The 70,613-nt window shown below is 52.5% G+C and overlaps 1 protein-coding gene and 1 pseudogene across 2 annotated transcripts; both read right to left on the bottom strand.

The window, feature by feature from the left end:
- Window positions 1–15,247: 15,247 nt before the first annotated feature.
- On the bottom strand, window positions 15,248–42,237 carry LOC309550455 (annotated as a pseudogene). Its single transcript has 4 exons — window positions 42,222–42,237; window positions 39,591–39,839; window positions 16,138–16,265; window positions 15,248–15,683 (listed from the first exon to the last, which is right to left on the bottom strand). The product of its transcript is annotated as an uncharacterized misc_RNA (transcript).
- LOC309551401 (uncharacterized protein) lies at window positions 40,253–44,827 on the bottom strand. Its single transcript, XM_082251974.1, has 3 exons — window positions 44,631–44,827; window positions 44,386–44,526; window positions 40,253–40,358 (listed from the first exon to the last, which is right to left on the bottom strand). Exons 1-2 carry the CDS (start codon window positions 44,763–44,765, stop codon window positions 44,416–44,418), a joined length of 246 nt encoding a protein of 81 aa, XP_082108100.1. The 5' UTR covers window positions 44,766–44,827; the 3' UTR covers window positions 40,253–40,358; window positions 44,386–44,415.
- Between the last annotated feature and the right edge of the window lie 25,786 nt (window positions 44,828–70,613).

Consider the following 70,613-nt stretch of genomic DNA (forward strand, 5'->3'; position numbering starts at 1 on the left):
CCCCGACCTGACATACTGCTTCCCCCCCTGACACGCTGCTCTCTCCTCTCTCCCCACCCTGACACGCTGCTCTCTCCTCTCTTTCCACCCTGACACGCTGCTCTCTCCTCTCTTTCCACCCTGACACGCTGCTCTCTCTCCTCTCTCCCCACCCTGACACGCTGCTCTCTCTCCTCTCTCTCCACCCTGACACGCTGCTCTCTCTCCTCTCTCCCTTCCCTGACACGCTGCTCTCTCCCCCACCCTGACACGCTGCTCTCTCCTCTCTCTCCCCACCCTGACACGCTCCTCTCTCTACCCTGACACGCTGCTCTCTCTCCACCCTGACACGCTGCTCTCTCTCCTCACCCTGACACGCTGCTCTCTCTTCTCTCTCCCCACCCTGACACGCTGCTCTCTCCTCTCTCCCCACCCTGACACACTGCTCTCTCTGCTCTCTCTCCTCTCTCCCCACCCTGACACGCTGCTCTCTCTGCTCTCTCTCCTCTTTCCCCACCCTGACACGCTGCTCTCTCTCCTCTCTCCCCACCCTGACACGCTGCTCTCTCTCATCTCTTCCCACCCTGACATGCTGCTCTCTCTCTCCACCCTGACACGCTGCTCTCTCCTCTCTCCACCCTGACACGCTGCTCTCTCTTCACCCTGACACGCTGCTCTCTCTCCACCCTGACACGCTTCTCTCTCTCTCCACCCTGACACGCTGCTCTCTCTCCCCACCCTGACACGCTGCTCTCTCTCCTCTCTCTCCACCCTGACTCACTGCTCTCTCCTCTCTCTCCCCACCCTGACACGCTGCTCTCTCCTCTCTCCCCACCCTGACACGCTGCTCTCTCTCCTCTCCCCACCCTGACACGCTGCTCTCTCTCCCCCACCCTGACACGCTGCTCTCTCCTCCCTCTCCTCACCCTGACACGCTGCTCTCTCCTCTCTCTCCTCACCCTGACACGCTGCTCTCTCCTCTCTCTCCTCACCCTGACACGCTGCTCTCTCTCCTTTCTCTCCACCCTGACACGCTGCTCTCTCTCCTCTCTCCCTACCCTGACACGCTGCTCTCTCCACCCTGACACACTGCTCTCTCCTCTCTCTCCACCCTGACATGCTGCTCTCTCCTCTCTCTCCACCCTGACACGCTGCTCTCTCCACCCTGACACGCTGCTCTCTCTTCTCTCTCCACCCTGACACGCTGCTCTCTCCTCTCTCTCCACCCTGACACGCTCCTCTCTCCACCCTGACACACTGCTCTGTCTCCTCTCTCCCCACCCTGACACGCTGCTCTCTCTCCCCCACCCTGACACGCTGCTCTCTCTCCCCCCACCCTGACACGCTGCTCTCTCTCCCCACCCTGACACGCTGCTCTCTCTCTCCACCCTGACACGCTGCTCTTTTCTCTCTCCCCACCCGGACACGCTGCTCTCTTCTCTCTCCCCACCCTGACACGCTGCTCTTCTCTCTCTCTCTCCACCCTGACACACTGCTCTGTCTCCTCTCTCCCCACCCTGACACGCTGCTCTCTCTCCCCCACCCTGACACGCTGCTCTCTCTCCCCCACCCTGACACGCTGCTCTCTCTCCCCACCCTGACACGCTGCTCTCTCTCCCCACCCTGACACGCTGCTCTTTTCTCTCTCCCCACCCGGACACGCTGCTCTCTTCTCTCTCCCCACCCTGACACGCTGCTCTTCTCTCTCTCTCTCCACCCTGACACGCTGCTCTCTCTCCTCTCTCCCCACCCTGACACGCTGCTCTCTTTCCTCTCTCCCCACCCTGACACGCTGCTCTCTCTCTCTTGTCTCTCCACCCTGACATGCTGCTCTCTCCTCTCCCCCCCCACCCTGACACGCTGCTCTCTCCTCACTCTGACACGCTTCTCTCGCCTTTCTCTCCACCTTGACACGCTGCTCTCTCCACCCTGACACGCTGCTCTCTCCTCTCTCTCCACCCTGACACGCTGCTCTCTCCTCTCTCCACCCTGACATGCTGCTGTCTCTTCTCTCTCCACCCTGACACGCTGCTCTCTCCTCTCTCCCCACCCTGACACGCTGCTCTCTCTCCTCTCCCCACCCTGACACGCTGCTCTCTCTCCCCCACCCTGACACGCTGCTCTCTCCTCTCTCTCCTCACCCTGACACGCTGCTCTCTCCTCTCTCTCCTCACCCTGACACGCTGCTCTCTCTCTCTCTCCTCACCCTGACACGCTGCTCTCTCTCCTTTCTCTCCACCCTGACACGCTGCTCTCTCTCCTCTCTCCCTACCCTGACACGCTGCTCTCTCCACCCTGACACACTGCTCTCTCCTCTCTCTCCACCCTGACACGCTGCTCTCTCCTCTCTCTCCACCCTGACACGCTGCTCTCTCCACCCTGACACGCTGCTCTCTCTTCTCTCTCCACCCTGACACGCTGCTCTCTCCTCTCTCTCCACCCTGACACGCTCCTCTCTCCACCCTGACACACTGCTCTGTCTCTCTCTCCCCACCCTGACACGCTGCTCTCTCTCCCCACCCTGACACGCTGCTCTCTCTCCCCCACCCTGACAAGCTGCTCTCTCTCCCCCACCCTGACACGCTGCTCTCTCTCCCCACCCTGACATGCTGCTCTCTCTCTCCACCCTGACACGCTGCTCTCTCCTCTCTCTCCCCACCCTGACACGCTGCTCTTTTCTCTCTCCCCACCCGGACACGCTGCTCTCTTCTCTCTCCCCACCCTGACACGCTGCTCTCTCCTCTCTCTCTCTCCACCCTGACACGCTGCTCTCTCTCCTCTCTCCCCACCCTGACACGCTGCTCTCTTTCCTCTCTCCCCACCCTGACACGCTGCTCTCTCTCTCTTCTCTCTCCACCCTGACATGCTGCTCTCTCCTCTCCCCCCCCCCCCACCCTGACACGCTGCTCTCTCCTCACTCTGACATGCTTCTCTCGCCTTTCTCTCCACCTTGACACGCTGCTCTCTCCTCTCTCTCCACCCTGACACGCTGCTCTCTCCTCTCTCCACCCTGACATGCTGCTGTCTCTTCTCTCTCCACCCTGACACGCTGCTCTCTCCTCTCTCTCCACCCTGACACGCTCCTCTCTCCACCCTGACACACTGCTCTCTCTCCTCTCTCTCCACCCTGACACGCTGCTCTCTCTCCACCCTTACACGCTGCTCTCTCTCCACCCTGACACGCTGCTCTCTCCACCATGACACGCTGCTCTCTCCACCATGACACGCTGCTCTCTCCACCATGACACGCTGCTCTCTCCACCATTACACGCTGCTCTCTCCACCATGACACGCTGTTCTCTCCACCCTGACACGCTGCTCTCTCTCCTTTCTCCCCACCCTGACACACTGCTCTCTCACCACCCTGACACGCTGCTCTCTCCTCACCCTGACACGCTGCTCTCTCCTCACCCTGACACGCTGCTCTCTCCTCACCCTTACACGCTGCTCTCTCCTCTCTCCCCACCCTGACACGCTGCTCTCTCTCCCCACCCTGACACGCTGCTCTCTCCTCTCTCTCCACCCTGACACGCTGCTCTCTCTCCTCACCCTGACACGCTGCTCTCTCTCCTCTGTCCCCACCCTGACACGCTGCTCTCTCCTCTCTCCCCACCCTGACACGCTGCTCTCTTTCCTCTCTCCCCACCCTGACACGCTGCTCTCTCTCTTCTCTCTCCACCCTGACACGCTGCTCTCTCCTCTCCCCCCCCCACCCTGACACGCTGCTCTCTCCTCACTCTGACATGCTTCTCTCTCCTTTCTCTCCACCTTGACACGCTGCTCTCTCTCCTCTCTCCCTACCCTGACACGCTGCTCTCTCCACCCTGACACACTGCTCTCTCCTCTCTCTCCACCCTGACACGCTGCTCTCTCCTCTCTCCACCCTGACACGCTGCTGTCTCTTCTCTCTCCACCCTGACACGCTGCTCTCTCCTCTCTCTCCACCCTGACACGCTCCTCTCTCCACCCTGACACACTGCTCTCTCTCCTCTATCCCCACCCTGACACTCTGCTCTCTCTCCACCCTTACACGCTGCTCTCTCTCCCACCCTTACACGCTGCTCTCTCCACCCTGACACGCTGCTCTCTCCACCATGACACGCTGCTCTCTCCGCCATGACACGCTGCTCTCTCCACCATTACACGCTGCTCTCTCCACCATGACACGCTGTTCTCTCCACCATGACACGCTGCTCTCTCTCCTCTCTCCCCACCCTGACACGCTGCTCTCTCCTCTCTCCCCACCCTGACACGCTGCTCTCTCCTCTCTCTCCACTTTGACACGCTGCTCTCTCTCCTCTCTCCCCACCCTGACACGCTTCTCTCTTTTCTTTCTCCACCTTGACACGCTGCTCTCTTTCCTCTCTCTCCACCCTGACACGCTGCTCTCTCTCCTCTCTCCCCACCCTGACACACTGCTCTCTCACCACCCTGACACGCTGCTCTCTCCTCTCTCCTCACCCTGACACGCTGCTCTCTCCTCTCTCCCCACCCTGACACGCTGCTCTCTCCCCCCACCCTGACACGCTGCTCTCTCTCCCCACCCTGACACGCTGCTTTCTCCTCTCTCTCCACCCTGACACGCTGCTCTCTCCTCACCCTGACACGCTGCTCTCTCTCCTTTGTCCCCACCCTGACACGCTGCTCTCTCCTCACCCTGACACGCTGCTCTCTCTCCTTTGTCCCCACCCTGACACGCTGCTCTCTCCTCTCTCCCCACCCTGACACGCTGCTCTCTCCTCTCTCCCCACCTTGACACGCTGCTCTCTCTCCTCTCTCCCCACCCTGACACGCTTCTCTCTTTTCTCTCTCCACCTTGACACGCTGCTCTCTCTCTCCTCTCTCTCCCCACCCTGACACGCTCCTCTCTCTCCACCCTGACACGCTGCTCTCTCTCCTCTCTCCCCACCCTGACACACTGCTCTCTCACCACCCTGACACGCTGCTCTCTCCTCTCTCCCCACCCTGACACGCTGCTCTCTCTCCTCACCCTGACACGCTGCTCTCTCTCCCCACCCTGACACGCTGCTCTCTCCACCATGACACGCTGCTCTCTCCGCCATGACACGCTGCTCTCTCCACCATTACACGCTGCTCTCTCCACCATGACACGCTGTTCTCTCCACCATGACACGCTGCTCTCTCTCCTCTCTCCCCACCCTGACACGCTGCTCTCTCCTCTCTCCCCACCCTGACACACTGCTTTCTCCTCTCTCTCCACCCTGACATGCTGCTCTCTCTCCTCTCTCCTCACCCTGACACGCTGCTCTCTCTCCTCTCTCCCCACCCTGACACGCTGCTCTCTCCTCTCTCCCCACCCTGACACGCTGCTCTCTCCTCTCTCCCCACCCTGACACGCTGCTCTCTCCTCTCTCCCCACCTTGACACGCTGCTCTCTCTCCTCTCTCCCCACCCTGACACGCTTCTCTCTTTTCTTTCTCCACCTTGACACGCTGCTCTCTTTCCTCTCTCTCCACCCTGACACGCTGCTCTCTCTCCTCTCTCCCCACCCTGACACACTGCTCTCTCACCACCCTGACACGCTGCTCTCTCCTCTCTCCTCACCCTGACACGCTGCTCTTTCCCCCCACCCTGACACGCTGCTCTCTCTCCCCACCCTGACACGCTGCTTTCTCCTCTCTCTCCACCCTGACACGCTGCTCTCTCCTCACCCTGACACGCTGCTCTCTCTCCTTTGTCCCCACCCTGACATGCTGCTCTCTCCTCTCTCCCCACCCTGACACGCTGCTCTCTCCTCTCTCCCCACCTTGACACGCTGCTCTCTCTCCTCTCTCCCCACCCTGACACGCTTCTCTCTTTTCTCTCTCCACCTTGACACACTGCTCTCTCTCCTCTCTCTCCCCACCCTGACACGCTCCTCTCTCTCCACCCTGACACGCTGCTCTCTCTCCTCTCTCCCCACCCTGACACACTGCTCTCTCACCACCCTGACACGCTGCTCTCTCCTCTCTCCCCACCCTGACACGCTGCTCTCTCTCCTCACCCTGACACGCTGCTCTCTCTCCCCACCCTGACATGCTGCTCTCTCTCCTCTTGCTCCACCCTGACACGCTGCTCTCTCTCCTCTCTCCCCACCCTGACACGCTGCTCTCTCTGCTCTCTCTCCTCTCTCCCCACCCTGACACACTGCTCTCTCTCCTCTCTCTCCACCCTGACACGCTGCTCTGTCCTCTCTCCCCACCCTGACACGCTGCTCTCTCTGCTCTCTCTCCTCTCTCCCCACCCTGACACACTGCTCTCTCTGCTCTCTCTCCTCTCTCCCCAACCTGACACGCTGCTCTCTCTCCTCTCTCCCTACCCTGACACACTGCTCTCTCACCACCCTGACACGCTGCTCTCTCCTCTCTCCCCACCCTGACACGCTGCTCTCGTCTCTCATCTCACCCTGACTCGCTACTCTCTCTCCTCACCCTGACAAGCTGCTCTCTCTCCCCACCCTGACATGCTGCTCTCTCTCCTCTTGCTCCACCCTGACACGCTGCTCTCTCCTCTCTCTCCACCCTGACACGCTGCTCTCTCCTTTCTCTCCACCCTGACACGCTGCTCTCTCTCCTCTCTCTCCCCACCCTGACACGCTGCTCTCTCTCCTCTCTCTCCCCACCCTGACACGCTGCTCTCTCTCCTCTCTCTCCACCCTGACACGCTGCTCTCTCTCCTCACCCTGACACGCTGCTCTCTCTCCTCACCCTGACACGCTGCTCTCTCCTCTCTCTCCCCACCCTGACACGCTGCTCTCTCCTCTCCCCACCCTGACACGCTGCTCTCTCTCCCCCCCCGACACGCTGCTCTCTCTCCCCCCCGACACGCTCCTCTCTCTCCCCACCCTGACACGCTCCTCTCTCTCCCCACCCTGACACGCTCCTCTCTCTCCCCACCCTGAGACGCTGTGCTCTCCTCTCTCCCCCACCCTGACACGCTGCTCTCTCCTCTCTCCCCCACCCTGACACGGTGCTCTCTCTCCTCTCTCCCCCACCCAGACACGCTGCTCTCTCTCCCCCACCCTGACACGCTGCTCTCTCCTCTCTCCCCACCCTGAGACGCTGCTCTCTCTCCTCTCTCCCTACCCTGACACACTGCTCTCTCACCACCCTGACACGCTGCTCTCTCCTCTCTCCCCACCCTGACACGCTGCTCTCTCTCCTCTCTCCCACCCTGACACGCTGCTCTCTCTCCCCACCCTGACACGCTGCTCTCTCCTCTCTCCCCACCCTGACATGCTGCTCTCTCTTCTCTCTCTCCCCACCCTGACACGCTGCTCTCTCTCCTCTTTCTCCACCCTGACACGCTGCTCTCTCCTCTCTCTCCCCACCCTGACACACTGCTCTCTCTCCTCTCTCTCCACCCTGACACGCTGCTCTCTCTCCCCCCACCCTCACACGCTGCTCCCTCCTCTCTCCCCCACCCTGACACGCTGCTCTCTCTCCTCTCTCCCCACCCTGACACGCTGCTCTCTCTCCTCTCTACCCACCCTGACACGCTGCTATCTCTCCACCCTGACACGCTGCTCTCTCTCCTCTCTCCACCCTTACACGCTGCTCTCTCTCCTCTCTATCCATCCTGACATGCTGCTCTCTCTCCTCTCTCCCCACGCTGACACGCTGCTCTCTCTCCTCTCTCCCCACCCTGACACGCTGCTCTCTCTCCTCTCTCTCCACCCTGACACGCTGCTCTCTCTCCACCCTGACAAGCTGCTCTCTCTTCTCTCTCCACCCTGACACGCTGCTCTCTCTCCACCCTGACAAGCTGCTCTCTCTCCTCTCTCTCCCCACCCTGACACGCTGCTCTCTCTCCTCTCTCTCCACCCTAACACGCTGTTCTCTCTCCTCTCTTCCCCACCCTGACACGCTGCTCTCTCTCCTCACCCTGACACGCTGCTCTCTCCTCTCTCCCCACCCTGACACCCTGCTCTCTCATCTCTCCCCCACCCTGACACGGTGCTCTCTCTCCTCTCTCCCCCACCCTGACACGCTGCTCTCTCTCCTCTCTCCCCCACCCTGACACGCTGCTCTCTCTCCCCCACCCTGACACGCTGCTCTCTCCTCTCTCCCCACCCTGACACACTGCTCTCTCTCCTCTCTCCCCACCCTGACACGCTGCTCTCTCTCCTCTCTCCCCACCCTGACACGCTGCTCTCTCCCCACCCTGACATGCTGCTCTCTCTTCTCTCTCTCCCCACCCTGACACGCTGCTCTCTCTCCTCTTTCTCCACCCTGACACGCTGCTCTCTCCTCTCTCTCCCCACCCTGACACACTGCTCTCTCTCCTCTCTCTCCACCCTGACACGCTGCTCTCTCTCCTCTCTCCCCCCACCCTGACACGCTGCTCTCTCCTCTCTCCCCCACCCTGACACGCTGCTCTCTCTCCTCTCTCCCCACCCTGACACGCTGCTCTCTCTCCTCTCTCCCCACCCTGACACGCTGCTCTCTCTCCACCCTGACACGCTGCTCTCTCCCATCTCTCCACCTTGACACGCTGCTCTCTCTCCTCTCTATCCACCCTGACACGCTGCTCTCTCTCCTCTCTCCCCACCCTGACACGCTGCTCTCTCTCCTCTCTCTCCACCCTGACACGCTGCTCTCTCTCCACCCTGACAAGCTGCTCTCTTCTCTCTCCACCCTGACACGCTGCTCTCTCTGCTCTCTCTCCACCCTGACAAGCTGCTCTCTCTCCTCTCTCTCCCCACCCTGACACGCTGCTCTCTCTCCTCTCTCTCCACCCTAACACGCTGTTCTCTCTCCTCTCTTCCCCACCCTGACACGCTGCTCTCTCTCCTCACCCTGACACCCTGCTCTCTCCTCTCTCCCCTCACTGACATGCTGCTCTCTCCTCTCTCCCCACCCTGACACGCTGCTCTCTCTCCACTCTGACACGCTGCTCTCTCTCCTCTCTCTCCACCCTGACACGCTGCTCTCTCTCCTCACCCTGACACGCTGCTCTCTCCTCTCTCTCCCCACCCTGACACGCTGCTCTCTCCTCTCCCCTCACCCTGACACGCTGCCCTCTCTCCCCACCCTGATACGCTCCTCTCTCTCCCCACCCTGACACGCTCCTCTCTCTCCCCACCCTGACACGCTGTTCTCTCCTCTCTCCCCCACCCTGACACGCTGCTCTCTCCTCTCTCCCCCACCCTGACACGGTGCTCTCTCTCCTCTCTCCCCCACCCTGACACGCTGCTCTCTCTCCTCTCTCCCCCACCCTGACACGCTGCTCTCTCTCCTCTCTCCCCCACCCTGACACGCTGCTCTCTCCTCTCTCCCCACCCTGACACGCTGCTCTCTCTCCCCACCCTGACACGCTACTCTCTCTCCTCTCTCCCCACCCTGACACGCTGCTCTCTCTCCTCTCTCCCCACCCTGACACGCTGCTCTCTCCTCTCTCCCCACCCTGACATGCTGCTCTCTCCTCTCTCCCCACCCTGACACGCTGCTCTCTCTCCTCTTTCTCCACCCTGACACGCTGCTCTCTCCTCTCTCTCCCCACCCTGACACACTGCTCTCTCTCCTCTCTCTCCACCCTGACACGCTGCTCTCTCTCCTCTCTTCCCCCGCCCTCACACGCTGCTCTCTCCTATCTCCCCCCACCCTGACACGCTGCTCTCTCTCCTCTCTCCCCACCCTGACAAGCTGCTCTCTCTCCTCTCTCTCCACCCTGACACGCTGCTCTCTCTCCTCTCTCCACCCTAACACGCTGCTCTCTCTCCTCTCTATCCATCCTGACATGCTGCTCTCTCTCCTCTCTCCCCACGCTGACACGCTGCTCTCTCTCCTCTCTCCCCACCCTGCTCTCTCTCCTCTCTCTCCACCCTGACACGCTGCTCTCTCTCCACCCTGACAAGCTGCTCTCTCTTCTCTCTCCACCCTGACACGCTGCTCTCTCTGCTCTCTCTCCACCCTGACAAGCTGCTCTCTCTCCTCTCTCTCCTCACCCTGACACGCTGCTCTCTCCTCTCTCCCCACCCTGACACCCTGCTCTCTCCTCTCTCCCCCACCCTGACACGCTGCTCTCTTTCCTCTCTCCCCCACCCTGACACGCTGCTCTCTCTCCCCCACCCTGACACGCTGCTCTCTCCTCTCTCCCCACCCTGACACGCTGCTCTCTCTCCTCTCTCCCCACCCTGACATGCTGCTCTCTCTCCCCCACCCTGACACGCTGCTCTCTCTCCTCTCTCCCCACCCTGACACGCTGCTCTCTCCTCTCTCCCCACCCTGACATGCTGCTCTCTCTTCTCTCTCTCCCCACCCTGACACGCTGCTCTCTCTCCTCTTTCTCCACCCTGACACGCTGCTCTCTCCTCTCTCTCCCCACCCTGACACACTGCTCTCTCTCCTCTCTCTCCACCCTGACACGCTGCTCTCTCTCATCTCTCCCCCCACCCTGACACGCTGCTCTCTCCTGTCTCCCCCCACCCTGACACGCTGCTCTCTCTCCCCACCCTGACACGCTGCTCTCTCTCCTCTCTCCCCACCCTGACACGCTGCTCTCTCTCCTCTCTCTCCACCCTGACACGCTGCTCTCTCTCCTCTCTCCACCCTGACACGCTGCTCTCTCTCCTCTCTATCCACCCTGACATGCTGCTCTCTCTCCTCTCCCCACCCTGACACGCTGCTCTCTCTCCTCTCTCCCCACCCTGACACGCTGCTCTCTCTCCTCTCTCTCCACCCTGACACGCTTCTCTCTCTCCACCCTGACAAGCTGCTCTCTCTTCTCTCTCCACCCTGACACGCTGCTCTCTCTGCTCTCTCTCCACCCTGACAAGCTGCTCTCTCTCCTCTCTCTCCCCACCCTGACACGCTGCTCTCTCTCCTCTCTCTCCACCCTAACACGCTGTTCTCTCTCCTCTCTTCCCCACCCTGACACGCTGCTCTCTCTCCTCACCCTGACATGCGGCTCTCTCCTCTCTCCCCACCCTAACACCCTGCTCTCTCCCCTCACTGACATGCTGCTCTCTCCTCTCTCCCCACCCTGGCACGCTGCTCTCTCCTCTCTCCCAACCCTGACACGCTGCTCTCTCCTCTCTCTCCACCCTGACACGCTGCTCTCTCTCCACCCTGACAAGCTGCTCTCTCTCCACCCTGACACGCTGTTCTCTCTCCACCCTGACACGCTGCTCTCTCTCCTCACCCTGACACGCTGCTCTCTTCTCTCTCCCCACCCTGACACCCTGATCTCTCTCCACCCTGACACGCTGCTCCTCAAGGGAATCTGAGTCCTCTTCCTCTGTTTCCCCACCCTCCTCTGGGGCTGAAACTAGGGGGGCTTCTGCTGGCTGTTTGGGGGTCTCTATGTTAGACAGCATGGATTTAATCGCCTTCATTTTCTTCTGGACTCCTGTGATTAAATCCTTACATGCCCCTGTTGACTCCTTATAGACCAATTTGTCTATGCAGGGTTTACAGAAGGGTTTACTCCAAACCTCCTTAAATTTAGAGGCACAGGCCGGACATCTTTTCCTCCCTGCCGGTTTCTCTGTGTTTTTGGGCTGATCCTGAAGATGAGAAGAGGGGGAAAAGAAAAAGGTCAGACCCCAAACAGAAAAAAAGGAGGGGGATACACCTACTTAACAGCCACCTCCTTCCCCTGCCAGAGAAGCTAAGCTAGAGTTTCTAGGCTCTTTAGCTTGGACTCAGCTTGAGGGGGGGGGGGAACAAACAGGAAGATCCACAGCATTCTGAGGAGCCCCTAGACTCACTCCCCCCTCCCCCAGCCTAGTAGGTAGCCTACCCCTATGACACCTACCTGAGCTGGGATGGCGCCACCACCGCTGTGTCCTGCAGTCTCCATGAGAGAGGCCTCTTCCTCCTGTAACATTGCGCCGCTGCGTCTTGAACAGGGAAGCCCAGCAGTTGTTCAGAGCAATTCAGCAGTTTAAATAAACTTCCATGGTTCCGGCGTCATCACCACTGTGAGAGCCAGAACCGGAAGTGATGCGGCGGAAGCCCCGCCCTACTCTGTGCGCTCCAAAGGCTGGAACTCAAGGCCTGCACATGTGCCCGCTGCCCCTGTATCCGGAAGCCGGACCAGCGAGGAGGACTCCTCGCCGTTGTGGGCAGCAGACCTAGCCCTCCACCGCTGATCGCCTCCATGGTCCTCTGACCAGGACAGGTATCAGCAGAGCTCCACATCTGCCTCCTCCTCCGGGAGGAAACACAAAAGACTGGGGAAGACGGTGGGTGTCCGCCCCTTTATTCACCTGATCCTTTGTGTTTCCTGTCTCCGGAGGTGGAGCCTACATCTCCTGTGCTCTCCTGGACAGACGACTGGAGAAAGCTGACTGGTGGAGTTGGAGGCAACGGTGACTCTGGAAAAACAGTGTCCGTGAGTATAGAGGAACTTGCCCGGGGGCTTGCCCAGGAAGGGGACCACTCCAGAGGATATAGTCAGTGGACAGGTGTTAGCACACACACACACACACACACACACAGAGAAAGGGGGTGCTTTAAGGGGGGTTTAGATCCCTGAAGAGAATTTCAAGCAGGAACACTTAAAAATATCTTCACTTCAGTGGCAGAGTGAAGCAGCGGCCTTGCCGCATCCTAAAGTCAGTTTTCCTCAATACTGTGAATAGTTATTAGTTGGAGTATCCCACCCATCCCTTCTCCTATCCAAGTTCTAAATAAAACTACAAAACAACATCCCCTGGACTGATTATTGACTGAGCCAAGAACTTAAAGTGATATGTTTCTGTAACCAGATGCTACGGGTAACCCAGGGGAATCCAGAAAGTGTTATATCCAGCAGTCCTCTAGGGGGCAGTGCTACAATATTATTTGTGGATCTATATCTCGTTACAGATCATACAACCCCCTCGAGTCAAGTTCCTGGAGAAGCGGTGTATCTGCGAAACATGTACAGAACGATTGGATCTGGTCTGGGGATGCCCCCTTTTGGGGAGACTTCACAGCTGACACCCAATCCATAAGATGAGGTGTTGTACATCCCATAAGAGGATGTGTTTTTATTTTCCTAGTTCTGGATCCACCTTGTAGTGGACCATGTCTGGATGTCTGCGATGTATTTTTATACAATCATTTTTTTGTGTGTTGCCCTTCAAAGGGATGTTTTTTTACTCATGTATATATAATAAACTTTTGTATTTTTATAATACTTTCTCATTGTGAGTTCATACGGCACCATGAAAGTCCTCAGTGCCTTCAGTTTGCTAGTTTATTGTTAACCACTTGCCGACTGCCGCACGACTATTTACTGCGGCAGTCAGCCTCTCCTGGGCAAAGTGACGTAGTACTACGTCGCTCACCCCGAGCCTGTATTGGGCGAGCGCGTGTCACCGGCGGCGCGCTCCCGCCCCCCCGCCAGCGGCGAGCTCCCGCCCCTGCTCGTTCCCTGCCTATCCAGTGTGTGTGACCGGCGGCTCCAATGGCCGCCAGCCACTCACGATCTGCCACAGGAGAGGGAGAAAGACAGACGGCTGATGTTAACACAACCGTCTGTCATTCTCCCTGAAGTAATGACAGAGGCTATGCGATCCTGCTATGTAGGATCTTATGTCTCTGTGGTTACTTCACTAGCCACGCCCCCCCCCCACAGTTAGAATCACACCCCTAGGGACACATTTAACCCCTTAATCACCAATAAAGTTAACCCCTTCCCTGCCAGTGTCATTTTTACAGTAACATTGCATATTTATAGCACTGATTACTGTAGTAATGTCACTGGTCGCTCCAAAAATGCCATAAATGTCAGTGAGGGGTCCGATCTGTCCGCCGGAATGTCGCAGTCCTGCAAAAAAAAAAATCGCAGATCGCCGCCATTACTAGTTAACCACTTGCCGACCGCAGCACAACTATTTACTGCGGCAGTCTGGCTCTCCTGGGCAAACCGACGTAGGGCTACGTCGCTCGCCCAGGAGCCTCTAGGGGGAGAGCGCGCGGCGCTGGAGGCGAGCGTGCGCCGCCGGAGGGGCGCGCTCCCACCCCCGCTCTTTCACGGACATTCCAGCGCGAGTGACCGGCGGCACAGATGTCCGCCGGTCACTCACGACCTCCCGCTGGAGCAGCTGGCTGATGTAAACAAAGCCGCCTGTCATTCTCCCCTGTGTAACTGCAGGGATCATACGATCCTGCTATGTAGGATCGTATATCTCTGTTGTTACACAACAAGCCACATCCCTATACAGTTAGAAGCACGCCCCTAGGGACACACTTAACCCCTCCTTCTCCAATAAAGTTAACCCCTTCACTTCCAGTGTCATTAGTACAGTAACAGTGCATATGTATAGCACTGATTACTGTAGTAATGTCACTGGTACCCCCAAAAATGTCAGTCAGGGGTCCGATCTCTCCGCCGCAAAGTCGCAGTCCCGCAAAAAAAAAAAATCGCAGATCGCCGCCATTACTCGTTAAAAAAAAAAAAACAATAAAAATGACAGAAATCTTTCCCGTAGTTAGTAAATGCAATAACTTTTGCGCAAACCAATCAAAATACGCTTATTGTAATTTTTTTTACCAAAAATATGTATCAGAAAACAAATTGCCCTAAAATGTTAAAAAATTTAGATTTTTACATTTTTTTTTTGAGAATTTCATATAAAAAATGTGAAGAATATTGTTATTTTTTCAAAATTGTCGCTCTTTTTTTGTTTATAGCACAAAAAAAAAAAAAAAAAAATCGCACAGGTGATCAAATATCACCAAAAGAAAGCTCTGTTTGTGGGAAAAAAAGGACGTCAATTTCATTTGGGTACAGCGTCGCACGACCGCGCAATTGTCCGTTAAAGTCACGCAGTGCCGAATCGCAAAATAGGGCCTGGTCTTTGAGCAGCCAAATCCTCCGGGACTTAAGTGGTTAAAGCCCAAATTTTCATATGAAATCAATGGTTGGTTTATTGACTTGTGTTCATCACAGTCTAATGTACTGATAAGAGTATGATCTCAGGTTAGGTATGAAGCCATACCTAATGAAGGACAATAGGTCACATTATGGCCACTAGATGGAGTCAATGTTCATAGGAAATACAATACGGCCAAAACCCATCACAGCTGGGTGAATGCTGCTCATATTCATTCAACTATTTTTTTTTTTTTTTTTTTGCTTAATAGAGTGTTTGTGAAAGTTTACACCACAAAATGTTCTCAGCCAAATGAAAGGTAAGGACTCCATTTTTATTTTTCTCCTGCTATCAATGGCCAACACGGGACAACACTTCATCCATGTCTTTGGTGATCTCTGATCTCCTTATGAAATGTTTCTTACATGAGGAAGATCAGCCATGGAGTATATCTGAGGTGTATATCAGGGTGTGCTTCTTCCCCACATGTCCACCAACATTCATATAGAAGACATTTCCCGCACTCAAGGCACTAATACACCTCCAGGGTTGTGTGGGATTCCCTGATGTACAGGAAGACAGGACTTCAGTGAGGAACAATTCCCTCACTCAGGACAGGAATACGGCTTCTCCCCCGTGTGAGATCTCTGATGTCTGTGAAGACTGGACTTCTGTGAAAAACATTTCCCACACTCAGGACAGGAATACGGCTTCTCACCCGTGTGAGATCTCTGATGTTTGTAAAGATCGGACTTCTGTGAAAACATTTCCCCCACTCAGGACAGGAATACGGCTTCTCCCCCGTGTGAGATCTCTGATGTGTGTAAAGATCGGACTTCTGTGAAAAACATTTCCCACACTCAGGACAGGAATATGGCTTATCACCCGTGTGAGATCTCTGATACGTGTGAAGTTCTGATTTTGACTAGAAACTTTTCCTGCACTCAGGACAGACATACAGTTTTTTCCCCCCTTGTGAGACTTTTAATGTGTAAGAAGTACAGTTTTTAGTACAAAAAATTTTCCGCACTTGAAAAAGGAGTATGGCTTTTTCCCTGTGTGACACATCTGATGTGTGATAAGTTCTGATTTTCATAAAAAAAAGAACCTTTCCCACACCTAGGACAGGAATGCACCTTCTAACCTGTGTGCAATCTCTGATGAATATTACGTCTGGACTTATCTGAAAAACATTTCCCGCACACAGGACAGGAAAATGGCTTCTCCCCTGTGTGAAATCTCTGATGCTTTTCAAGATTGGCCTTCTGTGAAAAACATTTCCCACACTCAGGACAGAAATGTGGCTTCTCACCTGTGTGAGATCTTTATTGCACCCTAAGTATGGAGCAAACACGGAACCACTTCCCACACTCGTCACAGGGATATGGCTTCTCCCCTGTGTGACACCTCTCATGGTCGACAAGTTCTGATTTTCTTCTAAAACATTTCTCACACTCAGAACAGGAATACGGCTTCTCTCCTGTGTGAGACCTTTTATGCACATTAAGATTGCATTTAAAACGGAAACACTTCCCGCACTCAGTACAGGAAAAGCTCTTATCTGTTGGAAGGATGGCACCGTCCCTCACAGTCTGAGGTTCCTCAGGATAAGAGGAATACGATTGTCTGGTACTGTCCCTCACAGTCTGAGGTTCCTCAGGATAAGAGGAATACGATGGTCCGACACCGTCCCTCACAGTCTGAGGTTCCTCAGGATAAGAGGAATACGATGGTCCGGCACTGTCCCTCACAGTCTGAGGTTTCTCAGGATAAGAGGAATACGATGGTCCGGCACTGTCTCTCACAGTCTGAGGTTCCTCAGGATAAGAGGAATACGATGGTCCGGCACTGTCCCTCACAGTCTGAGGTTCCTCAGGATAAGAGGAATACGATGGTCCGGCACTGTCCCTCACAGTCTGAGGTCCCTCAGGATAAGAGGAATACGATGGTCCATCTACACTGTGTGGTGCCGGATGGACATTTGAGGTAGCCGGGTTTTCTCCTGGACTATACTGTGTGATGTCCTCATCTTCCACTTTACAGTCTGGAGACAAAGTGAGACAATCCTCTGAGGTTTTCCTCATCTCCCGTCCATGTACTAAAATAGAAATACAAAGATTATTACTAGACATCAGCAGATTGGTTCCCCTAAACCAGGACTCCGCCCACATCAGGCAGCTTTATCTGAGGATCTTACAATTCCACCCTCAAGGTAACTAGTAAATGGGCCTCTGATCTCCTACCAGTTCATTTCTTTATTTATGGACCTTAGTCAGTGAGTGAGGAAACAACGAGAACCGTCTTTTATAGGAGTGACAGTGATGAGGGGAATATAGGACGAGTGCCCCCTCCCCCTCTATCACTCATTGCCATCTTCCCAACACAAGAAGTCCTGCACTTTCTTATTTACTCCATGATTTAGTCATGAATAACAGCGGGGCTGAGCCCCACCAGAGGTCAGAGAGTGAGGATGGGGGAGAACAACCAAGATGAAGACTGGACTGATCCTGAAGACCACCATCATTGGGTTACTGACTCCTCCCTCATTATAACTTTCTGTTTAAGGTTCCAAAGTTGGAGAATGTTATCACATTATTATCACGATGTAAAAGTCTGTCCTCCAATCAGATCATCAGATATAAAATGTCCAGCTGGTAGGAAATGGGTGCAACAAAAGAGAATCCATATTATGTGTATATATAGCAGTGGGTAGAAGGGAGAGAGCAGAAGTCAGGACTATGTAATGTACAACATAGAGTATATAGTGCAGGGGTCAGAAGTATGTAATGTACAACATAGAGTATATAGTGCAGGGGTCAGGAGTATGTAATGTACAACATATATTATATAGTGCAGGGATCAGGTGTATATAATGTACAACATAGAGTATATAGTGCATGGATCAGGAGTATGTAATGTACAACATAGAGTATATAGTGCAGGGGTCAGGAGTATGTAATGTACAACATAGAGTATATAGTGCAGGGGTCAGGAGTATGTAATGTACAACATAGAGTATATAGTGCAGGGGTTAGGAGTATATAATGTACAACATAGAGTATATAGTGCAGGGGTCAGGAGTATGTAATGTACAACATAGATTATATAGTGCAGGGATCAGGACTCATAATATTGGTATTCAGTAATCAGTTGAAGGTTAAATGTTTACATGAGACAAGTTGCAGAGGTCCCACACCACTGCCTCCCATCTCCTGAGACTGCACTCAGTGACTTGGGTGTGAGACTATACAGACATATCCCTCCACCCGGCACAGCCACCAAATAACAGAAGTAACCCTGGGAGAATTGTTCAGGGAGCAGGGAGCAGTATGGGTGGATGTATTTAGTGTTAATGACCCACCTGTGCTGATCTCTGTAGGAGTGTCCTCCTCTATAAATGTCCCCGTTATTCTATCCTCCTCCATAGACTGCTGATCATCCCTCACATACCTCTCTTCTTCTTCTGCTTTAACCTCAAATTCTATATCGATTGGATCTCCACTCTAAACCAAGAAAATGAGAGAGAATATCATCTGTAAAATATAAGCTTTAATATTGCGACTTCACATAAAAAATCCACACATTTTCTACACAAGTCCATGTTCTAGAAGCTCCGTCCCACCAACCTTGTAACAGTGAGGGATGGTGTGATCTTCCTGTGTGGAATCCCGGGAATACAGAGGACGGGGACATCTCTCTGGTGGGTTCCTGGTATTAGGTGGCTCCATCATATCCTTGTGTCTTTCTGAAAACTCCTCCATCACTCCGTACTCCTCATCCTGCTCTTTATACTCTTCTTTAACAACAATATTATAATCCCCGAGGTTTCCACTCTGAATATATATTAAAACATTCATTGAAAAAAAAAAAAGCTGTGTATAAAATCAGAACTAACAATAAAGTCAATCCTCTACCTGATGATGGTGAGGGATGGTGTGACCTTCCTGTGTGGAATCCCGGGAATACAGAGGACGGGGACATCTCTCTGGTGGGTTCCCATTACTGGATCTATCTGTAGGAAACACACACACTGACTGAATACATTGTTTCTATCAGTGGCGGCCCGTGCATAGGGGGCGCCAGGGCGCCGCCCCCCCCCTACCCCTAAAGAAAAGAAAAAAAAAGAAGAAAAAAAAAAAAAAAACGAACAAATAAAGTTTTGAAAAAAAAATTACAAAACGAACAAATAAAGTTTTGAAAAAAAAAAAATTGTGTTCGCCGCTACCCCGGCCTATGTGGTGGCTATGGGGGGGGGGGTTTACGACCCAGAAGGGCGCCGATTGGCTGCCTTCTGGGGGCGTAACCTGAGCGCAAGTCATTGCGCTTGGGCACCCCCACTTTCATGATATCCTGGCTGTGATTGGTCCAGTCTACAGCCTGGACCAATCATCATCCAGGACATCCCATGGCCCCATGCTGACCCCGCTGATGTCGCGTGGACCGGCATTGCAGGGAGCGGAGAGGAGACCGGAGAAGAGGAGAGGGAGAAGCCGAGCCTCCAGGTAAGTGCACTGCTCTGTCGAGCACGCACGCATAGCTCTGCATTAGGGGACATATACTGGTGGTCACTGCACTGGAGGCATGCACGCATAGCTCTGCACTGGGGGATGTATACTTGTGGTCACTGCATTGGAGGCACGCACGCATAGCTCTGCATTGGGGGATGTATACTTGTGGTCACTGCATTGGAGGCCCGCACGCATAGCTCTGCAATGGGGGACATATACTTGTGGTCACTGCATTGGAGGCACGCACACATAGCTCTGCATTGGGGGATGTATACTGGTGGTCACTGCCTGCACTGGAGGCACGCATAGCTCTGCATTGGGGGACGTATACTGGTGGTCACTGGCTGCACTGGAGGCACGCACGCATAGCTCTGCATTGGGGGACGTATACTGGTGGTCACTGGCTGCACTGGAGCCACGCACGCATAGCTCTGCATTGGGGACATGTATACTGGTCACTGCATTGGGGACATGTATGCTGGTCACTACATTGAAAAGGGGCATTTATACTGGTCACTATATTGAAGGGGGCATGTACTGTGGGGTTTGTGCTAGGGGCCTGTACTGTGGGGTTTGTGCTTGAGTTGTTTGTGCGGGGTTTGTGCCTGAGGGGTTTGTGCTGGGGGGGGGGTCTGTACTGTGAGGTTTGTGCTGGGGGGGTCTGTACTGTGAGGTTTGTGCTGGGGGGGTCTGTACTGTGAGGTTTGTGCTGGGGGGGTCTGTACTGTGGGGTTTGTGCCACTCTCAGTCCATGTATCCCATAATAGGATGTCTCTCACAGTATATCCCATAATAGGACCCCTGTTCCCTATTATGGGATATACTAGTACTGATGGACCCCTTAATATGTGATATATTGGGAGAATTGGTTCACGCAAGCAAAATACAGGGGAGAAAATGGGTGGAGTCTATAAGGGGTGGGGCTTCTGAGAAATGGGAGGGGTCAAAATGGAAGGGCGGGGTCTTGCGCCCCCCCATCTTAAAACTTCACCAGCGACCACTGGTTTCTATGTGTTTATCAGATGATGGGGGATCTAGGTGGAGCCTCCGTACTGCTCTCTCCTTTACAATAAAGTCTCCTCTTACCCGGTGATGTGAGGGGCGGCTGATTCTCCATCATGACGTCCTTGTAGAGATCCTTGTGTCCTTCTAAATACTCCCACTCCTCCATGGAGAAATAGACAGTGACATCCTGACACCTTATAGGAACCTGACACACACAATGATACAGTCACCATCCAAACACATCCCTTGTCTGTTACTGGATAATTTCCCAGAATTCCCAGCACCGCTCACCTCTCCTGTCAGCAGCTCCATCATCTTCTTGGTGACTTCTAGAATCTTCTGCATGTTGTGTCTCTCAGGTTTTAGGGAGTCACATGGAGGCACTGTGATGGTCATATGATCACCTGACTTCAGAAGAGGAAATCTCTGTATTGAGGAACCAATAGGAATATCATGTTAGTATCCCAGAATCCTCCTCACCTCTCCAGTCAGGTCTGTGTTTTATTAATAGAGATAAGAGTGATGTCATGTGACCTCCCAGAATCCTCCTCACCTCTCCGGTCAGCAGGTAGATGATCTCCAGGGTGAGGTTTAGTATATTCTCTGTCATGTGACTCCGGTCCTCCTCCATCCTCATTGGTGCCGTCATTTGATCTATACAGGTCTCCTTGTAGACGGATAAATTTGGGAACTGAAAGTAAGAATTATTTGGATGGTATTGGTCACACAATAATAGGATGTTGTACATTAAAGAACCACTGCCCCATGGGAAAACATTTGGTTTGGGCTGTTTAGTTTTTGGAGGTGAGCCCTGTGTGAGAGATCAGTGGAGGTGAGCCCTGTGTGAGAGATCAGTGGAGGTGAGCCCTGTGTGCGAGATCGGTGGAGGTGAGCCCTGTGTGTGAGGGATCAGTGGAGGTGGGCCCTGTGTGAGAGATCGGTGGAGGTAAGCCCTGTGTGTGTGAGATCAGTGGAGGTGAGCCCTGTGTGTGTGAGATCGGTGAAGGTGAGCCCTGTGTGGAAGATCGGTGGAGGTGAGCCCTGTGTGTGAGATCGGTGGAGGTGAGCCCTTTATGTGAGATCGGTGGAGGCGAGCCCTGTGTGGGAGATCGGTGGAGGTGAGCCCTGTGTGTGTGAGATCGGTGGAGGTGAGCCCTGTGTGTGTGAGATCGGTGGAGGTGAGCCCTATGTGTGTGAGATCGTTGGAAGTGAGCCCTGTGTGGGAGAGATCGGTGGAGGTGAGCCCTGTGTGAGAGATCGGTGGAGGTGAGCCCTGTGTGTGTGAGATCAGTGAAGGTGAGCCCTGTGTGTGTGAGATCGGTGAAGGTGAGCCCTGTGTGGAAGATCGGTGAAGGTGAGCCCTGTGTGTGTGAGATCGGTGGAGGTGAGCCCTTTATGTGAGATCGGTGGAGGCGAGCCCTGTGTGGGAGATCGGTGGAGGTGAGCCCTGTGTGTGTGAGATCGGTGGAGGTAAGCCCTGTGTGTGTGAGATCGGTGGAGGTGAGCCCTGTGTGTGTGAGATCGTTGGAAGTGAGCCCTGTGTGGGAGAGATCGGTGGAGGTGAGCCCTGTGTGTGAGATAGGTGGAAGTGAGCCCTGCGTGTGAGATCAGTGGAAGTGAGCCCTGTGTGGGAGATCAGTGGAGGTGAGCCCTGTGTGTGTGAGATCGGTGGAGGTGAGCCCTGTGTGTGTGAGATCGGTGGAGGTGAGCCCTGTGTGTGAGATCGGTGGAAGTGAGCCCTGTGTGGGAGACCGCTGGAGGTGAGCCCTGTGTGTGTGAGATCGGTGGAGGTGAGCCCTGTGTGTGTGAGATCGGTGGAGGTGAGCCCTGTGTGTGTGAGATCGGTGGAGGTGAGCCCTCTGTGGGAGAAATCGTTGGAATTGAGCCCTGTGTGGGAGAGATCAGTGGAGGTGAGCCCTGTGTGTGAGATAGGTGTAAGTGAGCCCTGTGTGTGAGATCGGTGGATGTGAGCCCTGTGTGTGAGATCGGTGGAGGTGAGCCCTGTGTGTAGGAGATCGGTGGAGGTGAGCCCTGTGTGTGTGTGATCGGTGGAGGTGAGCCCTGTGTGTGTGAGATCGGTGGAGGTGAGCCCTGTGTTTGTGAGATCGGTGGAGGTGAGCCCTGTGTGGGAGATCGGTGGAGGTGAGCCCTGTGTGTGTGAGATCAGTGGAGGTGAGCCCTGTGTGTGTGTGTGTGAAATGGGCGGAGGTGAGCCCTGTGTGTGAGATCGGTGGAGGTGAGCCCTGTGTGTGAGATCGGTGGAGGTGAGCCCTGTGTGTGAGATCGGTGGAGGTGAGCCCTGTGTGTGAGATCGGTGGAGGTGAGCCCTGTGTGTGTGAGATCGGTGGAGGTGAGCCCTGTGTTTGTGAGATCGGTGGAGGTGAGCCCTGTGTGGGAGATCGGTGGAGGTGAGCCCTGTGTGTGTGAGATAGGTGGAGGTGAGCCCTGTGTGTGTGTGAAATGGGCGGAGGTGAGCCCTGTGTGTGAGATCGGTGGAGGTGAGCCCTGTGTGTGAGATCGGTGGAGGTGAGCCCTGTGTCTGAGATCGGTGGAGGTGAGCCCTGTGTGTGAGATCGGTGGAGGTGAGCCCTGTGTGTGTGAGATCAGTGGAGGTGAGCCCTGTGTGGGAGATCGGTGGAGGTGAGCCCTGTGTGGGAGAAATCGTTGGAAGTGAGCCCTGTGTGTGAGAGATCGGTGGAGGTGAGCCCTGTGTGTGAGAGATCGGTGGAGGTGAGCCCTGTGTGTGAGATCGGTGGAGGTGAGCCCTGTGTGGCAGATCAGTGGAGGTGAGCCCTGTGTGTGAGATCGGTGGATGTGAGCCCTGTGTGTGAGATTGGTGGAGGTGAGCCCTGTGTGTGTGAGATCGGTGGAGGTGAGCCCTGTGTGGGAGATCGGTGGAGGTGAACCCTGTGTGGGAGAAATCGTTGGAAGTGAGCCCTGTGTGGGAGAAATCGTTGGAAGTGAGCCCTGTGTGTGAGAGATCGGTGGAGGTGAGCCCTGTGTTTGTGAGATCGGTGGAGGTGAGCCCTGTGTTTGTGAGATCGGTGGAGGTGAGCCCTGTGTGGGAGATCGGTGGAGGTGAGCCCTGTGTGTGTGTGTGTGAGATCGGTGGAGGTGAGCCCTGTGTGTGTGTGAAATGGGCGGAGGTGAGCCCTGTGTGTGAGATCGGTGGAGGTGAGCCCTGTGTGTGAGAGATCGGTGGAGGTGAGCCCTGTGTGTGAGATCGGTGGAGGTGAGCCCTGTGTGTGAGATCGGTGGAGGTGAGCCCTGTGTGTGTGAGATCGGTGGAGGTGAGCCCTGTGTGGGAGATTGGTGGAGGTGAGCCCTGTGTGTGAGATCGGTGGAGGTGAGCCCTGTGTGGCAGATCAGTGGAGGTGAGCCCTGTGTGTGAGATCGGTGGATGTGAGCCCTGTGTGTGAGATTGGTGGAGGTGAGCCCTGTGTGTGTGAGATCGGTGGAGGTGAGCCCTGTGTGGGAGATCGGTGGAGGTGAACCCTGTGTGGGAGAAATCGTTGGAAGTGAGCCCTGTGTGTGAGTGATTGGTGGAGGTGAGCCCTGTGTGTGTGAGATCGGTGGAGGTGAGCCCTGTGTGTGTGAGATTGGTGGAGGTGAGCCCTGTGTGTGAGAGATCAGTGGAGGTGAGCCCTGTGTGTGAGAGATCGGTGGAGGTGAGCCCTGTGTGTGAGATCGGTGGAGGTGAGCCCTGTGTGGCAGATCAGTGGAGGTGAGCCCTGTGTGTGAGATCGGTGGATGTGAGCCCTGTGTGTGAGATTGGTGGAGGTGAGCCCTGTGTGTGTGAGATCGGTGGAGGTGAGCCCTGTGTGGGAGATCGGTGGAGGTGAACCCTGTGTGGGAGAAATCGTTGGAAGTGAGCCCTGTGTGTGAGTGATTGGTGGAGGTGAGCCCTGTGTGTGAGATCGGTGGAGGTGAGCCCTGTGTGTGTGAGATTGGTGGAGGTGAGCCCTGTGTGTGTGAGATCGGTGGAGGTGAGCCCTGTGTGTGAGATCGGTGGAGGTGAGCCCTGTGTGAGAGATCGGTGGAGGTGAGCCCGGTGGGTGAGATCGGTGGAGGTTAGCCCTGTGTGGGAGATCGGTGGAGGTGAGCCCAGTGTGTGAGATCGGTGGAGGTGAGCCCTGTGTGTGTGAGATCGGTGGAGGTGAGCCCTGTGTGTGTGTGATCGGTGGAGGTGAGCCCTGTGTGTGTGAGATCGGTGGAGGTGAGCCCTGTGTTTGTGAGATCGGTGGAGGTGAGCCCTGTGTTTGTGAGATCGGTGGAGGTGAGCCCTGTGTGGGAGATCGGTGGAGGTGAGCCCTGTGTGTGTGTGTGTGAGATCGGTGGAGGTGAGCCCTGTGTGTGTGTGAAATGGGCGGAGGTGAGCCCTGTGTGTGAGAGATCGGTGGAGGTGAGCCCTGTGTGTGAGATCGGTGGAGGTGAGCCCTGTGTGTGAGATCGGTGGAGGTGAGCCCTGTGTGTGTGAGATCGGTGGAGGTGAGCCCTGTGTGGGAGATTGGTGGAGGTGAGCCCTGTGTGGGAGAAATCGTTGGAAGTGAGCCCTGTGTGTGAGAGATCAGTGGAGGTGAGCCCTGTGTGTGAGAGATCGGTGGAGGTGAACCCTGTGTGGGAGAAATCGTTGGAAGTGAGCCCTGTGTGTGAGTGATTGGTGGAGGTGAACCCTGTGTGGGAGAAATCGTTGGAAGTGAGCCCTGTGTGTGAGTGATTGGTGGAGGTGAGCCCTGTGTGTGAGATCGGTGGAGGTGAGCCCTGTGTGGCAGATCAGTGGAGGTGAGCCCTGTGTGTGAGATCGGTGGATGTGAGCCCTGTGTGTGAGATTGGTGGAGGTGAGCCCTGTGTGTGTGAGATCGGTGGAGGTGAGCCCTGTGTGGGAGATCGGTGGAGGTGAACCCTGTGTGGGAGAAATCGTTGGAAGTGAGCCCTGTGTGTGAGTGATTGGTGGAGGTGAGCCCTGTGTGTGTGAGATTGGTGGAGGTGAGCCCTGTGTGTGAGAGATCAGTGGAGGTGAGCCCTGTGTGTGAGAGATCGTTGGAGGTGAGCCCTGTGTGTGAGATCGGTGGAGGTGAGCCCTGTGTGTGAGATCGGTGGAGGTGAGCCCTGTGTGGCAGATCAGTGGAGGTGAGCCCTGTGTGTGAGATCGGTGGATGTGAGCCCTGTGTGTGAGATTGGTGGAGGTGAGCCCTGTGTGTGTGAGATCGGTGGAGGTGAGCCCTGTGTGTGTGTGATCGGTGGAGGTGAGCCCTGTGTGTGTGAGATCGGTGGAGGTGAGCCCTGTGTTTGTGAGATCGGTGGAGGTGAGTCCTGTGTGGGAGATCGGTGGAGGGGAGCCCTGTGTGTGGGTGTGTGAGATCGGTGGAGGTGAGCCCTGTGTGTGTGTGAAATGGGCGGAGGTGAGCCCTGTGTGTGAGATCGGTGGAGGTGAGCCCTGTGTGTGAGAGATCGGTGGAGGTGAGCCCTGTGTGTGAGATCGGTGGAGGTGAGCCCTGTGTGTGAGATCGGTGGAGGTGAGCCCTGTGTGTGAGATCGGTGGAGGTGAGCCCTGTGTGTGTGAGATCGGTGGAGGTGAGCCCTGTGTGGGAGATTGGTGGAGGTGAGCCCTGTGTGGGAGAAATCGTTGGAAGTGAGCCCTGTGTGTGAGAGATCAGTGGAGGTGAGCCCTGTGTGTGAGAGATCGGTGGAGGTGAGCCCTGTGTGTGAGATCGGTGGAGGTGAGCCCTGTGTGTGAGATCGGTGGAGGTGAGCCCTGTGTGGCAGATCAGTGGAGGTGAGCCCTGTGTGTGAGATCGGTGGATGTGAACCCTGTGTGTGAGATTGGTGGAGGTGAGCCCTGTGTGTGTGAGATCGGTGGAGGTGAGCCCTGTGTGGGAGATCGGTGGAGGTGAGCCCTGTGTGTGAGATCGTTGGAAGTGAGCCCTGTGTGTGAGTGATTGGTGGAGGTGAGCCCTGTGTGTGTGAGATCGGTGGAGGTGAGCCCTGTGTGTGTGAGATTGGTGGAGGTGAGCCCTGTGTGTGAGAGATCAGTGGAGGTGAGCCCTGTGTGTGAGAGATCGGTGGAGGTGAGCCCTGTGTGTGAGATCGGTGGAGGTGAGCCCTGTGTGGCAGATCAGTGGAGGTGAGCCCTGTGTGTGAGATCGGTGGATGTGAGCCCTGTGTGTGAGATTGGTGGAGGTGAGCCCTGTGTGTGTGAGATCGGTGGAGGTGAGCCCTGTGTGGGAGATCGGTGGAGGTGAACCCTGTGTGGGAGAAATCGTTGGAAGTGAGCCCTGTGTGTGAGTGATTGGTGGAGGTGAGCCCTGTGTGTGAGATCGGTGGAGGTGAGCCCTGTGTGTGTGAGATTGGTGGAGGTGAGCCCTGTGTGTGTGAGATCGGTGGAGGTGAGCCCTGTGTGTGAGATCGGTGGAGGTGAGCCCTGTGTGAGAGATCGGTGGAGGTGAGCCCGGTGGGTGAGATCGGTGGAGGTTAGCCCTGTGTGGGAGATCGGTGGAGGTGAGCCCAGTGTGTGAGATCGGTGGAGGTGAGCCCTGTGTGTGTGAGATCGGTGGAGGTGAGCCCTGTGTGTGTGTGATCGGTGGAGGTGAGCCCTGTGTGTGTGAGATCGGTGGAGGTGAGCCCTGTGTTTGTGAGATCGGTGGAGGTGAGCCCTGTGTGGGAGATCGGTGGAGGTGAGCCCTGTGTGTGTGTGTGTGAGATCGGTGGAGGTGAGCCCTGTGTGTGTGTGAAATGGGCGGAGGTGAGCCCTGTGTGTGAGAGATCGGTGGAGGTGAGCCCTGTGTGTGAGATCGGTGGAGGTGAGCCCTGTGTGTGAGATCGGTGGAGGTGAGCCCTGTGTGTGTGAGATCGGTGGAGGTGAGCCCTGTGTGGGAGATTGGTGGAGGTGAGCCCTGTGTGGGAGAAATCGTTGGAAGTGAGCCCTGTGTGTGAGAGATCAGTGGAGGTGAGCCCTGTGTGTGAGAGATCGGTGGAGGTGAACCCTGTGTGGGAGAAATCGTTGGAAGTGAGCCCTGTGTGTGAGTGATTGGTGGAGGTGAACCCTGTGTGGGAGAAATCGTTGGAAGTGAGCCCTGTGTGTGAGTGATTGGTGGAGGTGAGCCCTGTGTGTGAGATCGGTGGAGGTGAGCCCTGTGTGGCAGATCAGTGGAGGTGAGCCCTGTGTGTGAGATCGGTGGATGTGAGCCCTGTGTGTGAGATTGGTGGAGGTGAGCCCTGTGTGTGTGAGATCGGTGGAGGTGAGCCCTGTGTGGGAGATCGGTGGAGGTGAACCCTGTGTGGGAGAAATCGTTGGAAGTGAGCCCTGTGTGTGAGTGATTGGTGGAGGTGAGCCCTGTGTGTGTGAGATCGGTGGAGGTGAGCCCTGTGTGTGTGAGATTGGTGGAGGTGAGCCCTGTGTGTGAGAGATCAGTGGAGGTGAGCCCTGTGTGTGAGAGATCGTTGGAGGTGAGCCCTGTGTGTGAGATCGGTGGAGGTGAGCCCTGTGTGTGAGATCGGTGGAGGTGAGCCCTGTGTGGCAGATCAGTGGAGGTGAGCCCTGTGTGTGAGATCGGTGGATGTGAGCCCTGTGTGTGAGATTGGTGGAGGTGAGCCCTGTGTGTGTGAGATCGGTGGAGGTGAGCCCTGTGTGTGTGTGATCGGTGGAGGTGAGCCCTGTGTGTGTGAGATCGGTGGAGGTGAGCCCTGTGTTTGTGAGATCGGTGGAGGTGAGTCCTGTGTGGGAGATCGGTGGAGGTGAGCCCTGTGTGTGGGTGTGTGAGATCGGTGGAGGTGAGCCCTGTGTGTGTGTGAAATGGGCGGAGGTGAGCCCTGTGTGTGAGATCGGTGGAGGTGAGCCCTGTGTGTGAGAGATCGGTGGAGGTGAGCCCTGTGTGTGAGATCGGTGGAGGTGAGCCCTGTGTGTGAGATCGGTGGAGGTGAGCCCTGTGTGTGTGAGATCGGTGGAGGTGAGCCCTGTGTGGGAGATTGGTGGAGGTGAGCCCTGTGTGGGAGAAATCGTTGGAAGTGAGCCCTGTGTGTGAGAGATCAGTGGAGGTGAGCCCTGTGTGTGAGAGATCGGTGGAGGTGAGCCCTGTGTGTGAGATCGGTGGAGGTGAGCCCTGTGTGTGAGATCGGTGGAGGTGAGCCCTGTGTGGCAGATCAGTGGAGGTGAGCCCTGTGTGTGAGATCGGTGGATGTGAACCCTGTGTGTGAGATTGGTGGAGGTGAGCCCTGTGTGTGTGAGATCGGTGGAGGTGAGCCCTGTGTGGGAGATCGGTGGAGGTGAACCCTGTGTGGGAGAAATCGTTGGAAGTGAGCCCTGTGTGTGAGTGATTGGTGGAGGTGAGCCCTGTGTGTGTGAGATCGGTGGAGGTGAGCCCTGTGTGTGTGAGATTGGTGGAGGTCAGCCCTGTGTGTGAGAGATCAGTGGAGGTGAGCCCTGTGTGTGAGAGATCGGTGGAGGTGAGCCCTGTGTGTGAGATCGGTGGAGGTGAGCCCTGTGTGTGAGATCGGTGGAGGTGAGCCCTGTGTGGCAGATCAGTGGAGGTGAGCCCTGTGTGTGAGATCGGTGGATGTGAGCCCTGTGTGTGAGATTGGTGGAGGTGAGCCCTGTGTGTGTGAGATCGGTGGAGGTGAGCCCTGTGTGGGAGATCGGTGGAGGTGAACCCTGTGTGGGAGAAATCGTTGAAAGTGAGCCCTGTGTGTGAGTGATTGGTGGAGGTGAGCCCTGTGTGTGTGAGATCGGTGGAGGTGAGCCCTGTGTGTGTGAGATTGGTGGAGGTGAGCCCTGTGTGTGTGAGATCGGTGGAGGTGAGCCCTGTGTGTGGGAGATCGGTGGAGGTGAGCCCTGTGTGGGAGATCGGTGGAGGTGAACCCTGTGTGGGAGATCGGTGGAGGTGAGCCCTGTGTGGGAGATCGGTGGAGGTGAGCCCTGTGTGGGAGATCGGTGGAGGCGAGTCCTGTGTGGGAGATCGGTGGAGGTGAGCCCTGTGTGGGAGATCGGTGGAGGTGAGCCCTGTGTGGGAGATCGGTGGAGGTGAGCCCTGTGTGGGAGATCGGTGGAGGTGAGCCCCGTTTGTGAGAGATTGCTGGAGGTGAGCCCTGTGTGTGAGAAATTGCTGGAGGTGAGCCCTCTGTGTGAGATCAGTGGAGGTGGGCCCTGTGTGCGAGATCAGTGGAGGTGAGCCCTGTGTGTGTGGGAGATCGGTGGAGGGGGACCTTGTGTGTGAGAGATCGGTGGAGGTGAGCCCTGTGTGTGCGAGATCGGTGGAGGTGAGCCCTGTGTGAGAGATCGGTGGAGGTGAGCCCTGTGTGTGTGAGATCGGTGGAGGTGAGCCCTGTGTGTGAGATTGGTGGAGGTGAGCCCTGTGTGTGAGATCGGTGGAGGTGAGCCCTCTGTGTGCGTGAGATCGTTGGTGGTGAACCCTGTGTGGGAGATCGGTGGAGGTGAGCCCTGTGTGGGAGATCGGTGGAGGCGAGTCCTGTGTGGGAGATCGGTGGAGGTGAGCCCTGTGTGGGAGATCGGTGGAGGTGAGCCCTGTGTGGGAGATCGGTGGAGGTGAGCCCTGTGTGGGAGATCGGTGGAGGTGAGCCCTGTTTGTGAGAGATTGCTGGAGGTGAGCCCTGTGTGTGTGAGAAATTGCTGGAGGTGAGCCCTCTGTGTGAGATCAGTGGAGGTGGGCCCTGTGTGCGAGATCGGTGGAGGTGAGCCCTGTGTGTGAGAGATCAGTGGAGGTGGGCCCTGTGTGCGAGATCGGTGGAGGTGAGCCCTGTGTGTGTGAGATCGGTGGAGGTGAGCCCTGTGTGTGTGAGATCGGTGGAGGTGAGCCCTGTGTGGGAGATCGGTGGAGGTGAACCCTGTGTGGGAGAAATCGTTGGAAGTGAGCCCTGTGTGTGAGTGATTGGTGGAGGTGAGCCCTGTGTGTGTGAGATCGGTGGAGGTGAGCCCTGTGTGTGTGAGATTGGTGGAGGTGAGCCCTGTGTGTGTGAGATCGGTGGAGGTGAGCCCTGTGTGTGAGAGATCAGTGGAGGTGGGCCCTGTGTGCGAGATCGGTGGAGGTGAGCCCTGTGTGTGAGATCGGTGGAGGTGAGCCCTGTGTGTGTGAGATCAGTGGAGGTGAGCCCTGTGTGTGTGAGATCGGTGGAGGTGAGCCCTGTGTGGGAGATCGGTGAAGGTGAGCCCTGTGTGTGTGAGATCGGTGGAGGTGAGCCCTTTATGTGAGATCGGTGGAGGCGAGCCCTGTGTGTGAGATCGGTGGAGGTGAGCCCTGTGTGTGTGAGATCAGTGGAGGTGAGCCCTGTGTGTGTGAGATCGGTGGAGGTGAGCCCTGTGTGGGAGATCGGTGAAGGTGAGCCCTGTGTGTGTGAGATCGGTGGAGGTGAGCCCTTTATGTGAGATCGGTGGAGGCGAGCCCTGTGTGGGAGATCAGTGGAGGCGAGCCCTGTGTGTGAGATCGGTAGAGGTGAGCCCTGTGTGGGAGATCAGTAGAGGTGAGCCCTGTGTGGGAGAGATCGGTGGAGGGGAGCCCTGTGTGGGAGATCCGTAGAGGTGAGCCCTGTGTGGGAGAGATCGGTGGAGGGGAGACCTGTGTGGGAGATCGGTGGAGGTGAGCCCTGTGTGGGAGATCAGTGGAGGGGAGCCCTGTGTGTGTGGGAGATCGGTGGAGGTGAGCCCTGTGTGTGTGAGATCGGTGGAGGTGAGCCCTGTGTGTGTGAGATCGGTGGAGGTGAGCCCCGTGTGTGAGAGAGATCGGTGGAGTTGAGCCCTGTGTGTGTGAGATCGGTGGAGGTGAGCCCTGTGTGTGTGGGAGATCGGTGGAGGTGAGCCCTGTGTGTGAGATCGGTGGAGGTGAGCCAGTGGTGGAACTATCAGGTCACAAAGGTCATACTTGCAACCGGGTAAATGTTCTGACCCTGAAGGGGTTATTCTATAAATAATGTTGGAACAGCGCTTGCACTATGGATAAAATATCTGAACCCACAACACGATAATTCCAATAAAACCTTCTGATAAAGTGTCAGACAACTCCTGGGGTAACCCCCGGCTGTAGATGAATAGGTGTGCTGGGCTCTGTAGTCCCCCAGAGTTTGTGGTGCCTGTGAAGCAATATACCCCTATATAGCAGTAAATGGGGAATATCGGCATAAGGAGCAGAAGCTCTGATCCACTGCCAGGGTCCCGGTCACAGATACTCCGGTGGATGGTGGGTCGGATATCGCTTAGATGTAACCAGAGAGGGCGCTCTCCTAACCTGGTGACATCCGACGTGTTTGGATTGGAAAACACAAATCTTGGTCCAGGAGGGCTATTGGCAGGCGAAGGGGTCCTAAAAACATCCTACCCTAAAGGGGTGTGATTAAATAGAGTCTGAGGTGAAAGAGGGATGAAGGGAGGGAGAAAGAAAGAAAAAGAGAGATAGGGAGGGAAGGAGAGAGAAGGAAGGGAAGAAAGAGGGATGGAGGGAGAGCCGGCCCAGATCCTACACCACAATAGCAATATGTGTATGGCAGAACGTTTAACAATCACCAGATAAAGATACTCCAAATACCATCCCCCCAGGCAGATCCCATTAAACAGATACAAGAGATGGTCAGAGATTGCAGACATCATACAAGAGATGGTCAGAGACTGTGCGGACATGATACAGGAGATGGTCAGAGACTGCGGATATGATACAAGAGACGGTCAGAGACTGTGTGGACATGATACAAGAGATGGTCAGAGACTGTGTGGACATGTCACAAGAGATGGTCAGAGACTGTGTGGACATGATACAAGAGATGGTCAGAGACTGTGTGGACATGATACAAGGGATGGTCAGAGACTGTGTGGACATGATACAAGAGATGGTCAGAGACTGTGTGGACATGTCACAAGAGATGGTCAGAGACTGTGTGGACATGATACAAGAGATGGTCAGAGACTGTGTGGACATGATACAAGAGATGGTCAGAGACTGTGTGGACATGTCACAAGAGATGGTCAGAGACTGTGTGGACATGATACAAGAGATGGTCAGAGACTGTGTGGACATGATACAAGGGATGGTCAGAGACTGTGTGGACATGATACAAGGGATGGTCAGAGACTGTGCGGACATGATACAGGAGATGGTCAGAGACTGTGCGGACATGATACAAGAGATGGTCAAAGACTGTGCGGACATGATACAATAGATGGTCAAAGACTGTGCGGACATGATACAAGAGATGGATTCAGAGATTGCAGTCATCATACAAGAGATGGTCAGAGACTGTGCGGACATCATACAAGAGATGGTCAGAGACTGAGGACATGATACAAGAGATGGTCAGAGACTGTGCAGACATGATACAAGAGATTATCAGAGACTGCAGACATGATACAAGAGACGGTCAGAGACTGCAGACATTATACAAGAGATGGTCAGAGACTGTGCGGACATGATACAAGAGATGGTCAGAGACTGTGCGGCTATGATACAAGAGATGGTCAGAGACTGTGCGGACATGATACAAGAGATTATCAGAGACTGCGGACATGATACAAGAGATGGGTTCAGAGATTGCGGACATCATACAAGAGATGGTCAGAGACTGTGCGGGCATGATAGAAGAGATGATCAGAGACTGCAGACGTGATACCAGAGACTGCGGAAATGATACAAGAGATGGTCAGAGACTATGCGGACATGATACAAGAGATGGTCAGAGACTGCAGATATGATACAAGAGATGGTCAGAGACTGTGCGGACATGATACAAGAGATGGTCAGAGACTGTGCGGACATGATACAAGAGATGGTCAGAGACTGCAGACATGATACAAGAGATGGTCAGAGACTATGCGAACATGATACAAGTGATGGTCAGAAATTGTGTGAACATGATAAAAAAGATGGTCAGAGACTGTGCAGACATGATACAAGAGATGGTCAGAGACTGCGGACATGATACAAGAGATGATCAGAGACTGCAGACATGATACAAGAGATGATCAGAGACTGCAGACATGATACAAGAGATGATCAGAGACTGCAGACATGATACAAGAGATGGTCAGAGACTGCAGACATGATACAAGAGATTGTCAGAGACTGCAGACATGATACCAGAGATGGGTTCAGAGATTGCGGACATGATAGAGAAGGTCAGAGGCGAAGGACACAGCTGACAGCAGAGGCTTCTCACAGAGCCATGAAAATATACAATGTTCTGTGTATGGGGGAGGGGAGGGATGTCAGTGAATACACCGGTCAGTGCAGTTTCCTCACTACATACATAAAGATAAGGAGTGGTGTGTGTATGGCTGCTGCTCCCCCCCCCCACAAAAAAAAAAAGAGACAAAAAGCCGAGCTATCATGATTTTCCCCCAGAGACTGAACTGCAGGGTAGAAATACCCCTCTGGCTGCTTGGATGGCATCAGGTTGGGATGCCATATTCATCTTCACCTCGCTGAGGCTAGCCACACCCCCTCTCTGAGTCCCACCCAATCATTGAGAGGCAAACGCCACCTGACCTCCTTGCATGGTAAATCCGGTGGAGAGGATGAGGCAGGGGGAGAATCTGAGAAAGCTCTCATATTAACCTGTGTGTTACCCCGGCACTGGGGGGGGGGGGGGTTAAGATGCAGAGTCTCTACTAGCCTGGCTGCTGCCCGGGACATTGATACATTTTTGGGATTCTCCTTGGGACAGCAGTCAATTTCCTGTGAATGTCCTGGGAAATCTGTGAGCGTTGGCAACTATGCATTCCCCAAAAATCCAGTCCCTCTCTGACTCCTATTGTGTGACTCGTCATAGTGTCTCTGGAGGGGGATCATTCCTGTGTAAAATCTTACAGAAATCTTCCCTAATCCCGACCTTTAATTATCATTTCACCCCCCCCATATACAATGTCTGGAACCGCCATTTACTGACACTAATAACTCCCCTCGTGGTACAGACCATAAATTCCCCCATTGTAATATACGGGGTTATTCTACATTTCCACACTATACAGTATCTCACAAAAGTGAGTACACCCCACTTAAAATGTCCAAATTGGGCCCAATTAGCCATTTTCCCTCCCCAGTGTCATGTGACTCGTTAGTGTTACAAGGTCTCAGGTGTGAATGGGGAGCAGGTGTGTTAAATTTGGTGTTATCGCTCTCACTCTCTCATACTGGTCACTGGAAGTTCAACATGGCACCTCATGGCAAAGAACTCTCTGAGGATCTGAAAAAAAGAATTGTTGCTCTACATAAAGATGGCCTAGGCTATAAGAAGATTGCCAAGACCCTGAAACTGAGCTGCAGCCCAGTGGCCAAGACCATACAGCGATATAACAGGACAGGTTCCACTCAGAACAGGCCTCGCCATGGTCCACCAAAGAAGTTGAGTGCACGTGCTCAGCGTCATATCCAGAGGTTGTCTTTGGGAAATAGACGTATGAGTGCTGCCAGCATTGCTCCAGAGGTTGAGGGGGTGGGGGGTCAGCCTGTCAGTTCTCAGACCATACGCCGCACACTGCATCAAATTGGTCTGCATGGCTGTCACCCCAGAGGAAGCCTCTTCTAAAGATGATGGACAAGAAAGCCAGCAAACAGTTTGCTGAAGACAAGCAGACTAAGGACATGGATTACTGGAACCATCTCCTGTGCTCTGATGAGACCAAGATAAACTTATTTGGTGTCAGATGGTGTCAAGCGTGTGTGGCGGCAACCAGGTGAGGAGTACAAAGACAAGTGTGTCTTCCTACAGCCAAGCATGGTGGTGGGAGTGTCATGGTCTGGGGCTGCATGAGTGCTGCCGGCACTGGGGAGCTACAGTTCATTGAGGGAACCATGAATGCCAACATGTACTGTGAATACACAAAAAAATAGTCCAGGCGCTGATCCTATAGAAATGTACCTGGGTGATGATGGAACCAAATATTGCGGTGGTATATTAATGATCAATAGACTGTGACTTGCCAAGGCTGCCAAACCCTAAACATGGGATGAAATCATGAATTGGCAATACTGGAAAAGAAGGGTGGCGCTCACTGGTGTCTATAAATTTCTGTCCTCTATGGATTAAAGACTGGAAAGTGTCTCTTTTAAATAACAATGGTATTTATTGAAATCATGAATGGATAAAGGGTTCAAATATTAACACAACAGTCCCGACAAAGCGCATGTGCGCGAAACATGTAGTTGCGGCAACCAGAAAGCAAGATTGTTTACACACGTGACCAGCCCGACTTCCTGTTCGTCACTTCCGGTGACGCGATCCCCACGTCACTTCCGGCCATCGCGGAAGTAGCGGAGGATTCGGGAACCCGATGCAGGCAAGCTCTTATCCACGTGGGACTGTGCGGCGGCCGCGCACAGTGTCCCCCTTCCAGCCTGACAACGGCGCCAATGCGCTACTCGAGGTACCCCATTCTCCACTAGTGATTTTTCATCAAGTGGGACGCCAGCAGATCCCCAGGTAACACCGGCTATAATCTGCTGATCTACATCTCCCTTGGTATCCCATAGCAACCCAAGGAGGTTTAGGACTGTCAGGACTGTCGTGTTAATATTTTAACCCTTTATCCATTCATGATTTCAATAAATACCATTGTTATTTAAAAGAGACACTTTCCAGTCTTTTATCCATAGAGGACAGAAATTTATAGACACCAGTGAGCGCCACCCTTCTTTTCCAGTATTGCCAACATGTACTGTGACATACTGAAGCAGAGCATGATCCCCTCCCTTCAGAGACTGGGCCGCAGGGCAGTATTCCAACATAACGACCCCAAACACCTCCAAGACGACCACTGCCTTGCTAAAGAAGCTGAGGGTAAAGGTGATGGACTGGCCAAGCATGTCTCCAGACCTAAACCCTATTGAGCATCTGTGGGGAATCCTCAAACAGAAGGTGGAGGAGTGCAAGATCTCTAACATCCACCAGCTCTGTGAGGTCATCATGGAGGAGGGGAAGAGGACTCCAGTGACAACTTGTGAAGCTCTGGTGACCTCCATGCCCAAGAGGGTTAAGGCAGTGCTGGAAAATAATGGTGGCCACACAAAATATTGACACTTTGGGCCCAATTTGGACATTGTCACTTAGGGGTGTATTCACTTTTGTTGCCAGCGGTTGAGACATTAATGGCTGTGTGTTGAGTTATTTTGAGGGGACAGCAAATTTACACTGTTATACAAGCTGTACACTCACTACTTTACATTGTAGCAAAGTGTCATTTCTTCAGTGTTGTCACATGAAAAGGTAGAATAAAATATTTACACAAATGTGAGTGGTGTACTTAGGATTTATATAGCGTGAAGTATAATATGCTGCGCTCACCTAATATACTCTGAAGTAGTGAGAAACAATTATGGCAAACAAAAAAACCTTACAATGTGCAAAAACAATATTAGTGAGTCACTGTTGCAAACATACAATCATATATGAACAATGTGCAAACACAATATATGTGAAAAATCCAAGTAAATGGAAAAATTGGTGAGTATAGTCCCATAGACCAATCGATCAAAATTGCTAAAAATTGCTAATAAACAGTCTCTTGAGGGATGACTATATCAGACCACACTGGATCTTTAACACCTTCACCAAAAAGGCCACCCGGTGTGCATGAGCGCTTAACAGAGGGCACAGACCCCTTGATTATAGGGGGTCAGTGCAAACAGGATGTATATGCAGGATGAAGATCCAATTGCTAAGAGCATCTGTGCCCGACACAGGAATCCTCCTTGTATCCACCTGGTAGATCTTAATAGCTATCTCCGTACTCCTCAGCCCCCACAGCGCTCCTCATAGTAATAACGGATAACAAAAAAGGCTGATATGGTGAAGTACGCTCAAACAGGTTTATTTGGATACAAAATAGATACACTTACAGTGTAGCAGATACAACGGGCATTCAATGAAACAAGCCGTGGACATCAGAGGCAAACGCCGCTTCCGCGTTCCAATGTGCGTGCCGCCTGGTCCCGGAAGTTCCGTAGTTGCGTGATTGCGATTAACGAATCCCGACGCGTTTCGTCAGCACATAGGCTGTCGTCATTAAGGGTCAAGGGTTTCCACGGGTTTTTTGCAGCTCCCATTTTTTGGTGTACGACACCTATATATGTGTGTTATATACTCACATATATTCAATTGCACAGTCATTTAATTTTGGGTGTTGATTTAATAGTTATTCATTTTTCTGTTGCGCAGATACTATTGGCGATTAACGCTAATATTATTTCAGGATTTATATAGCGCCAACAGTTCACGCATCGCTTTACAATTTGAGAGTAGACAGTTCAACTACCATACACGTTAATACAGAAGGAATCAGAGGGCCCTGCTCATTAGAGCTTACAATCTAAGAGAGAGGGTCAAGAGATGCAAGAGGTAATAACTGTGGGGGATGGGCTGATGTACAGTTGTTAGGTAGGGCAGGATAGGCTCCTCTGAAGAGATGAGTTTTCAGGGATTGTCTGAAAGTGGACGAAGTAGGAGATAGTCATACAGATTGGGGCAGAGCATTCCAGAGTAGAGGCTCAGGAGAAGTCCTGGAGGTGAGCATGGGATGGGGGGACAAGAGAGCTAGATAGCAGGAGGCCTTAGGAGGAACGATGAGAACAATAAGGTTGATATTTTAAGACCAGGTTAGCGATGTAGCTGGGGGGGGGGGGGCAGAGTTATGGATGGCTTTGTAAGTTGTTGTTAGTATTTGAATTTAATTTGTTGGTTGTGTGTCAGCCAATGGAGGGATTGGCAGAGAGGGGTAGCTGACGCTGAGCGGTTTGTAAGGTGGATGACTCTGGCAGCAGCATTCATGATGGACTGAAGAAGGGAATACCCTATTTAAAGGTAAGCCAATGAGAAGGGAGTTGCATTAGTCAAGTCGGGAGATGACCAGGGAGTGGATTAGAAGCTTTGTGGTTTCATTGGTAATCTTGGAGATGTTTCAGATGTTGGGGTGGCAAGCTTTGAACAGCAACTGGATGTGGGGCCAAAAGGAGAGTTCAGAGTCCAGGATTACACCCAGGACCCTGGCATGGGGGGACGGGTTGTCGGGGACACAGTCGTACTGGCATTTCTGCCAGTACTAGTCATGGACGCTCCTGGCTCAATCGACACAGCCCTCTGCTGGCCCATCAGGGAAATGGCCACAGGAGAACTGGCAATATTACCAGTAATAGCAATAGTCGCTCCTGCCTCAATTGACACTGCCCTCTGCTGGCCTATAAAAGGTGGCCATAGGAGCAGACTCATTGCTGGATTATCTCTCAGCTTCCTGTGACCTGAACCTTGCTATCTTCTTAGACTTCCTGTTGTGACCCGGCTTGTTTCTGAACCATCTGATCTCCTGATGGTGATTGACCCTCGGCTTGCTTCTCGGACTTTGCTCTTGCTACTACCTGCCTGTTTCCCCAGTGCATGCCCCCGGCTTGCCTAAGGACTCTGTTTCTGCCTGCTCACCTGTGTATGACCCCGGCTCGTCCCTGTTCTACTACTTACCTTGCTCTTGGACTGATCACCTGTGCATGACCTTCGGCCTGGCTTTTACTACTCCTCTAGTTGCCTGCTTCACCCAGAGTTCCTGCAATCATCTGGTGCTCACCACAGGCGACCTGTGCTACTTGGGATGCTTCACCTCCTGTACCACTTCCAGGGGGTGACTCGCACTGAGTTGCAAGGGAAGCCCTCTCTGCACTTCGGCCTCCATCCAGAACGTGACACGGGTTGATAGTTGTGCTATTGATTTTGACAGAGAAATCAGGGGAAGAGGGACGTGGGGGAGGAAAAATCAAGAGCTTGGTTTGGATAGGTTGAGTATGAGGAAGTGGTGTGACATTAAGGTTGATATGTCGGTTAGTAAGCTGGTAATGCTTGAAGAGACTAATGGAGTGAGCTGGGGGGGGGGGGGGAAGTAGATAGATATAGATTTGGGTTTTATCCGCATAGAAATAGTATTGAAAGCCATCGGAGGCAATCAACTGACCCAGGAAGGAGGTGTAGATTGAGAAAAGAAGATCAGGAGATCCCTGATGTACAGGAAGACAGGACTTTAACAATTCCCTCACTCAGAGCAGGAAAGTAGCTAATCCCCCGTGTGAAATCTCTGATGTGTGTAAAGATTGGACTTCTGTGAAAAACATTTCCCGCACTCAGGACAGCAATATGGCTTCTCCCCCGCGTGACATCTCTGATGTGTGCAAAGATTGCACTTCTTCGAAAAATATTTCCCGCACTCAGGACAGCAATATGGCTTCTCCCCCGTGTGACATCTCTGATGTATAGAAAGAGTAGCCTTCCTTGAAAAACTTTTCCCGCACTCTTCCTGCACTCAGGACAAGAATACAGCTTCTCACCTGTGTGCAATCTCTGATGTCTGCAATAATGGGACCTGTCTGAAAAACATTTCCCACAGTCAGAACAGGAGTACAGTTTTTCCCCCGTGTGAGACCTTTGATGTGTGACCAGATGTGATTTATGTAAAAAACATTTTTCACACTCCGAACAGGAAAATGGCTTCTCTCCTGTGTGCGATCTTTTATGCCTATCAAGATGGGATTGAAAACGGAAACACTTCCCACACTCTGTACAGGAAAAGCTCTTATCTGTTGGAAGGACGGCACTGTCCCTCACAGTCTGAGGTTGCTCAGGATAAGAGGAATACGATGGTCCAGCACTGTCCCTCACAGTTTGAGGTTCCTCAGGATAAGAGAAATACGATGGTCCAGCACTGTCCCTCACAGTCTGAGGTTCCTCAGGATAAGAGGAATACCATGGTCCGGCACTGTCCCTCACAGTCTGAGGTTCCTCAGGATAAGATGAATACAATGGTCCGGCACTGTCCCTCACAGTCTGAGGTTCCTCAGGATAAGAGGAATACGATGGTCCGGCACCGTCCCTCACAGTCTGAGGTTCCTCAGGATAAGAGGAATACGATGGTCCGGCACTGTCCCTCACAGTCTGAGGTTCCTCAGGATAAGATGAATACAATGGTCCATCTACACTGTGTGGTGCCGGATGGTTTTCTCCTGGACTATACTGTGTGATGTCCTCATCTTCTACTTTACAGTCTGGAGACAAAGTGAGACAATCCTCTGAGGTTTTCCTCATCTCCCGTCCATGTACTAAAATAGTAATACAAAGATTATTACTAGACATCAGCAGATTGGTTCCCCTAAACCAGGACTCCAACCACATCAGCAGTGTTGCTCATCTTACTTTAAAAAAGTAATTAGTTACAGTTACAAATTACTTCTCCCAAAAAGTAATTGAGTTACTGACTGTTACCACATTGAAAAAGTAATTAGTTACTCAGAAAAGTAACTGCGACTTTTTTTTACTATTCTATAATGCAATTACGTTCTATAAGATCTTTAATAGTGGTGGCGGTGTGGCACACTGTGGGGGTCTGAGTCCTCCTAACTGTGACTAACTGTATTTTGTTTTGTTTTTTGGTACCTGCTGCCTGAAATGGTGGTAGCAGTGTGGTGGTGGTGGCGGTGTGGCACACTGGTGGTGGTGGCGGTGTGGAACACTGGTGGTGGCGGTGTGGCACACTGGTACTGGGACACTAGAGCAGGGTCCCCATAGATCCCACTTTAGAGCAGGCCAGGGTCATCATCAATCCCCCTTTAGAGCAGGGTCCCCATAGATCCCCCTTTAGAACAGGCCAGGGTCCCCATAGATCCCCCTTTAGAGCAGGGTCCCCATAAATCCCCCTTTAGAGCAGGGTCCTCCAAACATCCCCCTTTAGGGAGGGGTCCCCATAGATCTATGGGGACCCTGCTCTAAAGGGGGATTTATGAGGACTCTTTTCTAAGGGTGGATCTATGGGGACCCTTCTCTAAAGGGGGATCTATGGGGACCCTTCTCTAAAGGCACTGATCACTGTATTGGTGTCACTGTTCCCCAAAAGTGTCACTTAGTGTCAGATTTGTCCACTGCAATGTCGCAGTCCCACTAAAAATCGCTGCTATTACTAATAAAAACAATAAAAAAAACAATAAAAAAAGAAAAAGTCCATAAATCGATCCCATCGTTTGTAGAAACAATAACTTTTACACAAACCAATTAATATAGGCTTTTTGGGATCTTTTTTTACCAAAAATATGTAGCAGAATACATATTGGTCTAAAATGATAATATAATGATTTTTTTTTTTTCAAAATTTGTTGTTTTTTTTTTTTTTTTTTTTTTGTTTTGTTTATAGCGCAAAAAATAAAAACAGCAGAGGTGATCAAATATATCCAAAAGAAAGCTCTGTTTATGGGAGAAAAAAGGAGATCAATTTTATTTGGGTACAGCGTTGCATGACTGCGCAATTGTCAGTTAAAGCAATGCAGTGCTGTATCGCAAAAAATGGCCTGGTCATTAAGGGGGGTAAAACCTTCCAGGGATGAAGTGGTTAAAAGACATCATTATTAAAAAAAAAGATAATACAGCAGGTCTCAAATATTGTCAAGTAGAACTGAATTAGCAGTAAGAGTTTGTTTACACATGTGGCAAGGACTGCTGAGATCACTTTTTAGAGGTGTGTGCCAGGCGGCAATATGGAAGTGATGTCACCTCCTCATCACCTGTTTTAATCCTCTAAATGCAGCACAACTGTAATGCAAATACAGGCATTGTTCCTGCAGCCTCAATACAAAGCATCATGTCTGTGGCATCTGTACACTTTGCAGCCTAGGGGAGAGGAAGGGAGTGATTAAAATGAGGCTCAGCCGTGCCTGCAAGTGTAAATGAGCCCTAATAGTAAGAAGGTAAATGAATAAAGCACAGTGCCTCCAACATAACTAATCCAATAGCACAAAGTGACTTTAGGAACTATTAAAAAGTCCACTGAGTACTCCTTGATTCTGCAATCATTTCCAGGTAAAAATAGCAGAACAACATTGCACTCTACCTGTAATGCTACAGTCAGTGTTCTTACATCAGGTCTAGTCCCAGCATGACGACATCTGTCCCCGCCCACCACCTGCAGTGCTTACTTCTGTATGCTTTCATCATTCCAGGTCTAGTCTCTGCATTTCCTGACTGTTTCTGTCCCCGCCCACCACCTATCAGACCCGTAGCACAAACTCTAGGGAGGTGCTACAGATAGTGGGCGGAGCCACAGGCGAACACAGAAGCTGTCTGAAAATGCTGAGACCAGACCCAGAATGATGAAAGAATACAGAAGCAACACTGCAGGTGGAGGGCAGTCGGCAACAACTTTGCCCAGATCATTTGGGTGACTGACAACTGTCAACCATGCCTGTCACCAGGGCAGCCATCAGGGGGGGACAGCCCATACACATGTAGGGGGCCCGGGCATTCCAAGGGGCCCAGGCCCCAACCAACGAGACCGAGTTGTTGCTGCTGTAGTAACTAGCAGTTGCTAAAGCAGGGCAGCTGCAGAGTAAGCTGATGCAGCTGAAGGGATGTCTCTTTGCTGGATTGCGCTGTCTCTTTGCTGAAAATATAAGGCTGTCTCTTTACTGGATTGGGATGTCTCTTTGCTGAATATATGAGGCTGTCTCTTTACTGGATTGGGATGTCTCTTTGCTGAAAATATAAGGCTGTCTCTTTACTGGATTGGGATGTCTCTTTGCTGAATATATGAGGATGTCTCTTTGCTGGCTTGGATTTATTTTCATTTATTAAGTTGTAAGAGAGTGTTAAAATAGAAGTGGGTGCACTGAAGGACTCGGTTGGATGGCCAGTGGGTGGATTCTGTGGGACGGCCAGTGGGCGGGCCCTGCGAAATGTTGGTGGTCAGGCCCGGAGGGGCCCAGGCCTAAAGCTGTGTAAGGGGCCCCAAAATTTCTGATGGCGGCCCTGCCTGTCACTTAGATGCATGCAGAAGGAGCTGAAGCTCCCCGCCCCCCTCAACTCTCCGCCCACCCCTTGTACAGACCCTGGAGAGGGGGAATTACAATTACAACTACTGCCATCTGGTGGCGGTAGATGTAATTGCGGTAACGCAGCCAAAAGTAGCGTCAACGGCGTTACAGGGAATGAACGAGTAATCAGATAGATTACTCGTTACCCTCAAAAGTAACTGCGTTAAGTAACGCCGTTTACTTAAACGCAGTTACTTCCATCACTGCACATCAGGCAGCTTTGTCTCCGAGGATCTTACAATTCCCTCCTCAAGGTAACTAGTAAATGGGCCTCTGATCTCCTACCAGTTTATTTCTTTATTCATGGACCTTAGTCAGAGAGTGAGGAAACAATGAGAACTGTCTTTTATAGGAGTGACAGTGATGAGGGGATTATAGGACGAGTGTCCCCTCCCCCTCTATCACTCCTCGCCATCTTCCCAACACAAGAAGTCCTGCACTTCCTTACTTAGTCCATGATTTAGTCATGAATAACAGCGGTGCTGAGCCCCCCCCCCAGAGGTCAGAGAGTGAGGATGAGGAGAAAACAACCAAGATGAAGACTGGACTGATCCTGAAGACCACCATCATTGAGTTATTGACTCCTCCCTCATTATCACTTTCTGTTTAAGGTTCCAAAGTTTGAGGATGTTATCACATTATTATCACCATGTAAAAGTCTGTCCTCCAATCAAATCATCAGATATAAAATGTCCAGCTGGTAGAAAATGGGTGCAAAAGAAGTAAAGCCTATGTAATGTACAACTTATTATATAGAATACAAAAGCTAGGATTATACAGTATCAGAATTATGTGCAACACAGAGTATATAGTGCAGGGGTCAGGAGTATGTAATGTACAACATAAGAGTATATAGTGCAGGGGTCAGGAGTATGTAATGTACAACATAGAGAATATAGTGCAGGGATAAGGAGTATGTAATATACAACATAGAGTATATAGTGCAGGGGTCAGGATTATGTAATGTACAATATAAATTATACAATGTAAGGGCCAGGACTCATAATATTGGTATTTAGTAATCAGTGGAAGCTTAAATGTTTACATGAGACAAATTGTAGAGGTCCCACACCGCTGCCTCCCATCTCCTGAGACTGCACTCAGTGACTTGGGTCTGATACTACACAGACATATCCTCAGGCACAGCCAGCAGACATCAGAGCAAGTAAAACTGGGAAAATTGCCGTCAGAGATCTTGCTAGACCTGGGCACTCTGGACCAATCAGAGAGCAGTATGGGTGGAGGAATGTATTTAGTGTTAATGACCCACCTGTGCTGATCTCTGTAGGAGTGTCTTCATTTATAAATGTTCCCGTTTTCCATCCTCCTCCATAGACTGCTGGTCATCCCTCACATACGTCTCTTCTTCTTCTGCTTCAACCTCAACTTTTATATCTATCAGATCTTCACCCTAAAGAAAATAAGAGAAAAATCATCTGTAAAATATAAGCTCACATAATATAATCCACACACCATCTCCACAAGTCCATGTTCTAGATGCTCCGTCCCACCAACCTTGTAACATTGAGGGATGGTGTGACCTTCCTGTGTGGAATCCCGGGAATACAGAGAACGGGGACATCTCTCTGGTGAGTTCCTGGTATTAGTTGGCTCCATCATATCCTTGTGTCTTTCTGAAAACTCCTCCATCACTCCATACTCCTCATCCTCCTCTTTATACTCTTCTTTAACATCAATATTATCATCCCAGAGGTTTCCACTCTGAATATAAAATAAAACAATCATTGTATGCTGTGTATAAATTACAACTACTAATAATTGTCAATCATCTACCTGAGTACACTGCCGGCGTATAAGATTAATACTTCTAAGATCAAGGCTCTTTCTATCAACATTCCTCCCACAACTCTGGGCACCTTACAATCCACTTACTCGTATCACTAGTGTACCTGTTCCCTCAAATACCTCGTTATTCATGTGACACCTTCTCCTCATTATACTAAGCTAACTTTCCTTCTTTATTTCAAGACATACATTTATCCCTGAAACAATGGGATCCTTACTGTATAATATCTCCTGGCTAGGCACGGTAAATGTCCTCAAAATGTGGTTCCTCCCCAAACTGCTGTACCTATTTGAGACTCTCCCGGTCCAAGTCCCTCTTTCTCAGCTGAAATTGCTGCAAAGTACCTTTGTTAAATTTTATATGGCACCATAAGTCCCATCGCATAGCACAATCCACTTTGCTTTGGCTGAGATCTAGGGGCAGTCTGGGAGCACCTGACCTGTTAACCACTTCCCATCCGGGCCAATTCTGGCATTTCTCTCCTACATGTCAAAATCATCATTTATTTGCTAAAAAATATTACTCAGAACCCCCAAACACTAAAAATATATATTTTCAGCAAAGACCCTAGAGAATAAAATGGCGATCGCAGCAAGATTTCAAAGACAATTTTTTTGGAAAAAATACACTTTAATGAATTTTAATGCAAAAAATAAAATAAATAAATAAATAAAATAGATACTGTAACCCAATTTTTTTGTAAAATATAAAAGATGTTGTTACACCGAGTAATTAGATATCAAACACATGTGTCACACATTAGAATTACACACATTCGTGGAATGGCACAAAACTACAGTACTTAAAAATCCCCATAGGTGACGCTTTAAAAATGTTTACAGGTTACCTGTTTAGAGTTACAGAGAAGATCTAGTGCTAGAATTATTGCTCTCACTCTAATGTTTGCAGCAATGCCTCACGTGTGATCCAATCATCGTTTATATATGCGGGCGCAACCTACGTATGCGTTTGCTTTTGCGTATGAGCACAAGGGTACAGGAGTGCTTTAAAAACTTTTTTTTTTATTACTATTATATTTTTTATTTTTATACCAACTCTTTAATTTTGTTTTGATCTCTTTTATTCCTATTACAAGAAATGTACACATCCCTTGTAATAGAAATAAGGCGTGACAGGTCCTCTTTATGGAGGGTCTATATAAAACAGATGCAGATTTCTACCTTATATCAGAGCATCTCCTTGGCTCTCTCCTCTCCTAGGCTGACAGCTATAATGGGAGGACCGAGAACTCCCGCTGACGTCAGCCGGGGAGGAGGACAGGAGAGAGGAGAGAGAGCCAAGTGGTCATGTGAGCGCCAGGAGACGCTCTGATATAAAGTTGAAATCGACATCTTTTTTATATAGCACAGACACTGAGACATGTAGCAATATTTCCAGGCATTGGGTATGATATGGGCCCGCCATTGTTATCGGTAACACTTCCCACACATTTAAGTTGAAAACCCAAGTGTGAGAGCTGCGACAATGACCATTCCGACATCTTTGGTTTGTTTTGTTTATTTTGTAATGGGGATGGGAGAAGGGAATGATTGGGATACTCCTCTGGCTCAACTAGGTTCAACTGGGACACTGTACAGAAAAATGCCTGTTAGTGCTGTCTTGACGCCAGCTGAAGGCCGGCCAGCGCTCCCTGGCGCTTGAAGATACTATTCTGCTGAACTGTGCTGAAACTTCGACTTTAATTTTCAGATTAACTCAGAAGATCCAGGACTGTAGGACATTTGACTCCTGACACTCTGTTTAGCTCAAAAGTCCGGTGAACAGCTCCCTCCAGCCTTTCACTGACTGAGGTAGCTCCTTGTAACTGCTTGTGCTGCTGCAACTCTCAACACTGTACACTGCACGCATTAACTCTTCAGGGCCCAACTGCTGATGCCCCCTTTACACTGCAGGGTCCTCTGACTTGGTACCCCCTCTGACACCTCAGGGTCCTCTGACTAGGCACCCCCTCTGACACTTCAGGGTCCTCTGACTAGGCAGCCCCTTTACCGCTAGCTAGCTCCTTGATCCCTTGGACCTTCACCAGAGTGGTCCCCTCAAAGCTAGGCCGACCCCCAGGGGTAGTTCACAGTACTCACGAACTTGGAATGCTTTCCTGGAACTAGGCTCCTCTTGCTCCGCTGGTCCTCAGCACACTGGATCCCTTCTGCAGCTCAGCTCAGCTCTCTCTCTCTCTGCACTCTCAGGCAAGCCGCCCAAGACACCCGATGCCTCTGACAGGAGGAGAGACAGCCATACTCTCCCTCCTGAGACTCTGTTTCCCACCAAAGACGCTGCATCATGCGTTCCTCTCAAACTTATACCCACTCCTAGAATCCTCTACAGCAGAATCTGCCTTCTGGGGTAGATACAGACCTGAATGAGCCACTGATTGGGTTTCCTCCACTGCCCAATATGAATCCTCTCATGGAGCCAGTGGTTGAGACTCCCCTCTCAACAGCCCCACCTGGGAGACATGACAGCCCAGCTGAAAATCATGGCCCTGCTGTTAGGCAGTCAAGGCCCACTATACTTTTACCTAGCACCAACCTTGTAGGGGGCTACAGACACATAATGTTATTTTACAGAGGGGATGGCGTGCTTATACTATAGTTATGATAGCAGTAGGAGGGGAAGGCTCGGGAGTGGACGGAGCTTACAGACAGGGAGGGAGCAGAGGATGGGGGAGAACAGAGAGGAGAGCTGCAGATGAGGCACATAAACTGACCACGGTGTCAGGGCTCAGCAGCCATGATAAACCATGGTTAGTTTATAGGGGGAGTGAAAGGAGGGGAAAGCGCCTCTTGAGTGTGATAAAAGTTATTTTTATTACAGCAATAATGTAGTAACTCCAACATGACCTATATCATGAACTCATTACCAATATCCCATACTTGTGTGCACCCGCGCGCCCGCGTGTGCGCATGCGTATGTGCAGGTATATGCAGTTATGTATGTGTGTATGCATATATGTGTGTGCATATGTGTACATATGTGTGTGTATGTGTATGTGTATATGTATGTATATGTATATATATATATATATATATATATATATATATATATATATATATATGTGTGTGTGGGTGTGCGTGCATGAGCATGTGTGCACATGTGTACATGTGTGTGGCTACATGTGTATGTAGGCATATAACACATCATCCTTTTGCCCACTTACAAGCCACCAAGTCACCGTGGGGAGTCCTACACCACTACCTTTAGCATTACACTCATGCATGCACCCACATCCTTGCCCCCCTTGTCATCCATTGTTGATCTGTTTTTAATGCTTATTCTTATCATAATAATCCTCATAATTCTAGTTGATCTGTTTTAATGCTTATTTTTATTGTCTATCTCATTGTTTTTATTGTCTATCTCATTATTATTTTATCTAATAAGTTTTAATTGTGAAGTTGCCGATATATTACAAATTGCATCGCTGCTTTAAATCCATCTTCCCCACCCGCATCGCCGCTTTATCACTGAACACGCCCCCCTGTGGGCTATATAGACTGCTCCTTCCCTCTATCTGGATACTTGACAAAGGAGTGCGCATGTCCAGGACCGGACTTCCGCGCAGACTCCGAAACGCGTTGTGAGTCCAGACCGCCCACACTTCCCATCCACACTCCCGTGACGTCAGACGCCGCCGCAAGCCGCCGGCCACCGCACCAGCCTCCTCACCGCTGTTCTTTGAGATCCGGAAGACAAGAGTGGGCCTCTTCAGTCCTCCGGAGCCCAGTGACTGCCTGAATGTCTGGACGCTGCACACACCACCAGCTGCTCTCAGAGCGCCACGTCTGACTCGCAAATTCCCTTACCTATATGTAAGTTACTACATTATTGCTGTAATAAAAATAACTTTTATCACACTCAAGAGGCGCTTTCCCCTCCTTTCACTTTTCTGCATAGAGTTGACTTCAATCCTTCGGTCAGCAGCCCTGAGTGCCCTTCGATCCATCCATCCACTCCTGGATCCATCCCGGACCTTTTCATCCCTCACTGGATTCCAGGTCAATTTAACCTTCTTACTCTTCAGGGACTCACACATGGACTCTAAATCCTCCCCTTGTGCATACCCATCATAGTTCACTGTACTAAGCCGACCTGTATCCTGGTTATTCATCTAGGATACACATCCTAACCCTGCATTGCAGCTGACACTTCTTAGCACTACCTATGAGCGCCATACTGCCTGCCATTTTTTACTAAGTCTATAGGGTGGAGGGCAGAATCAGATAGGATCAGCCAGGTTTTTTTTGGTTATACAGGGGGCCAAATGACACAGCACAAGCACTGTGCTGTTATCCATGCTTTAAAGGAACAGGATCCATTTTTTTTAGGGTAACAAACACTTTAAATCACTCTTACTGCTAGGGAATCTCAGAAGGTTCGTAGTCAGCTTTTTTTTTTTACAGATTTAGAGTGGAATGGAACTGCACTGCATCTGAGCACCACAAACTAAAAATTCTATTTTATTCATTTTTAATATTCAAAGCAAACTCCCCCATACATCCATGTCTCCATGCTTAATTTTCCTGAGAAATCATTTTGAAAAACACCCCCTGGCATTTCTAGCAGTGGCCATCTTGAGTAAGGGCAGATGATTCATGTAGCATTTACTTCCTTGAATCCATCTGCCCCTAGTTCAGGCATTGGCTGAGATGAGAACCCCCCCCCCCCCCTCCTGAAGACTCCTAGGTTGTATGAAATAATTTGCCTAGGCATGGAAACCAGGAAGTAACTGAAGAAATGTAAAAAAAAAAAAAAAAATTAATTATGATATACATCTCTATCCATTTGCTAATGCTAGCAGCATAGGGATTAGAAAAGAATCCATGTTGATTGAGAGAGTGAAGTTCCACTTTAAATCTGCAATGACTTCATTGTTACTAAATACATCCACTGTTATATACAGCCATTGTAATAAAGAGATGGTATAAGTGATAGTCCAGCTGTCACTTGTGTTTATCCTACGTGCAAACATTACACATACAATTTAGAGAACATTCAGAGAACTCATAATCAGGGTAACTTATCAAAGTCAACTGCAGTGCTGATTACCATCTCTCCCCAGAACAGCTCTTTTAAAATCAGAGAGATAACTTTCATTACATACTGTGCAAGGTGAAAGATCAGATATGAATATTAACTTAAAATATGGAAATTATTGTCTTCTGTGGAAGAAAAGTTTTCTGCATTATTTCAGCCTAATTGTTTGCTTCAGGTTAACCTGATTATTTATTATTTGCCCTGGTTTCAGTGTGTTTTGTTTCACTTATTGTCGGGTCCCAAAGAAACAGACATCTGCTAAAACTTCATTGAGCACCACTCTGCCTCTTCCAAAGCTAGGTACGCTTACAATTCCTTTTTTTCTAAATTCCTGGCAGGGGAGGGCTGGCAGCCTTAGGCCTGGGTGGCAAGTCCAGTCAAGTGGCCCATAGAGACAGTGGTGGCAAAGTGACGGATTGGGGAAAACAGTCTAAGGTTTTCCATGATCACAAAGGTGGGGGGAGAACAATGTGGCCCTCCAGGTTTCCCAGGGGGACTTCAACCACCATGGCCTCCAGGAATTAAAGTGCAAACAGAGCAGACAAGTCCCTGTATGAATCCCTCAGAGCTGAGGACCTGACCACCCCCCCCCCCCCTCCCACAACTAGTGACCCTAGTGAAGGACTACAAGTCCAAGCATTAACGGCTGAGATCTAAAGATGTGACCCCCACAACTAGTAAAGGACTACAAGTCCCAGCATGAACCCCTGAGATCTAAGGATGTGACCCCCATAGATCTCAGTAGGTTCATGCTGTGACCTGTGGTTCATAACTAGTTGGGGGGGGGGGGGTGTGACACATCTTGAGCTCTGAGGGGTTCATGCTGGGACCTGTATTCATTCATTTTTGGAGGGTCACATCCTCAAAAGTGAAGGACTACAAGTCCCAGAATGAACCCTGGCCGAGATCTAAGGATGTCCTCTACTCTTCTGCTACCAGCTCATGCTCCCATGACACACATGCTCCACATTACACATATGTGCTAATTCATTCACTGCTCCTGACCTCACCTCAGGCAGGTTGACTCTGGAGAGGTGCTCCTGGCATAGTCAGCGACAGTTCTCTTCCCTCAGGCAAGCTCTGAGGCGCATGCCGTGGCACAGGAGAAGATAGAGGGAGGAGGTGGGTGGAGCCAAACAGTAATAGGCGCGGTGGAGGAGGAAGATCCTCCTCTGATCTGAATGCTGGGGCCTGGGCCTCGCTTTCCTACTCGGGACTGTGACGTCACCGGTTGCTAGACGCCTGGCGGCAGGCGATCCTAGCAACCATTGCAGATGGCAGGAGCCAGCAGTGGAACAAATGGGTCTCGGCCAGGCCTGGTCACTCTGTAAGTAAAACAGAGCTGCTGCTGCGTCAGCCTATTCTGGGGGCATCAGATCAGCCCGGGGGGGGGGGGATTGCCACACTGCCCCCTTGCCCAGTCCACTCCTGGTTCTTGGGTACCTTTTCGTGTGTATAGGAATTCATTTTTTAGAAGAACGATTATAAAAGTGCATAATCAACTTTTTCTAGATCATAGCTTTATGTTGGAGAGTTTCTGTCCAGAGGAGTTGTTTCAATAGTTACTACTATGGAAGTTGAATAAATGCAAGTGAAGTTGATATTTTTTGATCCTCCCGCTTGTTATGATTTCATTTTTATACAAGTTCACATATTGTATGTAGCACTGCCCCCTTGAGGACTGCTGAAATGTGTACTCCCTGGTTTACTGTTAGCAACTGCAGCATGCACAATTTAACTTTTTTCTTCCTGGCTCAGTCAATAAACAGTCTAGGGGTTGTAGTTGTTTTTGTATTTTTATTTTATATAGGGATAGGAGAAGGGAAGAGTAGGATCCTCCAGAATTGAACTATTCACAAAAGATGAGGATTTCTGTCTGTAGATGCAGACAGGCTGCTGATTCACCTTGCCACTAGATGAACTTTAGGATTAAGTCTCTGATTAGATGACTTGGTTGAGTAACTATCTTCAGGGTACTCGCCTAGCACCCCCTTTCTCTCCTCCAGCTGACACCCATCCTCTGACTATACTACTCCGGGTTGGCCCCCTCTCAGGTCAGGGCCCTACACACAATCCCCTGTACTCACAATACTGTTTTTCCAGGGTCTCCGGTGTCTCAACCCCTCCAGTAAGCTCTCCTGGACCTCTGGGTTCAGCTCCTTCCTTCTGGTTCAACAGGCTGACCACCTGCGTCCACACACCAACTGCTACAAAGGAGAAGGCAGCTGCCACCCTCCTTCCGGGACTCTGCTCACCAGCCAAAGACCCCAAGCACATGTGCTCCTGGCTTTTATACCACAACCCAGAATGCACTGAGGCAACCAGTCTGTGCCAATCACTGAGGCTGTATCAAAACCTGTGTACCCATTGGCTTGGTTTCCTCCACTGGCCAATATGCCTCCCTATTGGACCAGTGTGAAACACTCCTTAGACCAGATGAATCGCACACTGAGCACCATGAGCAGATCTAACTCACAGATCCTGCTCTCTGTTAAGCAGAAAGCAATATAGAATTTGCCTGCTGCTCCTCTGATATCCAGACAGAGCCAAAAACTATACCCTCTCTCTAGCATCTACCTAGGAGGGTGCTACACTCATCCCCCACCAAACCGAGCTATGCCCTCACTGGCTCTGGGGAGCCGCTCTACAAAAATTATTTTAAAAAATTTCTTACGGAGTATCCCACAAACCTGGAAAAGGGGAGAAGGGAAATAACAAATATACACAGTCAATAGACATAATAAATTATGTGAAAAAAATATATATCTCTGCTGTACAAATATCCACAAGGTTATCTACAGACACAATAGGTGCATTTAAATCAATGCCCTCCCGACCAAACAAAAATCTGCCTGGACAGGTGAGAGTAACATCCTATCTGACTAACTAAATACAATATATTCTCCATTGCTTGGTTGTCCTCCAAAAACCTGGTGTCTTCAGCAGATTGCAAGGTGAGGCAGTTCCTGTACGAGTTGAGCCGAGAGCGGAAACGATAACCACAATGGACCCTGGACCTCAGCCTTCCCCTTTTTTATACCACAAGTGGGCTGGCTGGGACCAAAAAGCCCGGGGACTGAGCACACATAACTTAACCCTTTACCTAGCCTGGGCCAGCCTCTAACTCACTAAATCAGTATTAACACAATCTGCTTACATGCTTGTCCATTTTCCATCCATCTGCTTTGGGATAGAAAACAGACAGAAATAATTTCTTTGGCCTTGCTCAGACCATTTTTTTAACCACCTCAATACTGGGCACTTTCACCCCCTTCCTTCTCAGACCAATTTTCAGCTTTCAGTGCTCTCGCAATTTGAATGACAAGTACTCAGTCATGCTACACTGTACCCAAATGAAATTTTTATAATTTCGTTCACACAAATATAGCTTTCTGTTGGTGGTATTTATTCACCACTGTTTTTTTTTTTATTTTTTTGCGATATAAGCGAAAAAAGAGCGAAACTTTTGAAAAAAAAAAAAACCCAATATTTTCTACTTTCTGTTTCAAAAGAAATCCAATAAAATCAAATTTCATCATAAATTTAGGCCAGAATGTATTTTGCTACGTGTCTTTGGTAAAAAAAAATCCTGATAAGTGTATGATAATAGGTTTGTGTGAAAGTTATAGAGTCTACAAGCTAAGCTACGTATCATTGAAAATTGATCAATCCTGATGTACTGACTACCTATCTAATTTCTGGAGGCCCTAAAATGTCAGGGCAGTACAAATACACCCCAAATGATACACTTTTTGTAAAGATGACAGTCCAAGGTAAAAATCAGAGAAGTAAAATTGGCTGTTACCACCTGAATTCTGGGTTGGCCAGTGAATGGGGGGAAGTACGGGTGCTGCAGAACTGGTGAGCTCCCAATCAGGATTTGCAAGCACATCAGGAAGGACACTATGGGCTCTACGGGCCTATCTTCAAATTCTTGGTGGCTGCGGAACACTACTTGTGCTACAGCTTGAACTGCACTTAGGGACTTATGAGCCACGTCACCAAGTGTTACTGCAGTGCTGGTTTGACTACGACCAGGATGTACTAGGCCGTTGGTGCTTGCCAGTTCACCAGAAGGCTGAACGGCTTTAGTACCGACACTCTGCTGCATACGAGAACCCTGTGGTTGTTGCACCTCAGCAACAGAAGAACGGGGTCGGGTACGCCTGACCTTAGCAGGGACCACTACTCTGTCATCAGAGCTATCTGTCAGGGTGCTGTTGCTGTCTGCAGGTTTGAATACTGAGCCTGATTCTGACAGTGAGGCTTTTCCATCGCTCTCATCTGTCATGCTTAGCATTGTGTAGGCCTCTTCACTAATGTACCTCTGTTTGGACATTTTGGCTAATATATTTATAGGTACCTAGTGTGACTCACAGGTAAAAAAGCCCCTGGTTGTCAAGGACTGTTTGAACCGCTACCAAAAAATGTAACTGCTAGTGCTAGCAGAGATCAGGCCTGACTCTGCTAATGCTGCGGTTAAGTTTTCTGTGTATTTCAAGTGACAGTAATCTTCTGATTCTGCACTTTTGGGGGGGGGGGGGGTGGGGGGGTGGAGTGGAGGGGCTAAACGCAGGTACCGGCAGGTGTCGGGGCTGATCCTGCTAATGCTGCATTTAGGGAACAATAAACTATTGGGGACGCTAGTGTATTTCTGATCAGATCAATACTATTGATCCATTAAGACACTATACTAGTAATGGAGGCATTTAGTGTGTGTGTGTGTGTGTGTGCGTCACTGGCAATCAAAGGGTTAAAATTTATTACTAAAAATGTGGCGGCCAATCTGTCGCTGTCCTGAATTGAGGCTAACTAACTGATTTCACCTGGGACAATAATACAGTGATCAGAAAAAAAGATTTGTGCACTATTCAAGCTGTACACTCACTACTTTACATTTTCGTAAAGTGTCACTTCTTCAGTGTTGTCACATGAAAAGAAATACCGTAATAAAATATTTACAAAAATGTTAAGGGAGTATTTACTTTTGTGAGATACTGTATATATATATATATATATATATATATATATATATATATATATATATATATATACACTCGCACACACAACTGTTTTGCCTTGCATTTCTGTTTTAAATTGAATGGAATATTTTACAATCAGTAAGGGTAAGTAAGTGTTAGGGTTGCCAGCTTTTCTTCAAGCCAAACCTTTTTTTTTCTCGTAGTATACACTATAGTGTATAGTAGGATAGTAGTAATGCAGCGTGCTTAGTGCCCCGCAGTGAACAATGCATGTGGCCAAATTGCTCTTGCTGACATCATCGCTCCGCCCCCCTTGTGATGCTGAGCCTTTCCACACAGTCGCCCACAGCTCCCAGATAGTAACACATTTTTATGTGACTATCTTGGATACTTGGAGCCCTGTCTGTATAATGTGTCCAGGTTTTAGGCAGACTAAAACTCGGACACATGATTCAAAACCCAAACTGTCCGGTTGAATCCTGGACAGACGGCAACCCTAGTAAGAGTTCACATATACTTTAATACATATAGGAAGTAAGGAGCTGACTCAGCCCACAAGGCTCGACTTATAACAAACTGATGAACTGCCCCTTTTAATTGGATCTTAGATCTTATACCAACCAATGGAAATTCTCTAACAGCTTCTCTATAAAATGTTTCTTTATAGTGTGAATAAGAAATATATGTGCAAGACCATGGAATCCATATTTGCCTTTTTTGCAGAAGTAGCTCTCATAGCATATTTCACCCCCAGCGCCATATTCTTTTCCATAGAACAAGCTTTCTATTCCTCCATCTTTCAGTTAGCCCCCTTATGAGATGACGCCAGATCTTGTGTATCTGTAGATGGTTCACAAATAAGATTGAATTGTAGTTTCTTGATATACCTCTAGCAGAGGCGTAACTAGAACCTTCAGGGCCCTGATGCAAGAAACCATGAAGGGCCCCCCAGACCCCTGGCCGGGGCCCTTACCTTCAAGCCCAGGGCTCTTCCCACTAATCCTGGGGCTCTTTACACTTGTTGCATGGCCTTTTATTACGATCCCGCAGCAGGATTCTTTCACAAGTTCTGCAGTGGGCCCCCTTCCTGCAATCTTGTGGGCCCCCTTCCTGCAATCTTGGGGCCTCCCCACAGTGGTGCAATGCCAGGGACCGGTCGCAAGTGTGACCTTTGCGATCCTGGAAGTTTACCCACTGGTTTGCTACCGGGCCCCCTGGAGCATGGGGCCCGGTAGCGATTGCAACCCCTGCAACCCCTGTAGTTACGCCCCTGACCTCTAGTAGGCCTTACCCCTCCTAATAATAATTACTTTTATTGTATATGATGTGTTTTCGCCTTCTCTTTTATACCTATGGTTTTGCATCACCCCCTCCTTCAGCTGAGGCCTTAGCAATGTTGCCCCTGGGGTTTTCCCAGGTGGTATGTTATTTGGGAAAGGATAACGTACCCGTTTTTTGTACTTCTGTTTCTGTTCCTAGATTTTTGGAAGCATCCCGGTACAGGTGCCTTGTTAATCATACTTTTAATTGCACAACAGGGCCTCTTTAGTTTAGTTATTATCTGCTAAGCCTTTGGTTATCTATTACGGTGCAATTTGCCCATTACGGGTATGTCTGTGATCTTACTGATTGACTTTTCTAATTGGTTTGTATCCTGATACCTTTTTGTAAATGCTTTATGTTTATACCTCGACAATAAAAAGATTGAAAGTAAAAGCTAAAAAAAAAAGATTGAATTGCATGCCTGCATAGATGATGTACATAAGTCAGCGCAGAAGCAAAATATCAAAGTGCTTTGTGTGTTATAGATAAGCAACCTCCTGGGACGTGCGATGTGGTTATTCCAAAAAGACTGTGGGCAGATGATACCTAAATCACCTGTGCCTAAGCAAAATCCATTGAACCAAGGTGCTGCAAAAATAATCTGACAATAAAAAAATAATTTACGAAGCAGACAAAAGGAGGTTTTCCGCTGAAAGGTAGTTTAGTAAAACAGTGAAAAATGTTCACATAGAAAAGCGACATTTTTGCAAAGTGAAGCTGGGTTGTCAAACTGTAGCTACATTTGTTGGGGGCTCATGACAAAACCATGAAGGGATCCTCCTTTCTCTCTTATCTCCAGCTCTAGTGCTATAGAGTATTATTTGTTTCCATAGCAGTCATGTAGAGGTTTTCAAACTGCATACCTCCCAACTTTTGAACTTCAGAACGAGGGACAATTGAGGGAGTAAGTGAGCTGCAGCGTGCGTAAAGGCAAAATGTGGGTGTGGCCAAAGTCTTGATGGTAGGGACTTAAGGGGTGTGCTAAAGAAAACCCAGCTCTCTTACCAATGCCCTAGCTCTCAATAATGCCCCCCAGCTTTCTCACCTCTCACAAATGCTTCCCCCTCAGCTCTCTCACCAATGCCCCCACCCTAGATTTCTCAGAAATGCCCCCCCAGCTCTCTCAATAATTCCCCCCTCCTCTCTTACTAATGCCCCCCAGCTCTCTCACCAATTCCCCCTCCTCTCTTACTAATGCCCCCCCTAACTCTCTCGCCAATACCCCCCTCCTCTCTTACTAATGCCCCCCCCCCAGCTCTCTCCCCAATTCCCCCCTCCTCTCTTACTAATGACCCCCCAGTCTCTCACCAATTCCCCCCTCCTCTCTTACTAATGCCCCCCCTAGCTCTCTCACCAATTTCCCCTCCTCTCTTACTAATGCCCCCCTCAACTCTCTCACCAATTCCCCCCTCCTCTCTTACTAATGACCTTCCCCCAGCTCGCTCACCAATCCCCCCCCCCTCTCTTACTAATGCCCCCACAGCTCTCTCATCAATTCCCCCCTCCTCTCTTACTAATAACCCTCCAACTCTCTCACTATTCCCCCCTCCTATCTTACCAATTCCCCCCTCCTCTGTTACTAGTGCCCCCCAGCTCTCTCACTGTTTCCCCCTCCTCTCTTACTAGTGTCCCCCATGCTCCCTCACCAATTCCCCCTCCTCTCTTACTAGTGTCCCCCACAGCTCTCTCACTAATTCCCCCCTCCTCTCTTACTAGTGTCCCCCACAGCTCTCTCACCAATTCCATCCTCCTCTCTTACTAGTGCCCCCCCCAGCTCTTTTACCAATTCCATCCTCCTCTCTTACTAGTGTCCCCCTCATCTCTCTCACCAATTTCACCCTCCTCCCTTACTAGTGCTCCCCCCAGGCTCTCTCACCATTTCCCCCCTTCTCTCTTATTAGTGCCCCCCAGCTCTTTCACTAATTCCCCCTCCTCTCTTACTAATGCCCCCCCCCCCAGCTCTCACCAATTCCCCTCTTCTCACTTACTAGTGACCCCCAGCTCTCAGTGTCAGGACTGTAGTATGTAGCCAAGGTGGAGTTTCACAGCACTTAACTCGGCTCCATGCTACAGTCCTGACAGTCAGGGAAAGAAGACACCTCCAGTCCCCGATTAAACAGGGATGTGGGAAGTTGTGGCGCCAGGACCCAGGTCACCCACCAGCAAATGTGGGCCATGTCCCCCCTGGGTGCCTGGCGCGACACACAGAAGCAGGTGGAGTGCTTCTGTGTGAAAAGGATTCCTCTTACCTTTCACAAGCCTCTGAGAGGCGGGATCGGGGCAGCTGAGAGCCAACATTGGGGCAGCTTAGAGGCAGGATCAGGAGCCGCCGACAGCCGAAATGAAATGACATCAGGACCGCTGAGAAGCAGGATCGGGAGCCGAAGATGGGGGCTGAGCTGGGAGGTTGTCTGCAAATTATGTCATTGGTTGTTAGCATGCCGGCGGTCCTAACAACCGGTGACTGCATTGAGGAGGGGGAGTAGAGATGTCAGGCCAGATTTACTCCCTGGGATCCTCACTTGGTGCTCTGTGGGAGCACACATTGCACCCATTGAGGATACCACTACTGAGTGGAGTCCAGGGCTGGAACTTGTTTCAGCCCTGGGCTCCGGGACTTCAGCCCAGATCCGCAGGACCCCGGCAGGTGCACTCCCATCCCACTGCTCTGTGTGTCCATTCACACAGAGAGCCGCAGCTCGGCCCCGCCCCTCCATCTCCTAAATTGGCTCACTGGCTGTGATTGGCCAAAAGCCAATCAGGAGTGCAAGTCCCCAGAGAGGCAAGGCTCTCATGAACATCCTTGGATCCCTGGAAGGTGCTCAGGTAAGTATTGGGGGGGGGGGGCTGCTGCACAATATGCCTTTACAGCCACTTTGAAAATGTATATCAAGCTGACCATTTTAAGCACGGTGCTAAATGGTTTGTCTCAAATCTCTAACTGCCACTATTACTTGAATGTTAAAAGAAGTTGAAAACAGACTTATTGGCTGGATCACCCGGAAAAAATATAGGGAAACAACCTAAAAAAAAAAAAAAATTGATTGCAGCTGCCATATCTAAGACTGGGTAATATACTGTAATATTTTTTAGTATTTGGGTTTAATACCACTTTAACCCTTCCAGTGCAGGCACAGCCCCACTGCAAGGAAAGACTTTTAGTTTTCCTGGAGTTCAGCTTTGAAAGAGAAGTGTAGGGTTAAAAAAAACAAACAATCATACTCACAGAGGTGGATGCAGCATCAATCCAATGCCACCCCTGGTCAGTAAGTTGGGGATCAGAGGGGGGGGGCTGTGCAGTGAAGTCAGTGAGTTAGGGATCGTAGGGGGGGGGCTGTGCAGTGCACTCAGTGAGTTGGGGATTAGTGGGGAGCTGTGCAGTGTGGTCAGTAAGTTGGGGATCGTGGGGGGACTGTGCAATGTGGTCAGTGAGCTGGAGGTCGTGGGGGGGGGGTGTGCAGTGTGGTCAGTGAGTTGGGGATCATGGGGGGGTTGGGCTGTGCAGTGTGGTCAGTGAATCGTGGATCGTGGCAGAGCTGTGCAGTTCGGTCAGTGAGTTGGGGATCGGTGGGGGTAACTGTGCAGTCATTGTGCAGTGTGGTCAGTGAATTGGGGATTGGAGGGGGGCTGTGCAGTATGGTCAGTGAGTTGGGGATCGTTGTGGGGGGTTGGGCTGTGCAGTGTGGTCAGTGAATCGTGGATCGTGGCAGGGCTGTGCAGTTCGGTCAGTGAGTTGGGGATCGGTGGGGGTCACTGTGCAGTAATTGTGCAGTGTGGTCAGTGATTTGTGGATCTATGGGGGGCTGTGCAGGGTGATCAGTGAGTTGGGGATCTTGGGGGAGGCTGCGCACTGTGGTCAGTGAGTTAGGGATCAGTGAGGGCTGTGCAGTGTGGTCAGTGAGTTGGGGATCGTGGTGGGGGATGTGCAGTGCACTCAGTGAGTTGGGGAATTGTGGGGGGGTTGTGCAGTGTGGTCAGTGAGTTTGGGATCGTGGGGGGGGGGGGGGGGCTGTGCAGTGCAGTCAGGGAGTCATGGATCATGGGAGGGCTGTACAGTGTGGTCAGTGAGTTGGGGATCGGTGGGGGTCACTGTGCAATCGTTGTGCAGTGTGGTCAGTGAGTTGTGGATCTGTAGGGGGCTGTGCAGGGTGGTCAGTGAGTTGGGGACTGGTGGGTGGGGGCTGTGCAGTGTGGTCAGTGAGTTGGGGATCATGGGGGCTGTGCAGTGTGGTCAGTGAGTTGGGGATCGTGGGGGGGGGGGGCTGTGCAGTGTGGTCAGTGAATTGGGGATCATGGGGGGGGCTGTGCAGTGTAGACAGTGAGTTGGGGACTGGTGGGGGGCTGCGCAGTGTGGTCAGTGAATTCGGGACAAGTGGGCGGTCTGTGCAGTCAGTGAGTCGGTGGGGGGAGATGCTCAGTGTGTTGGGGATTGATTAGGGGGGACTGCTCAGTGTGGTCGGTGAGTTGGGGATCGGTGAGGGGGGCTGTTAAGTGTGGTCAGTGAGTTGGGGATCGGTGGAGGGCTGCTCAGTGTGGTCAGTGAGTTGGGATCAGTGGGGGGCTGTGCAGTGTGGTCAGTGAGTTGGGGATCATGGGGGCTGTGCAGTGTGGTCAGTGAATTGCGGATCGGTGCGGGGGGGGGGGGGGGGTGGCTGCTCAGTGTAGTCATTGAGTTTGGGGATCGGTGTGTGTCTGTGGGGGGGAGGGGGCTGTGCAGTGTGGTCAGTGAGTTGGGGATCAGTGGGGGGATGCTCAGTGTGGTCAGTGAGTTGGGGATCAGTGGGGGGCTGCTCAGTGTGGTCAGTGAATTGTGGATCATATGGGGAGCTATGCAGTGTAGTAGACAGTGAGTTGTGGATTGGTGGGGGGCTGCGCAGTGTGGTCAGTGAATTGGGGATCAGTGGGGGGTCTGTGCAGTGCAGTCAGTGAGTCGTGGGGGGAGCTGCTCAGTGTGTTGGGGATTGATAAGGGGGGACTGTTCAGTGTGGTCGGTGAGTTGGGGATTGGTGGGGAGCTGTTAAGTGTGGTCAGTGAGTTGGGGATCGGTGGAGGGCTTCTAAGTGTGGTCAGTGAGTTGGGGATCGTGGGGGGCTGCTCAGTGTGGTCAGGGAGTTGGTGATTGTGGGGGGGCTGTGCAGTGTGGTCAGTAAGTTGGGGATCGGTGGGGGGCTGTGCAGTGTGGTCAGTGAGTTGGGGATCAGTGGGGGGGGCTCTGCTCAGTGTGGTCAGTGAGTTGGGATTAGTAGGGGGGGGCTGTGCAGTGTGGTCAGTGAGTTGGGGATCATGGGGGCTGTGATCATGGGGGCTGTGCAGTGTGGTAAGTGAATTAGGGATCGGTGCGGGGGGGGTGGCTGCTCAGTGTGGTCAATGAGTTTGGGAGTTTGGGGATCGGTGTGTGTGTGGGGGGGGGGGGCTGTGCAGTGTGGTCAGTGAGTTGGGGATCAGTGGGGGACTGCTCAGTGTTGTCAGTGAGTTGGGGATCAGTGGGGGGCTGCTCAGTGTGGTCAGTGAGTTGGGATAAGTGGGGGGGGGCTGTGCAGTGTGGTCAGTGAGTTGGGGATCGTGGGGGGGGGGCTGTGCAGTGTGGTCAGTGAATTGGGGATCATGGGGGGGCTGTGCAGTGTAGACAGTGAGTTGGGGATTGGTGGGGGGCTGCGCAGTGTGGTCAGTGAGTTGGGGACAAGTGGGCGGTCTGTGCAGTCAGTGAGTCGGTTGGGGGAGCTGCTCAGTGTGTTGGGGATTGATTAGGGGGGACTGCTCAGTGTGGTCGGTGAGTTGGGGATCGGTGGGGGGGCTGTTAAGTGTGGTCAGTGAGTGGGGGATCGGTGGAGGGCTGCTAAGTGTGGTCAGTGAGTTGGGGATCAGTGGGGGGGGGCTGCTTAGTGTGGTCAGTGAGTTGGGATCAGTGGGGGGCTGTGCAGTGCGGTCAGTGAGTTGGGGATCATGGGGGCTGTGGAGTGTGGTCAGTGAATTGCGGATCGGTGCGGGGGGGGTGGCTGCTCAGTGTAGTCATTGAGTTTGGGGATTGGTGTGTGTGTTTGTGGGGGGGGGGCTGTGCAGTGTGGTCAGTGAGTTGGGGATCAGTGGGGGGCTGCTCAGTGTGGTCAGGGAGTTGGTGATTGTGGGGGGGCTGTGCAGTGTGGTCAGTAAGTTGGGGATCGGTGGGGGGCTATGCAGTGTGGTCAGTGAGTTGGGGATCAGTGGGGGGGGCTCTGCTCAGTGTGGTCAGTGAGTTGGGATTAGTAGGGGGGGGGCTGTGCAGTGTGGTCAGTGAGTTGGGGATCATGGGGGCTGTGATCATGGGGGCTGTGCAGTGTGGTAAGTGAATTAGGGATCGGGGGGGGGGGGTGGCTGCTCAGTGTGGTCAATCAGTTTGGGAGTTTGGGGATCGGTGTGTGTGTGGGGGGGGGCTGTGCAGTGTGGTCAGTGAGTTGGGGATCAGTGGGGGACTGCTCAGTGTTGTCAGTGAGTTGGGGATCAGTGGGGGGCTGCTCAGTGTGGTCAGTGAGTTGGGATAAGTGGGGGGGGGGGCTGTGCAGTGTGGTCAGTGAGTTGGGGATCGTGGGGGGGGGGGGCTATGCAGTGTGGTCAGTGAATTGGGGATCATGGGGGGGCTGTGCAGTGTAGACAGTGAGTTGGGGATTGGTGGGGGGCTGCGCAGTGTGGTCAGTGAGTTGGGGACAAGTGGGCGGTCTGTGCAGTCAGTGAGTCGGTTGGGGGAGCTGCTCAGTGTGTTGGGGATTGATTAGGGGGGACTGCTCAGTGTGGTCGGTGAGTTGGGGATCGGTGGGGGGGCTGTTAAGTGTGGTCAGTGAGTTGGGGATCGGTGGAGGGCTGCTAAGTGTGGTCAGTGAGTTGGGGATCAGTGGGGGGGGGTCTGCTCAGTGTGGTCAGTGAGTTGGGATCAGTGGGGGGCTGTGCAGTGTGGTCAGTGAGTTGGGGATCATGGGGGCTGTGGAGTGTGGTCAGTGAATTGCGGATCGGTGCGGGGGGGGGGTGGCTGCTCAGTGTAGTCATTGAGTTTGGGGATTGGTGTGTGTGTTTGTGGGGGGGGGGGGCTGTGCAGTGTGGTCAGTGAGTTGGGGATCAGTGGGGGGCTGCTCAGTGTGGTCAGTGAGTTGGGGATCAGTGGGAGGCTGCTCAGTGTGGTCAGTGAATTGTGGATCATGGGGGGGGGGGGGGGCCTGTGCAGTGTAGTAGACAGTGAGTTGTGGATTGGTGGGGGGCTGCGCAGTGTGGTCAGTGAATTGGCGATCAGTGGGGGGTCTGTGCAGTGCAGTCAGTGAGTCGTGGGGGGAGCTGCTCAGTGTGTTGGGGATTGATAAGGGGGGACTGCTCAGTGTGGTCGGTGAGTTGGGGATTGGTGGGGGGCTAAGTGTGATCAGTGAGTTGGGGATCGGTGGAGGGCTGCTAAGTGTGGTCAGTGAGTTGGGGATCGTGGGGGGCTGCTCAGTGTGGTCAGGGAGTTAGTGATTGTGGGTGGGCTGTGCAGTGTGGTCAGTAAGTTGGGGATCGTTGGGGGGCTGTGCAGTGTGTTCAGTGAGTTGGGGATCAGTGGGGGGGCTCTGCTCAGTGTGGTCAGTGAGTTGGGATAAGTAGGGGGGGCTGTGCAGTGTGGTCAGTGAGTTGGGGATCATGGGGGCTGTGATCATGGGGGCTGTGCAGTGTGGTAAGTGAATTAGGGATCGGTGCGGGGGGGTGGAGGCTGTGCAGTGTGGTCAGTGAGTTGGGGATCATGGGGGGTGGGGGCTGTGCAGTGTGGTCAGTGAGTTGGGGATCATGGGGGGTGGGGGGCGGGGGCTGTGCAGTGTGGTCAGTGAATTGGGGATCGATGCGGGGGGCTGCTCAGTGTGATGAATGAGTTTAGGGATTGGTGTGTGTGTGGGGGGGGGGGCTGTGCAGTGTGGTCAGTGAGTTGGGGATCAGTGGGGGGCTTCTCAGTGTTGTCAGTGAGTTGGGGATCAGTGGGGGGCTGCTCAGTGTGGTCAGTGAGTTGGGATCAGTGGGGGGGGGGGCTGTGCAGTGTGGTCAGTGAGTTGGGGATCATGGGGGGTGGAGGCTGTGCAGTGTGGTCAGTGAGTTGGGGATCATGGGGGTGGGGGCTGTGCAGTGTGGTCAGTGAGTTTGGGATCATGGACAGTGGGGGGCGGGGGGCTGTGCAGTGTGGTCAATGAATTGGGGATTGATGCGGGGGGCTGCTCAGTGTGATGAATGAGTTTAGGGATTGGTGTGCGTGTGTGTGTGTGGGGGGGGGGCTGTGCAGTGTGGTCAGTGAGTTGGGGATCGTGGGGGGGGGGCTGTGCAGTGTGGTCAGTGAATTGGGGATCATGGGGGGGCTGTGCAGTGTAGACAGTGAGTTGGGGATTGGTGGGGGGCTGCGCAGTGTGGTCAGTGAGTTGGGGACAAGTGGGCGGTCTGTGCAGTCAGTGAGTCGGTTGGGGGAGCTGCTCAGTGTGTTGGGGATTGATTAGGGGGGACTGCTCAGTGTGGTCGGTGAGTTGGGGATCGGTGGGGGGGCTGTTAAGTGTGGTCAGTGAGTGGGGGATCGGTGGAGGGCTGCTAAGTGTGGTCAGTGAGTTGGGGATCAGTGGGGGGGGGCTGCTTAGTGTGGTCAGTGAGTTGGGATCAGTGGGGGGCTGTGCAGTGCGGTCAGTGAGTTGGGGATCATGGGGGCTGTGGAGTGTGGTCAGTGAATTGCGGATCGGTGCGGGGGGGGTGGCTGCTCAGTGTAGTCATTGAGTTTGGGGATTGGTGTGTGTGTTTGTGGGGGGGGGCTGTGCAGTGTGGTCAGTGAGTTGGGGATCAGTGGGGGGCTGCTCAGTGTGGTCAGGGAGTTGGTGATTGTGGGGGGGCTGTGCAGTGTGGTCAGTAAGTTGGGGATCGGTGGGGGGCTATGCAGTGTGGTCAGTGAGTTGGGGATCAGTGGGGGGGGCTCTGCTCAGTGTGGTCAGTGAGTTGGGATTAGTAGGGGGGGCTGTGCAGTGTGGTCAGTGAGTTGGGGATCATGGGGGCTGTGATCATGGGGGCTGTGCAGTGTGGTAAGTGAATTAGGGATCGGTGCGGGGGGGGGGGGGTGGCTGCTCAGTGTGGTCAATCAGTTTGGGAGTTTGGGGATCGGTGTGTGTGTGGGGGGGGGCTGTGCAGTGTGGTCAGTGAGTTGAGGATCAGTGGGGGACTGCTCAGTGTTGTCAGTGAGTTGGGGATCAGTGGGGGGCTGCTCAGTGTGGTCAGTGAGTTGGGATAAGTGGGGGGGGGGGCTGTGCAGTGTGGTCAGTGAGTTGGGGATCGTGGGGGGGGGGGGGGGCTATGCAGTGTGGTCAGTGAATTGGGGATCATGGGGGGGCTGTGCAGTGTAGACAGTGAGTTGGGGATTGGTGGGGGGCTGCGCAGTGTGGTCAGTGAGTTGGGGACAAGTGGGCGGTCTGTGCAGTCAGTGAGTCGGTTGGGGGAGCTGCTCAGTGTGTTGGGGATTGATTAGGGGGGACTGCTCAGTGTGGTCGGTGAGTTGGGGATCGGTGGGGGGGCTGTTAAGTGTGGTCAGTGAGTTGGGGATCGGTGGAGGGCTGCTAAGTGTGGTCAGTGAGTTGGGGATCAGTGGGGGGGGTCTGCTCAGTGTGGTCAGTGAGTTGGGATCAGTGGGGGGCTGTGCAGTGTGGTCAGTGAGTTGGGGATCATGGGGGCTGTGGAGTGTGGTCAGTGAATTGCGGATCGGTGCGGGGGGGGGGGGGTGGCTGCTCAGTGTAGTCATTGAGTTTGGGGATTGGTGTGTGTGTTTGTGGGGGGGGGGGGCTGTGCAGTGTGGTCAGTGAGTTGGGGATCAGTGGGGGGCTGCTCAGTGTGGTCAGTGAGTTGGGGATCAGTGGGAGGCTGCTCAGTGTGGTCAGTGAATTGTGGATCATGGGGGGGGGGGGGGCCTGTGCAGTGTAGTAGACAGTGAGTTGTGGATTGGTGGGGGGCTGCGCAGTGTGGTCAGTGAATTGGCGATCAGTGGGGGGTCTGTGCAGTGCAGTCAGTGAGTCGTGGGGGGAGCTGCTCAGTGTGTTGGGGATTGATAAGGGGGGACTGCTCAGTGTGGTCGGTGAGTTGGGGATTGGTGGGGGGCTAAGTGTGATCAGTGAGTTGGGGATCGGTGGAGGACTGCTAAGTGTGGTCAGTGAGTTGGGGATCGTGGGGGGCTGCTCAGTGTGGTCAGGGAGTTAGTGATTGTGGGTGGGCTGTGCAGTGTGGTCAGTAAGTTGGGGATCGTTGGGGGGCTGTGCAGTGTGTTCAGTGAGTTGGGGATCAGTGGGGGGGCTCTGCTCAGTGTGGTCAGTGAGTTGGGATAAGTAGGGGGGGCTGTGCAGTGTGGTCAGTGAGTTGGGGATCATGGGGGCTGTGATCATGGGGGCTGTGCAGTGTGGTAAGTGAATTAGGGATCGGTGCGGGGGGGTGGAGGCTGTGCAGTGTGGTCAGTGAGTTGGGGATCATGGGGGGTGGGGGCTGTGCAGTGTGGTCAGTGAGTTGGGGATCATGGGGGGTGGGGGGCGGGGGCTGTGCAGTGTGGTCAGTGAATTGGGGATCGATGCGGGGGGCTGCTCAGTGTGATGAATGAGTTTAGGGATTGGTGTGTGTGTGGGGGGGGGGCTGTGCAGTGTGGTCAGTGAGTTGGGGATCAGTGGGGGGCTTCTCAGTGTTGTCAGTGAGTTGGGGATCAGTGGGGGGCTGCTCAGTGTGGTCAGTGAGTTGGGATCAGTGGGGGGGGGGGGGCTGTGCAGTGTGGTCAGTGAGTTGGGGATCATGGGGGGTGGAGGCTGTGCAGTGTGGTCAGTGAGTTGGGGATCATGGGGGTGGGGGCTGTGCAGTGTGGTCAGTGAGTTTGGGATCATGGACAGTGGGGGGCGGGGGGCTGTGCAGTGTGGTCAATGAATTGGGGATTGATGCGGGGGGCTGCTCAGTGTGATGAATGAGTTTAGGGATTGGTGTGCGTGTGTGTGTGTGGGGGGGGGCTGTGCAGTGTGGTCAGTGAGTTGGGGATCAGTGGGGGGCTGCTCAGTGTTGTCAGTGAGTTGGGGATCAGTGGGGGGCTGCTCAGTGTGGTCAGTGAATTGCGGATCGGTGCGGGGGGGGGTGGCTGCTCAGTGTAGTCATTAAGTTTGGGGATTGGTGTGTGCGTTTGTGGGGGGGGGGGGCTGTGCAGTGTGGTCAGTGAGTTGGGGATCAGTGGGGGGCTGCTCAGTGTGGTCAGTGAGTTGGGGATCAGTGGGAGGCTGCTCAGTGTGGTCAGTGAATTGTGGATCATGGGGGGGGGGGGGCTGTGCAGTGTAGTAGACAGTGAGTTGTGGATTGGTGGGGGGCTGCGCAGTGTGGTCAGTGAATTGGGGATCAGTGGGGGGTCTGTGCAGTGCAGTCAGTGAGTCGTGGGGGGAGCTGCTCAGTGTGTTGGGGATTGATAAGGGGGGACTGCTCAGTGTGGTCGGTGAGTTGGGGATTGGTGGGGGGCTAAGTGTGATCAGTGAGTTGGGGATCGGTGGAGGGCTGCTAAGTGTGGTCAGTGAGTTGGGGATCGTGGGGGGCTGCTCAGTGTGGTCAGGGAGTTAGTGATTGTGGGTGGGCTGTGCAGTGTGGTCAGTAAGTTGGGGATCGTTTGGGGGCTGTGCAGTGTGTTCAGTGAGTTGGGGATCAGTGGGGGGGCTCTGCTCAGTGTGGTCAGTGAGTTAGGGATCATGGACAGTGGGGGGCGGGGGCTGTGCAGTGTGGTCAATGAATTGGGGATTGATGCGGGGGGCTGCTCAGTGTGATGAATGAGTTTAGGGATTGGTGTGTGTTTGTGTGTGGGGGGGGGGGGCTGTGCAGTGTGGTCAGTGAGTTGGGGATAAGTGGGGGGCTGCTCAGTGTTGTCAGTGAGTTGGGGATCAGTGGGGGGCTGCTCAGTGTGGTCACTGAATTGCGGATCGGTTCGGGGGGGGGGTGGCTGCTCAGTGTAGTCATTGAGTTTGGGGATTGGTGTGTGTGTTTGTGGGGGGGGGGGGGGGGGCTGTGCAGTGTGGTCAGTGAGTTGGGGATCAGTGGGGGGCTGCTCAGTGTGGTCAGTGAGTTGGGGATCAGTGGGAGGCTGCTCAGTGTGGTCAGTGAATTGTGGATCATGGGGGGGGGGGCCTGTGCAGTGTAGTAGACAGTGAGTTGTGGATTGGTGGGGGGCTGCGCAGTGTGGTCAGTGAATTGGGGATCAGTGGGGGGCTGTGCAGTGCAGTCAGTGAGTCGTGGGGGGAGCTGCTCAGTGTGTTGGGGATTGATAAGGGGGGACTGCTCAGTGTGGTCGGTGAGTTGGGGATTGGTGGGGGGCTAAGTGTGATCAGTGAGTTGGGGATCGGTGGAGGGCTGCTAAGTGTGGTCAGTGAGTTGGGGATCGTGGGGGGCTGCTCAGTGTGGTCAGGGAGTTAGTGATTGTGGGTGGGCTGTGCAGTGTGGTCAGTAAGTTGGGGATCGTTGGGGGGCTGTGCAGTGTGTTCAGTGAGTTGGGGATCAGTGGGGGGGCTCTGCTCAGTGTGGTCAGTGAGTTGGGATCAGTAGGGGGGGGCTGTGCAGTGTGGTCAGTGAGTTGGGGATCATGGGGGCTGTGATCATGGGGGCTGTGCAGTGTGGTAAGTGAATTAGGGATCGGTGCGGGGGGGTGGAGGCTGTGCAGTGTGGTCAGTGAGTTGGGTATCATGGGGGGTGGGGGCTGTGCAGTGTGGTCAGTGAGTTGGGGATCATGGGGGGTGGGGGGCGGGGGCTGTGCAGTGTGGTCAGTGAATTGGGGATCGATTCGGGGGGCTGCTCAGTGTGATGAATGAGTTTAGGGATCGGTGTGTGTGTGGGGGGGGGGGCTGTGCAGTGTGGTCAGTGAGTTGGGGATCAGTGGGGGGCTTCTCAGTGTTGTCAGTGAGTTGGGGATCAGTGGGGGGCTGCTCAGTGTGGTCAGTGAGTTGGGATCAGTGGGGGGGGGGCTGTGCAGTGTGGTCAGTGAGTTGGGGATCATGGGGGGAGGAGGCTGTGCAGTGTGGTCAGTGAGTTGGGGATCATGGGGGTGGGGGCTGTGCAGTGTGGTCAGTGAGTTAGGGATCATGGACAGTGGGGGGCGGGGGCTGTGCAGTGTGGTCAATGAATTGGGGATTGATGCGGGGGGCTGCTCAGTGTGATGAATGAGTTTAGGGATTGGTGTGTGTGTGTGGGGGGGGGGGGCTGTGCAGTGTGGTCAGTGAGTTGGGGATCAGTGGGGGGCTGCTCAGTGTTGTCAGTGAGTTGGGGATCAGTGGGGGGCTGCTCAGTGTGGTCAGTGAGTTGGGATCAGTGGGGGGGGGGGCTGTGCAGTGTGGTCAGTGAGTTGGGGATCATGGGGGGTGGAGTCTGTGCAGTGTGGTCAGTGAGTTGGGGATCATGGGGGGTGGGGGCTGTGCAGTGTGGTCAGTGAGTTGGGGATCATGGGGGGTGGGGGGCGGGGGCTGTGCAGTGTGGCCAGTGAATTGGGGATTGGTGCGGGGGGCTGCTCAGTGTGATGAATGAGTTTAGGGATAGGTGTGTGTGGGGGGGGGGCTGTGCAGTGTGGTCAGTGAGTTGGGGATCAGTGGGGGGCTTCTCAGTGTTGTCAGTGAATTGGGGATCAGTGGGGGGCTGCTCAGTGTGGTCAGTGAGTTGGGATCAGTGGGGGGGGGGCTGTGCAGTGTGGTCAGTGAGTTGGGGATCATGGGGGGTGGGGGCTGTGCAGTGTGGTCAGTGAGTTGGGGATCATGGGGGGTGGGGGGCGGGGGCTGTGCAGTGTGGTCAGTGAGTTGGGGATCATGGGGGGTGGGGGCGGGGGCTGTGCAGTGTGGCCAGTGAATTGGGGATCGGTGCGGGGGCTGCTCAGTGTGATGAATGAGTTTAGGGATCGGTGTGTGTGTGTGTGTGTGTGTGGGGGGGGGGGGGGCTGCTCAGTGTGGTCAGTGAGTTGGGGATCAGTGGGGGGCTGCTCAGTGTGGTCAGTGAGTTGGGATCAGTGGGGGGGGGGCTGTGCATTGTGATCAGTGAGTTGGGGATCATGGGTTGTGGGGGCTGTGCAGTGTGGTCAGTGAGTTGGGGATCAGTGGGGGGCTGCGCAGTGTGGTCAGTGAGTTGGGGATCATGGGGGGTGGGGGCTGTGCAGTGTGGTCAGTGAGTTGGGGATCATGGGGGGTGGGGGCTGTGCAGTGTGGTCAGTGAGTTGGGGATCAGTGGGGGGCTGCGCAGTGTGGTCAGTGAGTTGGGGATCAGTGGGGGGGGGGGCTGCTCAGTGTGGTCAGTGAGTTGGGGATCAGTGGGGGGGGGGGCTGTGCAGTGTGGTCAGTGAGTTGGGGA

The sequence above is a fragment of the Pelophylax lessonae genome (genome assembly GCF_965119305.1).
Source record: "Pelophylax lessonae genome assembly, chromosome: 3".
In the NCBI taxonomy this organism is placed as follows: Eukaryota; Metazoa; Chordata; class Amphibia; order Anura; family Ranidae; genus Pelophylax; species Pelophylax lessonae.

Excerpts from the sequence above, each read along its gene's own strand:
- LOC309551401 (XM_082251974.1), bottom strand. The coding sequence starts at position 44,765 with ATGGAGGAGTTTTCAGAAAGACACAAGGATATGATGGAGCCAACTAAT. Across the intron at positions 44,527-44,630 it reads CCATCCCTCAATGTTACAAG|GGTGAAGATCTGATAGATAT; the intron begins GTTGGTGGGACG and ends TATTTTCTTTAG.